Genomic DNA, 57,907 nt, shown 5'->3' on the forward strand with positions numbered 1-57,907 from the left:
AGACAAACTATTAAAATTTTAGCAACCAAGAAATGGCGGAGCGATTTCTGCATAGTGCATCTTTAAGTGGTTGTGTCCATACTTTCTGTCCATACTTTTCGTTGAAGCTTGCATCGATGCATGCTTCGAAATGTGTATAAGCGGAGTACACATCCGAGAAGTGACCTTCGTGTTCTGTTTCGCATACTTTGATCTGGACTCTGATCTGGATACTCTGACTGACGCATGCTCCATTTTGTGTGCTCTGAGCACTGTAGTATGCCTATTGAGAAACACCCAGGGTCAACTTCTGGACTCACTGCTGATCAGAGCATTAGGCAGCAGTGAAGTGTTATCATCACCCGTCTCTGTGCCTCTCTCGTCCATGTGGAGAGCAGAGAGCGAGAAGAGGAACAAAAAGCACATTGATGGGAGCGCCAGCAGAGCGGAATGGAACGGAGGAAGAGACGGATAACTCCTGCCGTCGCAGCCACTGGGAGGGAAGTGCCAAGAGGAAGTGGAATTCAATCAAGCGATTTCAAGGTCAGTTTGAGTTGAAAGGAGCTTCCACCTGGTCCTTTCTCCTAGCAATGGAGGCATGCTAACCCACAGAGAGCATACTAGGAAGGGCTGGACTCGTTCAGGTGCAGACTTGCGAAGGCCTTGTGTTTACTATCCCCAAAACAATCCCAGCCCACCCTCTCATTCATTCAAAGACCAATCCCCTGCTTATAGATGACTTCTATACACTCACAATTATCAGATCCATTCATTCATTTAAACCTCCATCCCGATACGTTTTCATCTGTCTTATCTACTGTTTACAGCCCCCATAAAATCTCACTCCTAATTCACACTCACTCCCACACCTCTCCCCCTCATTCACTCACACCCCTAACCCCCCTACATAGACCCCTCACTCCCCGCGTTCTATCCCTCACCATAAGCACCACTTGTTATGCCCACCCCTACCCTTATAAACCCAACCCACACATACACGCACACACACCCCCCAAACACTCCCACGTATCAACCACATTCACTTACACCCGCCCATCCCTTTACATCCATGGCCCCATACACTCAAACACTTTTCAGCACATTCATTCACACCTTTCAGTCAATATTTCACCCAGGCCATCCTGGGGGATTACAAATAAACATCACTTCACATCCATTACCAGCCCAAACCAACCTAGCAAGCTGTCTCACTAACCCCCAGTCTCCCTCCTCTCCTCTCTCTCCTCTACAACCCACAGTCCCTGTCCTGTCTCTCCCTCCTCTCACCACACTTCATTTGTTTCAGATCTGTCACCTAGCCCTTGTCACATGATCCGGGTGGATTGACTGGAGCAATCTGATTTGCCATTTAAAACAGGGAGGCCTCTCCTCTGCCATCACCCCAACCACAAACCCTGGACAGGTTTACTCCCAGACACATGTGTTGCTTACCCCGGATATGTGCCCTGAGTTAGTGGCTCCAAACCAAACACACTGTTGGCTGCCTCAACAAACCAGCCCCACTTCCTCCTCTCGACCAGAACCAGTAGTCATTTCACAGATAATTAATGTACATAATGACTCTTAATTCGAGGAAAAGGGGTGCATTGAGCATGCACATAAACACACATATACACACATTGGGGACACACGCACAGGCCCACATACACAAACGTACAGGCCCACATACACACACGTACAGGCCCACATACACACACGCACAGGGCCACATACACACACGTACAGGCCCACATACACACAGGCACAGGCCCACATACACACACTCATAGGCCCACATACACACACTCATAGGCCCACATACACACACTCATAGGCCCACATACACCCAATCATAAGCCCACATACACACACTCATAGGCCCACATACTCACAGGCCCACACACACAGTCAGGCACGTTACGCACATATGCAGGCATGCACACAGTCACAGACTCTCTGACTCCCCCTGGCTATCTCAGGGTTACCGCGACTGACTGGAACTGCGTCACAGCACAGAGAGAAGTCTGGAACCACTTATGTCGACACGCATCCGTAAACCAACACAGGAAGACGTGTGGCACCCAGAACTACATGGTTCGCAGCTCAGGCAAGACTGCAAACTATTTCCATACAATGTGCTACTCAGAGTGGGCAATTTCCAAACCCACAATTAGATAGATAGAGGGCAAATGTTAAAACTATCCCTTTAATGAATTATTGGAGTTTAACATTGGTGTGTGTATTTAACAGTACTGCCTGTGCGTCAGTTTCACTTGTAAACAGGGTGTTGACTAGGAGCCCTCAAAACACAGCATGTATTTATTCCACAAAATAGGCAGTTTAGACAGAGGGTGGAGATTGTGTATGTGTGTGTGTGTGTGTGTGTGTGTGTGTGTGTGTGTGTGTGTGTGTGTGTGTGTGTGTGTGTGTGTGTGTGTGTGTGTGTGTGTGTGTGTGTGTGTGTGTGTGTGTGTGTGTGTGTGTGTGTGTGTGTGTGTGTGTGTGTGTGTGTGTGTGTTTGTGTGAGGTGGAGTGGAGTGGTAGATAGAGAGGGGTCATCCTTTTTGACATGAGTGAAAAGTCCTGCATCCAGCACCCTGCATACTCCCAGAGGGCCTGTTGTCCAGCCTGCAGCTGTGGGCCTGTCCAGTCTGTCGACAGCACGTCACACACACATCACACACACTTTCACCTACTTACAGTGAGTCAGTCAGGCCACAAGGAGCAGAGGACGGTAAACACACTGGTACACACAGAAGGAGGAATCCCCCCCCCCCCCCCCTCGGCCCCCGGCCCTGCCCACTCTGACTCCTGACCCTTGACCTTTAGGGTTTCCCAGGAGAGCTCACCTGGATGCCCTGACCACCTGTCCGTCATTATGGCCTGTCCACAGCACTCTGATAAAACACACACAAACTCACAGACACACAGAGGCACGAAGAGACAAACACAATGCACAAAACAAACACACACAGATATGAAACAGACGATAATGCACACACACACACACTGTCCGGCTCCTTGGTCTCTGTCCTGTCTGACAGGTGAGTGAGCTGTGTCACCCCAGGGCAGGTAGGATTACAGAGGTCAGTCGTTACATGACCTCGTCTCCTCGTCTCCCTGGACAACCATACATCTAATTACACCACTTTACCTCCACTGTGGCCTCAACATACATACACCTGTCATTACACACACATTCACTTGCCCTTTTTTGGTGTCTGTCTCTAACCCTGGGTCTGGCTATGGGTCTAGGTTTTATGTGGTTGTAAGAGTTTGTGTATGTGTATGTGTGCACTCGCATACGTGTGCGTGTGTGGGTTTGTCAAAGCTGGGTGGGGGGGGGTTGCTCTAAATGAAGGCATATTGTGTTAGTCAGTCAGGGCCAGCCAGTGGAGCTGCTGCCATAAACCAGCGACAATATAGCGACGCCTAATTGTTTAGTTTAACGCTTAGCGATTACAAGAGCTCATAAAATGTCCCCCCTGAGAGAGACGACCACACAGAGCGCCTGTGCCAATCAGCAGACAGACTGTAGCCCATTTTACACCGTTTTCATTTTACAAGGCAGGGGTGGAGAAGTCTCCACTCATTTAGCTAAGGAGACCAATAAACACTCAGCGTTTGCGTTAATTAACCATTTACATTAGGGTGACGAATCAGCACTCTGCACAGGGTAAACTTTGGCACCTTTCTCTGATGAAGAACATGCACTACTGTGCTAGTGCTGAACCAGGGATGTCAGGCTAGAAGTACTCTTTCAGGTTTGTTGTATGTTGGTAGCCATCTTGGTAAAATAAAATACATTGTGGAGAATTCAAGAATACCGGTGTGCAGGAGTTTGTTTTTTAAATATTGAGTTTCCTCCTGGGGTTGGTGAACAACTGTCTTTTCAACAGCTATCTTGAGTGACATCGAAAGGTTAGAATATTGGAGAAATGTAACTCGGGTTGAAAATCCAGTTTTAATAATAATGACATTTACTTTCAACATATACTTTTACCAAAGTGTCAGAAATAATCAGTACAGTTTTGCTCCCTTAAAAATACATCTTGTTGTGTACTTCATGATAGGATAACATGGAGCTTTAGACTTCACTCTGCTCAAGTCTGTAATCTTGAACTGAAATAAAAAAGAGACACGCAGTTTAGTTTAGATAGACAGGTTCCCCTGTGTTTCTCCCTGCTCTGTTTGCCCATACCAGCTCAACTAAAATGGCCGCCATGTTTTTTCATCCCTGTCCAGCTGAGTACACACACTCAACAATAGCCCTGTCATCATGGTCATACCCCGACAGAGAACTGCAATATCCAGCACAGCTCCATCCTATGTTTAGCAAGAATTATAAGAGCCATAGGTATAGGCCTAAATTAAATGGGTAAATAGTAAAACAGACTGGAATAGTAAAACTGTTTTTAGCCAGGAGAGTTTGGTAAACTGAGTGTCAGAGCTGACATGCAAGTGTATACACTTTACCCAGGAGACTACAGGGGAATTGTGGGGCTGCTTTGTTGCTGGGGTTCTCGAGCCCGGTTTGGAGTAGGTCTCATTAAGGCGGAAGGCGCTGGGGTCCATTGTTGTGCTAATCAGGCACAGATGTGGACACCACAACTCTGGAAAATCATCCTGGAGCAGCTTGATGGTGGACGCCTATTGGAGTAATCCTGAGGGAGTCGTTGTAATTGTTTTTGACGGGATTCCTATCAAAATATGGATGTGTGGAAATTGGATCGAGCTTCTGCCTGTCAACACTGTGGATATTCTTATTTTCTGGAGAAAGATAGTGATTATATTAGCATGAGAATCTATTATATATTTTTTTTTTGTATGCGGAAGACAGGTGTTTTCCCGGCAGGGATTATTAGGTTTGGTTATTTACATTTTAGTCATTTAGCTGATTCTTATGTCCATGTGCGGGGTGGCAGGTAGCCTAGAAGTTAAAGCGTTGGGTCAGTAACCAAAAGGTCACTAGTTCAAATCCCAGAGCCAACAAGGTGAATAATCTGTTGATGTGCCTTAGAGCAAGGCAATTAACCCTAATTGCTCCAGGGTCTCAGGGGGAGTTGGGATAGGCAAAACACACATTTCCTAATAGGACAAATATATTGTAAGCACTGTATACTGTAATGATCTATTTACAATAAGTACAACCCCATATCATTACAAGTATAACCGTTTTATAACTAGCTGCTAAGGTAGGAACCATAGTGCTAGGTGAAAAGCCCAGTCCCAATGAACAGAGGACCGAAGACCCTCTATAGAGGCCCAGATCAGCCCAGCCAGGTGTCCTCTGATCTCTGTCTTGCATGGAGTGTGGCCCTGTTGTTTTTATACCCGTGACCGAGTTCCAGAACCTAAACATCCCCTAGAAACAATGGCCCCAATTTTTATCACCAGCTTTGTTTGTCTTTTTCACCCCCACGTGCATAAGAAGGTGCATTTCCGGCCATGTTACCCTCTCTCTCAGGGAGTTGAAAGATAGGCACAATGCTGTGGTTACGACACGGTGGTGGAAGTGAGGCATGGGACTCTGGAGAGGCTCAACACCTCCTGGCAGAAAGGGGGTCCTATCTTCACCACTCCCCCTCTTGCTCTGGGCCAGGTGGTTAGCCAGCTTGCTATTATACATTGTGCGATTGAATGTCTCTGATCCGTGTCCTTAGATACCAGGCACACCTGCTGACAGGGCCATAACAGCACTAACTAGCTCTTCCACAAACACACATATATGCACCTACGTTTGCACACACACGCGAATGTGTAGACACGTGTGCACACACACACACATACAAACACACACATTGCTATCACTGTTCATTTGAGAGACACCAAATCAGTGTGAATACAACATCACTCCCTTTTCAACTGAACCGTATTCGGAATGTTTAGCTGCTTTGCATAGCCAAATATAAAACACAACATCTCCAAAGACCTCCAATAATTTCAGCGTGAACAACTTAATTAAGCATTTGTATTGGTCGTGACCTGAAAAGACTCTAGAAAGGGCTGAGAGTGTGGCTGAGACAGAGATCACAGAGGTGAATTAGTTTAATACTAGAAAGACTAGGATTAGGATTATCCCCTGAGGCGATGATGGGACATGAAGGAATGGGAATTACCCCGCTCGGATTAACTGGACCGTTTGCTTTTCCCACATGCTCCGGAATCCTCCGGAATGCTCTGACTGTCAATTCAGTTCAATGTCTTTCTCTTGGAAAAGTATTGTTCCTCTGAGATTGGGTCCTTTTCCAAGCCACTTACATTCCATATTGACTGTTGGTGATTTTTTATTTTGTTTTAACTGCACTGACACTGCACACACATGATCCCATTTGTCTGAAACCCTCCATCAGTCTATCAGGCCTGTCTGTCTTTTTTTAACTGCCATATTAACCGTTGGTGTCAGCGAACTTCTGCTGGCCAAGGAGTTCTGATTCAAACTCATTTAGGGAATATTGAGATGTTTCTTAATTCTCTGTTGTGACAGTTGAGATTTAAAACCTCTGAAGGAGAATCTTCATAACGGACAGACACTAGTTCAGACAGAAAAAGGAGAGCTCATGATAAACCCTGAGCACATCTTATTGTTTACACCTCAACCACTTTTAAAATAAGCTCTTTGAGGTCCTGCAACAATGTAGCCGATATGCCCCCCTGAAAAAGAAGAAAAGAAAGAAAGGACAGACCTATAGGATCAGCTCCCTCTCTCTTTCTCTCCCTAAAGCCATGATACTCCTGTGAGAAGCTCTTAATCAGGGGTCAAACAATGTGGCCCTGGATTCCTGCTCTTTCACAGGGGCCTGATCTAATAAGCAGGGGGACGTGGGCCTGATCTGGGGGATTACAGTCGGAGATCCACCCCGGTGGAGATGCCGGGGGGAGGTTAAGAGGGGAGGGTTGGGGACTAATGGGGGGAGGCAGGGTCCAGTAAGGAGGACTTAATTTAAAACAGGGGGCATCAGGCTTCTTTTGACACTCCCTCCCCAACTCCAGAAGTGGTTAGTTATAGGTTCCGTTAACAAAGGCTACTGTGACGTTCTTCACACAGGGCTTTGATGTCTTCATAGGACGGCCTGGAGGGCCTGGTGGGGTAGCATGGTGAGGAGACGGTGGAAACATGGTCAGGTACTGTCATATAATTAGACATTAATGCTGCAAAGATTTGAACTAACGCTTCAAGCTCTGATCAATTCATATACAGTGCCTTCAGAAAGTTTTCATACCCCTTGACTTATTCCACAACTTGTTGTGTTACAGCCTTAATTCAAGTCAATATTTTTTTCACCCATATACACACAATATCCCATAATGGCAAAGCGGAAACATGTTTTTAGAAATGTTTGCAAATGTATTAAAAATGAAATACAGAAATAACCAATTTACATAAGAAGTATTCCCACCATGAGTCAATACATGTTAGAATCACCTTTGGCAGTGAATACAGCTGTGAGTCTTTCTGGGTAAGTCTCTTAGAGCTTTGCACACCTGGAATGTACAACATTTTCACATAATTATTTGTAAAATTCTTCAAGCTCTGTCAAGTTGGTTGTTGATCATTGCTAGACAGACATTTTCAAGTCTTGCCATATTTTTTCAAGCCGATTTAAGTCAAAACTGTAACTGGGCCAATCAGGAACATTTGGCCTTATGTTTTAGGTTATTGTCCTGCTGAAAAGTGAATTTATCTCCCAGTGTCTGTTTCTTTTCCTCTAGGATTTTGCCTGTGCTTAGCTCTATTCCATTTTTTTTTTTAAACCTGCCTAGTCCTTGCCGATGATAAGCATACCCATAACATGATGCCGTCACCATCATGCTTGAAAAGATGAAGAGTGGTACTCAGTGATGTGTTGTGTTGTCATGGTGAAATACCTGAGCGGTTTCCTTCTTCTCAGGCAACTAAGTTAGGAAGGACGCCTGTACCTTTGTAGTGACTGGGTGTATTGACATACAAACAGCATGATCACTTTGTTAGTTGTAATTCCTTCTTGCATGTATGTGCTCTCCTCCTCTCTCACCTTTTCTCTTCACTTGTGGACTTCAGTGCACTACATATCTGTCACGCCCTGATCTGTTTCACCTGTCCTTGTGCTTGTCTCTATCCCCTCCAGGTGTCGCCCATCTTCCCAACTTATCCTCTGAGTATTTATACCTGTCTTTTCTGTCTGTCTGTGCCAGTTCGTCTTGTTTGCCATCGTTTGGTCTCAGCTCCTGTCCTCTGCTTGACCTGACCCTGAGCTTGCCTGTCGTCCTGTACCTTGGCCTCTACTCTGGATTATCGACTCTTGCCTGCCTTGACCTGTCGTTTGCCTGCCCCTGTTGTTACAATAAACATTTTTACTTCACACAGTCTGCACTTGGGTCTTACCTTGATTCCTGATAATATCAGCTGTCTAAGCCAAACCTTCATATCATAATCTCTAACTGCTACACACAGCCTACATCGTTGTGTGGGTGTGTGCATGAGTGAGTGCATATGTGCTAAAGTGCGGAGAATCAGAGCAGGTGGTCAGTCCAGTTCAAGTGTTCAGCAGTCTGATAGCTTGTATATAGAAACTGTCTCTGAGCCTGTTGGTATCAGACTACATGCTCTGATACCTTCTGCCCGACGGTAAGGGAGAAAACAGCTCGTGGCTGGGGTGTGTTGTGTCCTTGATGATGCTGCATGCCTTCCTCAGGCACCGTTTCGAGGAGATGTCCTGGATGGGTGGGAGCACGGTCCTAGTGATGTACTAGGCTGTCTTCACCAACTTCTGGAGAAGCAATTCCCATAATAGGCCATGATGCAACCGGTCAGGACGCTCTCGGTGGTGAAGCGGTAATTTTTGGAGAGGAGGCATTTTCCATCCTCTGCTTCCTGAAGTCAAAAATCAACTCCTTTATTTTTCTGACGTTGAGAGAGAGGTTGTTGTCATGACACCACAATGCCAGTTCACTTACCTCCTCCCTATAGGCTGACACGTTGTTGTTGGTTATCAGGCCTACAATCGTGGTGTCGACAGCAAACATGATGATGGAGTTGGTGTCGTGCAAAGCCACGCAGTCGTGGGTGAACAGGGAGTACAGCAGAGGACTGAGGACACACCCCTGGGGGGCCCCTGTGTTAAGAGTCTGTGTGAAGGAGGTGTTGTTGCCAATCCTAACAGCCTGTGGTCTGCCCGTCAGGAAGTCCAGGATCCAGTTGTAGAGGGAGGTGTCCAGACCCAAGGCTCAGAGCTTGGTGTCGAGCTTGGACGGAACAATAGTGTTGGATGCTGATCTGTAGTCAATGAACAGCATTCTCACATTGGTGTTCCTCTTGTCCAGATGTGTTATGTCAGTGTGAAAAGCGATGGAAATGGCATCTTCCGTGGATCTGTTGGAGCGGTAGGCAAATTGGAAGTGGTCGAAATTGGCCTCATTAAAGAAATTGTCTATATCTTTCATTGAACTTTTGTTTTCAGATTGATACAGTTTGGGATAAAATGTTTTAAAGACTGAGTTAATTTTAGAAGAATTCATTGTTATGCTACCATCTGGGGTTTTAATAATGTGGATGATACTTTCCTCTGCCTCTTTCTGAATTTTCCATGCAAGCATTTTACCTGCACTTTCACCTTAATCAACATTTTTTGGGGGGGATTTCAGGGCAGCAATCTCTGCAGATTGAGAGTTTATTGTGTTATATTCAAGCTTCAACTGGTGAAGGGTGTCAACATTTCTATCTAAGCTGTGTTTTCTTTCTAAGTCGTGGATTTTCTGTTCTAGTATTTCAAATTCTTTATTGGACTTATTTTTGTTATGTGATACAACCTCTCATATATGATTTAAGATTGATTTCCAAAAAACATGTCTATCTATGTGTTGAGATATGAGGTAAACTCCTTATCTCCAAGTAACATCGTGTTGAATTGCCATGTCTTTGTTACTGGCATAGGAGGTTTAAGCTTAAACGTTAAGGACAATGGGTTATGGTCCGTAATTACTCTAGGAAGGTATTTACATTCAGAAACACAGTCAATTAAAGAAAGGTTTACAATAAAAAAGTACATTCTTGAATATGAGTTGTGAACATGAGAGTAATATGAGTATTCTCTTTCAGTTGGATGTTTATATCTCCACAGTTCACAGAAACCCATCTGTTTGATGTTGTGGTTTAATACCTTAGACATGTTAGGAAGATGATATAGCTTAGTTTATGACTTGTCGAAAGTTGCATCCTGCACACAGTGTTCAGCTCCCATACCGCTGCGTGTTCAGCTCCCATACCGCTGCGTGTTCAGCTCCCATACCGCTGCGTGTTCAGCTCCCATACTGCTGCGTGTTCAGCTCCCATTCCGCTGCGTGTTCAGCTCCCATACCGCTGCGTGTTCAGCTCCCATACCGCTGCGTGTTCAGCTCCCATTCCGCTGCGTGTTCAGCTCCCATACCGCTGCGTGTTCAGCTCCCATACCGCTGCGTGTTCAGCTCCCATACCGCTGCGTGTTCAGCTCCCATACTGCTGCGTGTTCAGCTCCCATTCCGCTGCGTGTTCAGCTCCCATACCGCTGCGTGTTCAGCTCCCATACCGCTGCGTGTTCAGCTCCCATACCGCTGCGTGTTCAGCTCCCATACCGCTGCGTGTTCAGCTCCCATACCGCTGCGTGTTCAGCTCCCATACCGCTGCGTGTTCAGCTCCCATACCCATTCCAAACCTCTGCAGAGTGAGTGTCAGGACTATGTGTACATGCTATGTGCAGTCAACTAGTATAATTAGTGTTTGTGAAGTAAATATAGTGATAATTATTAAGGAGTCCTGTCTAGGGCTGGTTCTGCCTTCTGAGATAGATAAGACACTTCTAAAGTAAACATTGATACTTTGTCCTGGCCAGCGTGATGGGCCTACGTCTTGTTTTCTTCAAGCCAAAGGAAAGGAATAGGTTATCATCTCAGGGTCAATAACAAGAGAAATAAAGAAATAAAAGCATTTGCCATCACTGTGTTAATTGAGAATAAAATGAATTTTATTATTTAGGCATTAGGCGTCATGATAATATATTAAAGAGAGAAATGTGTTCAACTCTCCATATAATTCTCCAATGAAATAAATGCAAACAGATGTAGGACTATAACCACTTGATTAGACTACAGTTCCGTTGTACTACACGCAACCACATGTGGGGCAGAGCGGCAGCTCTGGGCACCTTGTTTTAACCCACCGGGGGACAGAGCGGCAGCTCTGGGCACCTTGTTTTAACCCACCGGGGGACAGAGCGGCAGCTCTGGGCACCTTGTTTTGACCCACCGGGGGACAGAGCGGCAGCTCTGGGCACCTTGTTTTGACCCACCGGGGGACAGAGCAGCAGCTCTGGACACCGGAAGAGCCTAAGCGAGTGCTTCCATGTACTCACTTGATTTTTCAGAGTTTATCGTTACATGTTCAGTTGGTCTAGCTACATTTCTTGTACATTCTACCTTTGGGATTCAGTTAATGAATTAATTTCGATATAATTGTCCAAAAAAGAGCTAGAAATAATTATTGAAAGGTGCATAATTGTGGGCTTCGCACACATAGCCTGCTTGTTTGTCTATTTGTTTTATTAACTCGGCATTTGCCCATGTTTCTTAAACATTCCTTCAACCAACTCATTAACAGTAGTGTACTTTTTATGGGAGAATAAAAGGAAAAGATCATCTACACATGATGATATCATGTTACCAACATTGATAACACATATTTTTCAATTCATGTATCAATTTCCTCATTATCATGCCTTAATTTGGGTAAAAGTAAATAAATTGTTTAAAAAATAAAGAAGAAAGAAGGGAGAGAGAGAGCAACGGAAATAAAAAATACTTTGTGCTTATAATTTCAGCGTCTTAGGCTGCATGACATTTGATCTTTCCCAATATTTTTTTTAAACACACACATTTTGAGATGTTTTGTTTTAGTTCCCCTTTCATCCAACAGCCTTACCACATGCTTGGCGTCAGAGGCGTCATTCCCATAGGGGGCATTTGGGCATGTGCCCCTCAGATTTGTTTTATGTATACTGAACAAAAATATAAACGCAACATGTAAAGGGTTGGTCCCATGTTTCATGAGCTGAAATAAAAGTTCCCAGAAATGTTCCATACACACAAAAATCTTAGTTCTCTCAAATTTTGTGCACAAATCTATTTACATCCCTGTTAGTGAGCATTTCTCCTCTGCCAAGATAATCCATCCACCTTACAAGTGTGGTATATCAAGAAGTTGATTAAACAGCATGATCATTACATAGGTGCACCTTGTGCTGAGGACAATAAAAGGTCACTCTATAATGAGATGTTTTGTCACACAATGCCATAGGTGTCTCAAATTTTGAGGGAGCGTGAAATTGGCATGCTGACTGCAGGAATGTCCACCAGAGCTGTTGCTAGAGAATTTAATGTTCATTTCTCTACCATAAGCCATCTCCAATGTTGTTTAGAGAATTTGGCAGTACTTCCAACCGGCCTCAAAACCGCAGACCACGCCAGCCATGGACTTTCTGACCTGCATACTCACCAGACATGTTAACCATTGAGCATGTTTGGGATGCTCTGGTCACCAAAGTTCCCGGAGCATGTCTTTAAAAAAATGTCTTTGCCCTTTTTCTCCCAATTTCATGATATCCAATCGATAGTTACAGTCTTGTCCCATCACTACAAATCCCGTACGGACTCAGGAGATGTGAAGGTCGAGAGCTATGCGTCCTCTGAAACACAACCACGCCAAGCCACACTGCTTCTTGACACACTGCTCGCTTAACCCGGAAGCGAGCCACACCAATGTGTTGGAGGAAACACTGTACAGCTGGCGACCGAAGTCAACCTGCATGCCGCCGGCTGCCACAAGGAGTTGTTAGAGCGTGATGGGACAAGGACATCCCAGCCGGCCAAACCCTCCCCTAACCCGGACGACGTTGGGGCAATTGTGCGCTGCCTCATGGGTCTCCCGGTCGCGGCCAGCTGCGACACAGCCCGTGATCAAACCCGGATCTGTGGTGATGGCTTAGACCACTGTGGCACTCAGGAGTCCCATGTCTTTAATTTTTAAGCACACATTTTATCATAATTATTTATAGAAAGATCTGTCAGCTGTATTTTGCGGAGGGGGCACACTGACTGGAACAGACAAAGAGTACCACCCCTATTTTCCCTAAGTGGTTCCTTCCAAGGTGCACCATGGAGCAAAGATATGCCAAGCAGAATGTTAGATATTCTAGTGAGTGCAGAGAGTATCATCAGTGGAGGAGGAGAGACTTTGGCTGCCGGTAATGGGCAGGACACGATGGAGGTATGTTTATAAATTAATTTGATCAAGCTATGTAGCCTATTGATTCCTTCTTGATGAATAAATTAAACAAAAACGTTTTTGTTGTTTCTCTGTAATACTAGCCACCTAGCAATTTTTATAAGTTGGCTTTAGCTAGCCAGCTAGATAGGTTCCCAATCTCCCAACTTCATAACTAGCTACCAAGCCATTTCAGGCTATCAATCAAGTTAGAGTAGCTTGTCTAACTATCTTAGCTGCAGTGGTGTAAAGAACTTAAGTAAAAATACTTTAAAGTACTACTTAAGTAGTTTTTTGTGTATCTGTACTTTACTTTACCATTTATATTTTTTACAACTTTTACTTCACTACATTCCTAAATAAAATAATGTACTTTTTACTCCATACGCTTTCCCTGACATCCAAAAGTACATGGCAGGAAAATAGTGAAATTCACACACTTATCAAGAATTCATTCCTACTGCATCTGATCTGGTGGACTCACTAAACATGCTTCGTTTGTAAATTATGTCTGTGTGTTGTAGTGTGCCCCAGACTATCGTTAAATAAAAAACAAGAAAATTGTGCCATCTGGTTTGCTTAATATAAGCAATTTGAAATGATTCATGCTTTTACTTTTACTTTTGATACTTAAGTATATTTAAAACCAAATCGTTTTAGACTTTTACTCAAATAATATTTTACTGGGTGGCTTTCACTTTTACTTGAGTAATTTTCTATTAAGGTATGTTTACTTTTACAATTGGATACTTTTTCCACCACTGGTTAGCTGGCATGCCTGCTGGCAAGATTGCTACACTTTAGAAAATACTAGAATTGCTTTAATTCTTGGGTTATGATACTATATACTAGTGTGGTACTGAACTCCTAAGGCATAAAAGTTCTTAAATGTAATTTTCCTGTGTTTTATATATTTCCACACTATGAGATTGGGATAATACTGTGAAATTGTGAAAGTGATGATAATGCCCATTTAGTGTAAAAAAGTGATGATAATTCCCATTTAGTGTAAGAGCTGTTTGATAAGACCAATAAGAAAGAGAGTTTCAAACCTCTCTGCCAAGAACAGATAGTTTTCCATTTTCCCCTCCCCACTCAGACTACTCTCAGACAGTCCTAGCTAAATTCTTGCTTGAGAAATTGCTCTTTGCAAAAAAAGCTATTTTTGTTTCATTTTGACAATTTTAATTGAAAACAATCACAATAAGGTACTTAATTGTTACCCAGAAATGATTTGATATTGAGATGAAAATGTTTGCACTGGAACTTTAAAGAAATAATGTGCATCATTAATTAAAATTACAATTGAACGGCCTCACGAGTGGAGCAGCAGTCTAAGGCACTACATAGCGGTGTTGCGGTGTCACTATAGCCTGGGGTTCGATCCCCGGCTGTGTTGTTATCGGCCGTGACCGGGAGTCCCATAGGGCAGCGCACAATTGGCCCCAGCGTGGTTAGGGGAGGGTTTGGCTGGGGGGGGTTTTCCTGGGCTCATTGCTCTCTAACGACTCCTTGTGGCTGACTGGGTGCCTGCAGGCTGACTTCGGTCGTCAGTTGAACAGTGTTTCCTCGGACACATTGATGCAGCTGGCTTCCGGGTTAAGCGAGCGGGTGTTAAGAGTGGTTTGGCGGGTCATATTTCGGAGGACGCATGACTCGACCTTCGCCTCTCCTGAGCCTGTTGTGGAGTTGCAGCGATGAGACAAGATCATAATCATGAAATTGGAGAGAAAAAGGGGGTAAAAATTACACCAAAAATATATACAGTACCAGTCAAAAGTTTGGACACACCTGCTCATTCAAGGGTTTTTCTTTATTTTTTACTATTTCCTACATTGTAGAATAATAGTGAAGACATCGAAACTGTGAAATTACACATATGGAATAATGTAGTCACCAAAAAAGTGTTAAACAAATCATAATATATTTTATATTTGAGATTCTTCAAAGTAGCCATCCTTGGCCTTGATGACAGCTTTGCACAACTCCTTTAAGACTGTTGGAAAAGCATTCCAGGTAAAGCTGGTTGAGAGAATGACAAGAGTGTGCAAAGCTGTCATCAAGGCAACGGGTGGCTACTTTGAAGAATCTCAAATATAAAATATATTTTGATTTGTTTGACACTCTCTTGGTTACTACATGATTCCATATGTGTTATTTCATAGTTTTTATGTTTTCACTATTATTCTACAACGTAGAAAATTGTAAAAATAAAGAAAACCCTTGAATGAGTTGCTGCGTCCAAACTCTTCACTGGTACTGTAAATATGTACATAAGCAGTACATTTGCATTCCTAGTGATATAAAAAACAATTGAAACACAAAACAAAAACCTCTCAATTATACAACTTCTCTTAACGCATCTTCCAAGATTTGGAAATAAAATTGCAACCAGGAACCCGTATTTACTGAATAGCGTTCCAGTTAATCACTAATCCAGAATAGTTCTGGTTTCTGTTGTTGCATTTTATCAAACAATGTTACTCTTTAAATCATCATAAAGTACAGTAAAATATGAAGTGGTTTATTCTCACATGAGTATGTCCATGTTAAATTCTCAGTTTAAGTGGGATTTTGTGGCTGACAGACAGCCGGTTTCCCAGCTAATGTTCAATATTTGTAGTTGAAGTTAGATTTAATGAACCATTGAAAGTCAATGTTTTCAAAGTAAGAAATTGTAACAACAGAGGGATTTACAGGCACTGTTCCCACCTGGGGTTAGAGAATGACCACCCCATGGGAGGGGTGGGATGAGAGCAGCTGTACATATAAAATATTTAGATTTGTTTGACACTTTCTTGGTTACTACATGATTCCATATGTTTTATTTCATAGTTTTGATGTTTTCACTATTATTCTACAACGTAGAAAATAGTAAAAATAAAGAAAAACCCTTGAATGAGTAGGTGTGTCCAAACTTCTGACTGATACTCTATATATATATATATATTTTTACAATTGAACAGGTAAAGTGGTATAAATAGACACATGTTTTATATAGAATTATGTATAATGATTATAGCTCTAGATTGCATGAAAAAGCCGTTTCAGGTGCAAAATTCTCTGAATTCCCGAGGGGGGACTACCCCTTTCCGGACCATCCCCCCTCCATCCTCATGTACTTTGTGCCCCCTTTAAAATAATGGTTGAATAACGCCCCTGCGTGCCATTACCATGGGTGATAAACGGCATATAACGAGAGTTCTAACACCAGGACAGTATGTTGTTGGCTTAATGAGATGTTTCATTCACCTAATTCCCTCCCAGGGTGCTGAAACCTCACTGAATCATTAGCCGAGCACTCCCCATCCCCCGACACACACACATACACAAAATAGGAAGGTTCAGAGTTATCAAAACACAAGAGACGAGAAACAATCGTAAAACTTTAAACATTGTCACATAAACTTCTTAAGAATGGCCTTTGTAGTGAGGAAAAAAGAAGAAAGAAGAATGATGAGGGAAAACATCAAATATTATGTTTAGAAGGGGAAGTACTATAACTGGACGATTTACTGTAAGTCTGTATCACAGAAACTAGAGATAACAAGTACCAGCCCAGATATATCAGGCGCTCATGTGTTCCCGACTGCAAAAGGAGGGCTTCAGCCAAACAAATAATTAACAAAGTCAGTGAGATTAATTAAAAGGGTTCAGGGAAGGTTCAGCCTGCTGCTAGCTGGGGGACAGGGGACTCCCATACTGGATGGAAAGAGAGAGTGGAGAGAAAGAAAATCAAAGAAGAAAGGGTGAAGATACGAGTAAAAACAGTGGCTGTCATGATATCCATCTTTATGAAAACAGCTGCGTGTGGGAGAGGCTAATGGGACCCCCTCCCACTCTTTCTCTCTCTCCCTTTCTTTCTGACCATGTTGTGGCATCAGTAGCCTCCTTGCATTACAAAGTAGCGGACTCTCAGTCAGTCTATTGTCTTTGGTCCAGACCAGTTAATGATTTACACAGAACAATAGCCCAGCACTAACAAGCATGGAGTTAATGAGCGACCAAGCCCCACCACGCAGTCACACTCTCCCCCTCCCCCACCTCACCTCCCACTCTCACTAACCCTGGTGATTATCATTCACTCCAACATCCTCATCGGCCCTCCATACCACTATCAGTTCACGGGCATCAGCTGAGCTAGTCTTGTTAGCATAATATGCATACTATCACTACTATCAGAAACTTTAAAAGGCCCCAGGGTTCTGAGGACTGGTGAAGGTGTGGGAGGCATCCAACACATCACTAATGTAATCAGAAAAGGAGAGCTAGGGGGACAGGCCACAAGACAGATGAATGCGGCTAAATGGGGTTATCTGTGAACCACCTTGCAAAATAATCACAAGCTACCATTTGAAAGAAAGAGAAAGAAATCAGAATAGTTATTAGATTAGATTGATCTGATGCGCTGGAATGCGTCATAATCAATATCTGCTGCTGTCTGTATTGCCTGTGTTGGCTTAGTAAAGTGGAGCATTAGTTCAAAGTTCGATCCTAACGAATGACCAAGACCTACTGCTGTATCTTAAAAAAACTATAATTTGTTTTCTTTGGCAAGGCAGTCTCTCAAAACAAAATATAGAGCTTGTTTGTCCCTAATTAATCTACCTGATAACGCAAGCCTACTTAACCATTAAATGTTATATAACCTTTACTGTACATCTTCAAAGTTCCTCACAACGAAGAAAAGTACTCATTAACTTTGCTCCACGCATAGGCGCATAGGCCTACTTAAGCTTTCAATACCTGGAAAGAATAGACTCAATGGGAGAAAATGAATTTAAGCTTAAATTCTTCATTAGCTGGTGTTTTAAGCTGGTGCTACTATGTACACATCCTCTTACACGGGACACAATGGATCCCTAGGCATGGGTCTCACTCCCAGCTATCTGGAGGAGGTGTAATAAGAAACGACTTAAAAGGTTAAGCCTCTCCTAAGGTTTGTAAATTCAATACTGTAACCCGAGGCCTTCCTCTCATCACACAAACACACACTTAGCCTGCCCTGTTGTCCAAGCACTACAAGAGAAGATCTGTGTGTGTGTGTGTGTGTGTGTGTGTGTGTGTGTGTGTGTGTGTGTGTGTGTGTGTGTGTGTGTGTGTGTGTGTGTGTGTGTGTGTGTGTGTGTGTGTGTGTGTGTGTGTGTGTGTGACTCTGACCCCATCTGCGTCTGTAACACAACAACCAGGTACAATAACATTGTATAAACATCAACACAGCCTCCTCACTGATTCCCTGTTGCCAGAGAGACACTGGTGGCTGGCTACGTTTTCACAAGGGAGGGAAACTCGATCTTCGCTTATTAAAGTCCTTGTTCATTGACCATAGATTCCTGGTATAGTTTTGGGTGATGTCAAATTTTTTATTGCGGAGGCTTGGGGTGTCTGTTCCATTGTCTTGACCTGACCTGTGTTAAAACTAGATCTCAGAAAAGTGAGCTAACACAGAGAGAGATGAGCGACATGCATGGTGCAAGCCCACACATCTAATCTGAAAATCTAATCTTAAAGAATACGACATTCAACATGCAAATTGATATGACAAAGATCAAATACAATACGTAAATCTCTTGTCAGTCTAATAACCATGACATCACCAAAGGGGTTCCATGAGGATCAGTTTTGGCTACTATGATGTTTAATATTTATTTAAATTATGTTTACTGTGTTGTTCAAAAGTCTAATTATGCATAATATGATCATGTTATATTTTCTGGTGTTCCTACAGGGACTCAGTCTGCCTGTAATCTTCAGATAGCTTTTGATAACATTCAGAGACTGCTTGTCATAACCTGAGACTGGTTTTATGTTGCAGTTGTAATGTATGTTGTAGTTTTCTAGCACAAGTGCAGACAAATATATACCTGATAAGACCTGCTTGCTAGGAGAGAGAGGAGAGGGAGAGAGGGGAAGGAAACGAGAATGAGGGAGCGATAACGAGATAAAGACAGTCAGAGAGGGATGGAAGAAACAGAGAGGGAAACAGAGGAGCTGCAGATAATAGGCTTTAATGGGGCATTCACATTCAGCTGGCCGGCACAAAAGAGTGGCATTGGGATTTGGGAGCTGGGCTGATTGTTGGGCTGGTGTGCTTAAGGAGAACCAAGCTCTGGCTGATTGTGGGGAAAGCCTCATTGTTGAGTGGAATGCCAGCAGTTTTGAAGGAGGCCAGAGAGGACAGGAAGAGAGAAGTGTAAAGAGAGAGCAGGAGGGAGAGGAGAGGAGAGGGTGACGGGGAGACAGAAACACTCAGAAGACAGAGAAGAGATGCAGAGGGAGAGGGATGAGAAGAGAGAGAAAGGGAGGGAGGGACAGAGGGGAGAGAGGGGTTTGTAGCATGCAGCTTTATTTAAGGACCTCCAGGGGCAAGCTCTCTCTCGCTCTCTGCAATGCTTTATAGCATGATGTCCGGCAGCAGACAGGCAGGGCAATGGTGAGCAGGGGTTGCTCACTGTGCCACATTGAGGGGCAATGGCATGGGGACTGTATTATCCAGTCCTCAGTCAATAGCTTGGCAGAAGCCTGCATGGGCCTCACTGCACACACAGTGGAGTGAAAAACAGCCTTTGATTAAACAGGATAGTTTCCGTCTTTAGCAGTCTCTATTGGCATGGCATGAGCTTGAGGGATTTGTGTTTGTGTGTGCGTGTGTGTGTGGGGGGTGGGGGGGGGTACGTGCATGCGTTGGATGGGGGCCACGTTCTCACACCGTTGTGTCTGACACGAAAGATGTGCTGTGTTCCCTCTCCTCTCAAGCAGGAAATTGTTGGCAGAACGTTAGAGCTATTGCCCGCGAGAGTGGCCGGGCCGAGGCTGGCGCGCGGGTTGTGTGCTACGCTGCAGCTTGTGATGAATGAGAGGAACGGCGTTCATTTCAAACAAAATTCAACTCTTAGATCTGTCTCTCCCGCTAGTTTGCACTGGCATTCATTATCTCTCGCTCGCTCTCTCTATAGCTCCTCCCTCCCTCTCCATCTGTCTCTCAAATTCTAGTTTCTTCCTGCACCTGCAAAATGCGAAAAAATGTCATAATAACATTTCATATTTATAACAAAATACGACGTTCTCAACAATATGTAGGCCTAAAGATTATGACCAACTAAACTACATTTTATTAGCTGATAAAATCGTACACTACACATGTTTTACATTGTGTGATTTGTTTAATTCATAAATTAATTAAGCCATGTTGTGTTCTGACTAACCGCAACTAAAGAGATTACTTTGCCTCGCTCTCTAATGCAATTATGCAAATAAACGGGGGCAATTCTCAGTTATTGAATAGGCCAAGCAAGTACCTTATAATTGCATGCGTTGCACATAACCTTTTATGCCCTATTGGTTTACGTAGCAATTTAACATGTAATAAATGAAGGAACATCATAAAGCGATGTCGCAAAAACAACTTCATTTGCATAATGAGTTTGACGTTTTTTGAAATTAATGAGGAGAATTAACTTTGCAGTGATTGGCCAAATATGGGTAAATAATTAGTAGGCATATACGTTTAACTTTTATTCTGGTTATGTTATTGACTTATTTATCAAAATATTATTACTTTTATAAACCTAAGTCTAATAGCCTATATGTATTTTTCCTATCAATAGTCAAGTTCTAAATCTGCCTGAAAAGGATAGGTGTCAAGATTTAATAGAGCAAGAAGACATGTTAATAGAGAAACAATCCAGATCTTGGATTTATGGATGAATGGAGGGAGGAGGCAGAGATCTTGGTTTATGTTTGTCACCGAGGGGGCAACCTGAGGGGATTTTATTTGGGGGTGGGGGTTACAGACTCTTACCCCCTACTCCCCCTTCTCGCTAGTTTTAGTCCATTGTTGTGACTTGCGCTCAGAGTGCAGCGGATCGGGTTAGCAACGAGACGCAGCAGTAGCCTATACCCACAACATTAACAGAGTGGCTAGCTAGCCTAAATGAGATTTAGCTAGTTATTAAATGTACTGGGTTCTGTTGGGACCAACTCATTCATGAACAGACTCTGCGCGAGTGAAGAGCGAACCACGGTGCGCAAAGATTGACCAACATCTGTTCCATTGTTGCCGGGCTGTAGCCGAATAATTATCCACATTGACAAGAGTGATATAAGGGACTCTACGCCTCTTACATTGGAGATCTGTCTGTTTCTATTTGCAACAACCAACACAGATCTCGTTCAGTCTAATCTCAAGAGGAGAGAGAATTAAGCAGCAAGTTTGGCCGAAGTCTCTCCCTACGGATTTAGCACTTTCTGTCGCGTGAGCCCCTGGAAAGAAGGAGACGGGCGCGCGAGCCTCATTCTGACGCGAGAACACAATCCGGTCAGGGTGAAGTGGACTCTGTTCCCCAGTCTGAAGGATCAGCTCCAGCTCCTTCCCTGCCTGCTCACCACCGACCTGCTGTCCTTCACGTTTTGGTTGTTTTGATGGATTTATAAGTGCATCTCCTAGGGTTCCACCCGGGCGCACACAGAAGAAAATCACCAAAGACCAAAAAAAAGAGGATTGGACAGAAACCCAAATGAGGATTCCAATATTGACCTCGATCAAATGGAACTAGGATATTCTGGTGCCTAATCGAACTTTATCAAGGATTGATCATTACGAGCAAAGAACGAAATAAAAGGTAAGAGGATTTCCTTGAATCCGCGAGGTAGTAGGCCTATATTACTTTATTTAGTGTTTACAGTCGACAAGTCCACTAAACAATTGCTTTATTGCAAAATGTATTTCAACTTTACACATTGAAGCCTATGAATAACCCTTTTTGCAAAGAGTTCCACGGCTGGTTATGATTTTTCAACAAACAATTCAGACAATGTGATTCTGTTAGCCTAATGCATGCGTTTGAATGAAATTCATGATTATAGAGCCTACTTCGGTTGCAATAATGTATCCCCACCAATTTCACTTTGTGAACATTGAGCGATTACTGAATGTGGCAGACACTGCCACATAGTTTTAACATAGTCTCACGGTCGTATCGATTTGATCGACTTTGCGCACACATGACGTGATGTTGTTGTTTTTCGTCCAATAGCTTATGTGAGAAGCTTTTCCAACTGTACTATATATATATATATATATATATATATATATATATATATATATATATATATATATATATAAATTCGGCTACAAAGATAGGCTGGCAATACTTGTAACGCGCCATGGGAAAATGGTTGAAGTTATAGGGAATTTCTCACGATGATCATCTAGTTAAAATTTAACAGAACTATCTGGTTGTTGGAAGGTAACGGAGCAGAAGACATCGTTTGATTTATGACAACAACATCGTAACATTTTTTTTTACGGATAGTGTAAATCCTTCACGTGCATGTTTTACTTTCACTTGGTGCTTTTGACATAAACACAGACTAAACACTGGACAACTTTCACTAGTTTATTTCACGCCAAGATTAGTCTACATGTGGCCACATCGAGATACGCCTACCATTTACTTCGCTGAAGATAAACACGCCGTAATTAACTCAACATATAAAAATAATATTTGTGTTTTTTCCAGTTAGAATAAATGGAGAAATAGTAGAGTTCGTTCATGGGATAGCTATTAAACGGTGTGTACCACGGCCAGTGGCGGACTTAGTGATTTGAAGGCAGAGGCCAGTCTGAGGCCCCCCACCCCTCCTGTGTGTGTGCTTTTCAATGGGTTTTTATAGTAAAGACATGTACATTTAACTGTAAAAATCTATTACCTTTTAATGTGCCATGAACACAACCAGTAATGATGTTTTCATCTGATTGTTTAAAAAAAAAAAAAAGTAGGTTACCTTCGCTGCACCTTCAGCCAAACTAATTCAGCCAACTTTCCTTCAATTCGCAAGTGGCAGAAACTCTGAACATCAGATACACTCCTCGTGTCCTCTCTCCTAATCTCCTTCACAAAACCCATTGGAGAAGGTCAGAGGAGAGGGACCTCTGGTTTTGCCATCCAATGGGTTTTGAGGAGGAGAGAGAATGCGAGGAGTATGCAACTGAGATGGTTAGAGTGTTGGGCCAGAAACCAAAAGGTTGCTGGATCAAATCCCTGAGCTGACATGGTAAAAATATGTAATTCTGCCCCTGAGCAAGGCAGTTAACCCACTGTTCCCCGGGCGCTGTGGATGTCGATTAAGGCAGCCCCCCGCCCATCTCTGATTCAGAGGGGTTGGGTTAAATGCGGAAGACACATTTCAGTTGAAGGCATTCAGTTGTACAACTGACTAGGTATCCCCCTTTCCCTTTTTTTTAAATAATGCACAACTCACGAGGCCCCTTGATGATGTTCTCCTGCCTAATGGTAAGTCCGCCACTGACCATGGCTGCACGCACACGGTCTGCATGGAACACTCCAGGACTGGCGCCTGTGCACAGTTGGCCCGACGCGGTTCAGTTGTCGTCATCTGGACAAATCACGAAGCTCAGTCTTGTTCCTGTTGCCAACTGTGGTCCCCTGTCACGCGATAATAAAAATAAACAACCCCTTTCCATCAAATAACAAATTATTTGTTGTTCTCATAAGAGCAGTCTGCTCTAAAATGATTTGAATACGTCCTCACTAGATTATTTAGTGGGCTCAGGGAAAAATTACACACGTAAGCCTAGGCTTGTTTTTTTTTAACCTGTTTTGGCCTGTCTGTTGTGTTGAGTGCGCCTGTGAATTTGCTATTGTTGCTCCCCGATAGCTTCCTGGCAAGTCTCAAGTGTTTTCATAGTAACAGCCCATTATCCAGACAGGCTGTGCACCTTCCATTCGCAAACAACAGGCTAGAAAAGCCACATGTTCACAGCTTCTAGTCATTCGTGACGCAGGGGACAGTGGACAATGTGCTGTAGGCTAATGACTGGACGGTCAGGACACCTGTTTAATAAGAATACAGAGCCAGTCTAAAATAGTCTCTTTCTATCTCTACCTATTCACAAGGCTATATACCACAAACTATTTCAGTGCTACTTACTGGAATCACATGCTACAATTTGACATAATGACTGACTGATTCTGTGTTGTATTGTCTTTCTAGGTCCAGTTTTTGGGGTGTGTGTTGAGTTTGCCAATGCCCGGAATCGGTGTGTGAGACCAGGGTTGCCCCCTTTATTCTTCACACACACACACACACACACACACATCTGCAAGATGGTGAATGTCTACACGGCTTGCATCGTCATACACTGTCTGACTGTTGGACTCCTGGCCAAAGCCATCGGGTCAGACGACGGAAAAACAGAAGGTAGGTTGTTCAATATTGCCTAGGATTTGTTGTTCTTATATGTTCTTGTGTGTAATTTCCCCTATACTGATGACTAGTCCAAACCCTCTTGAGAATTATTTGCTGATGGATAACTGGTTGAATTCTCCCTGAGGGAGGTTTCTCAAATTTATCCGTTGCCGTTTCTTAAAATACATCTCTCAAATGTATCTCTATAGTACACAGCTTCAAATTTCAAGTGAGGTTGCTCAGTTCTGCTCAGACAAGTAATAAAATAAACCACCAACAAAAGCTTTAAAATAAATAAATGAACCCTTCCGTCAAGGCTCCATTTAATTCACTGAAAGATCTCATTGAGGAAGGAGAAAAATGCCCGTAGCTGTAGAGTACAGTAACCCTTTGATTCATCAGGCTGGTCTCTCTATAGGCAGAGCAGCGAGCCATGGGGAAGGTAAGATCCAGTCGAATTCAAGGTGACAGGAAGGAGGAAGGTTGTAATCATTTTTCGGGGGTGAGGAGAAAAAACAATCTCCCAGTGCTTTTGGTGCTGTAAACCATGCTACTCGATCCCTCCAAGACCCTGAGGCTCGGAAGTGTAAATCTGTCTGGCCCGTCGCCAGCCGAGAGAGCCGAGGGTGGAGGGGAGGAAGGAGAGGAGGAGGAGAGGATAACGGGGGGGGGGGGGGGGGGCTTCCATTGATGTTTTACAAATACACGCCTGTCTTTGTTTATTACCTGCCACAGCCATCCATTCATCTCTAAGTATTGTTATGATGTGTGCAGATTGGCTACAGGCTTGGCAAATTGCAGCCCTCCAGGTTTACAGGAGTTGGGGTTTCTTTTAAGACCCTATACTGATCACTATCAGGGAAGGAGGAAGCCCTGCTCTAGTCTAGGGCTAATTTAAAACACTTTAGTCCATGTTTTTATAACACATTATTCAAATCAAATTGTATTTGTCACATGCGCGGAATACAACAGGTGTCTGTGAAATGCTTACTGACAAGCCCTTAGTCAACAATGCGGTTTAAAGAAAATAAAAGTTAAGAAAATATTTATGAAAAAAACGTAAGTAAAAAAAGGAACAGAATAAAATAACAATAACAAGGCTATATACAGGGGGTACCGGTACCGAGTCAATGTGCGGGGGTACAGGTTAGTCGAGGTAATTGAGGTAATAAGTACATGTAGGTAGAGGTAAAGTGACCATGCATATATAATAAACTGTGAGTAGCAGCAGTGTAAAGCAAAATGAGTGGCGGGGATCATAGCAAATACTTTGGCTAGCCGTTTGATTAATTGTTCAGCAGTCTTATGGCTTGGGGGTAGAAGCTGTTAAGGAGCCTTTTAGACCTAGACTTGGTGCTCCGGTACTGCTTGCCATGCAGTAGCAGAGAGAACAGTCTATGACTTGGGTGACTGGAGTCTTTGACACCTTTTTGGGCCTTCCTCTGTCCCCGCCTAGTATAGAGGTCCTAGATGGCAGGAAGCCTGGCCCCAGTAATGTACTGGGCCGTACGCACTACCTTCTGTAGCGCCTTATGGTCAGATGCCGAGCAGTTACCATACCAGGTGGTGATGCAACCGGTCAGGATGCTCTAGATAGTGCAGCTGTAGAACTTTTTGAGGATCTGGGGACCCATGCCAAATCTTTTCAGTCTCCTGAGGGGTAATAGGTGTTGTCGTGCCCTCTTCACGACTGTCTTGGTGTTTGGACCATGATAGTTTGTTGGTGATGTGGACACCAAGGAACTTGAAGCTCTCAACCCGCTCCACTACAGCCCTGTCGATGTGAATGGGGGTGTGTTCGGGCCTCCTTTTCATGTAGTCCACGATCAGCTCCTTTGTCTTGCTCATGTTGAGGGAGAGGCTGTTGTCCTGGCACCACACTGCCAGGTCTCAGACCTCCTCCCTATAGGCTGTCTCATCATTGTCGGAGATCAGGCCTACCACCGTTGTGTCGTCAGCAAACTAATTGATGGCGTTGGAGTCGTGCTTGGCCACGCAGTCGTGGGTGAACAGGGAGTACAGGAGGGGACAAAGCACCCACCCCTGAGGGGCCCCCATGTTGAGGATCAGCATGGCAGATGTGTTGTTGCCTAGCCTTATCACCTGGGGGTGGCCCGTCAGGAAGTCCAGGATCCAGTTGCAGAGCGAGGTGAGCTTTGTGGGCACTATGGTGTTGAACTTTGAGCAGCATCTGTGGATCTGGTGGGGCGGTATTCGAATTGGAGTGGGTCTTGGGTTTCCGGAATGATGGTGTTGATGTGAGTCATGACCAGCCTTTCAAAACACTTCATGGCTACAGACGTGAGTTCTATGGGCGGTAGTCATTTAGGTTGGTTACTCTAGCGTTCTTGGGCACAGGGATTAGGGTGATCAGCTTGAAACATGTAGGTATTAAAGACTTGGACAGAGAAAGGTTGAAAATGTCAGTGAAGGCACTTGCCAGTTGGTCCGCACATGCTCTGAGTACACATTCTGGCTGTTTAGAAGCGCAATCTCCACCATAAATTCCAAGGATTTATACAGGATTTACCCCAGTTGCTCAAAGGACCTGCTCTCACTTGGGGCCAAAGCCAGACCACTGGTACTTTTCAGCCTTAATTTACATAACAATGGCTAACTGTGAACTTGAACACTTTCTCACAAAGCAACTGTTTTGACTATGCAAAGGTTGTTGATTCTGCTCTTCACAAGTCCTCACTATCATCCCTAGCTATGGAAACACAATTTACCTAGGGGTGTACTCACTAGTGTAACACTGGTGTTACAGTTGAAAAGCAGCATCATTAGTAAGGTGAACCCAGGTAGTTTTTCAATGTGCCTGTTTCTTAAGAGGGCCTACCCATGACTCCATGGACAAGCTGACTCCCGCAGTGGAGAAGTGGTGAAGGTCCCGGGTCCCTGCCTCGGGGCCCACAATGCAGCACTAAGTCTCTGCCAGAAGACATTTGACTCATTGGTAATAATTCAGCATGGCAACACCACCCAGGAACGTTCCAGTTACCAACCAGGAAAATAAAAAAGAGAGAGAACGAGAGAGTGAGAGAACAGAGGTAGCCATTATGAACTCTGGCTGCAGGATGAAGTTGGTGATATTTTTTTTCTCAGAGGAGTGAAATGTATGCCACACACATAGGTCTGGAGCACAGGCGTCAGTGTGCTAACGCAGAACAGTGCTGCTCACACTCAAGCTGACAGTGATTTAGTGAGGAATTCATCCCCTCCAGATATGACATACAGTAGATCAAATGAATTGGCATCGAGGATGCTTTGCATTTTAAGTAGTCAATGTTTTATATATATTTCCACTATGTGGTAGGAATAATACTGTAAAATTGTGAAAATTATAATAATGGCCTTTTAGTGTAAGAGCTGTTTGAAATGATTGCTTGCAATTTCAGCCTGTTTTGGTGGGATGGAGTTTTGGCCTGTCTGGTGACATCACCATGCGGTAAATTAGCTAATAGATCAATAAGAAAGAGAGTTCCAATCCTCTCTGCCAATAACAGCTAGTTTTACGTTTTCCCTTCCCCACTCAGACCACTCCCAGACACTCCAAGCAACATTCTTGCTTGAGAAATTTCCCTTTGCTAAGAAGCAATTTTTGTTTCTTTTTGACCATTTTAATTGAAAACAATCACAGTAAGGTACTTAATTGTTACCCAGAAATGATTTGATATTGAGATTTAAAAAAAAATGGCTGCATTGGCTCTTTAACCACTGGGCTAGTGTAATGTGTTGTAAGCCATGTGACTACAATAGTATCGCTCACTCTTCTACACAGTCAGTATATTATTGACAATATTGCGTTATGGCAGTTGGTTCTCAGCATATCCTTTGTGGTGAATGGATACTAATGTAGAAGACTTACGTTGCAAAATGTGTCACCCAGAACAGAAACAAAGCGTAGCGTACCATGGATTCACCCCTAAAGGAACTCTAGTCATGAAAGAGAAGAGTGCATGTGACGGTCAAACGCTCCCCTGCCGGTCAAGTCACACCAGTGAAATGTTTTGTGTTTTGTTTTTTGTTGTGTTTGCCCCTTCAACACAGGGTGAATGTTCACACTCAGCTGTGAGTTCAAATGAAGGCCACGGGCAGCTCACAGTCCTCACAAGTTCATTAGCATGGTTCTGTTTGCTTGGTGGGGAATGTTGCCTTTCCAAGCTTAACAGAAAGCAGCACTTTTAAAGTTGCCACAGCTTTTTGCACTGCACTGCAAAGTAAAGTCACAATGTGGGATGGGATGGTAAGCTATTGGCTAGATGGGTCAATCACGTAGTCAAATTAATGGGAGCTTTTCATTGGACAGGGAGCATATAAGGTACTTATTACAGTGTAATACAGCTGTAATAAAATGTTTAGCTAATTTGAGTTTGAATTCACCCTAGCTCTCACCTGTGTATTCCTACTCCGCCTGCCTCGCGTGAAGCAGTTAGAGCGAGCAGCTCATCAAGCAGCGGGAACAGATAGCCTTTTACTTACTGAGGTGGCTACAGGAAGCAATCAGACAGAAAATTGGCCTGGAATTGCACTTTTAAGCGGTGTGACTGAGGGGGCACCCAGTATATGGCTGAGGCCAGTGGAGCCCTTATTGTGACACGTTAGCCCCCAGTTTATCAGTGCACTCTATCACCCACCAACCAACCAGTCTACATTCAAACTCAGGCACGCGGGGAAATGCGAGAAACACATACTGAGACTGTAAACTGAGACTGTAGTTTACTTTTTTATTTTTTATTTTTTACAATCCCTCTCTCCTCTCTTCTTCTCTCGGTACAGATTTGACGGTGTCTCGGCCGCTCATCTTGCCTGGTTACCCTGAGAACGCTACGGCGGTTGTGGGGGGACAGGTGAAGCTGCTGTGTAAGGTCCACCGGCCGGCCATCACCAAGGTCCAGTGGCTAAAAAGAGACGAAGAGCGCCTGGGAGCCGAGGGCCAGCCACATCTCAGAGCTCTGGAGGCCCTACAGAGCAACATCTCCAACGTGAACACTCTGTCTCTGAGCAACGTGTCTCTGGAGGATGCTGGAGAGTACATCTGTATGGCTGAGGCCACCACACACGCTGGACTACAGCTACAGTCCATGCAGTCTGCCTGGCTACAGGTTCTACCAGGTAAACACTTCTTGCTAGACTTTGTTCATCAGGCTATTGGATGCTTCCCACATAGAATTAGGAATTTAATAGGATCTCTGTAGCTTCCCATGTACTACAGCCTTGTGTTTTTTTGTCAATTATGTCTTGATAGTAATTGATTACTAACAACAGTAACTAGTTGGAAGTCAATGTATATTAATCTCATGCCTTGTCCCTGTAGGGACCCTGCTCTCTCGTTACCTGGACCAGAGTACGGCCATTGAAGTCCCAGCAGGTACTTGCCATTGAACTGCCTCTATCCCAGTGGAGTAAAGAGAACAGAGAGGAGTATGAGTGAGGATGACAGGGGCCATCTGTGTTACTGAGAGGCTGTTTGGTGGGCTGGAATGGGGCTCTCTCTCCGAGCCTGCTTCTTAGACCGCCACTGAACCATTGCCACCCCATCGATTTGTTTCTGAAGGCCAATCCGCTGTCACGCTACAACATGTTCATTAGCTACATTCTTTTTCTCTTTTCTCTTTTCTCTTTTCTTTGTTCTTGTAGCTAGCTTGCTCTCACTCCCACAGTGATCCATGCTAAACAAAACAAGGAGCAGAGAGAGGTGGAGAGAGGCCTCCCAGTTGCCATGACAACCCCTTTTTGTGTGTGTGTCTGGCGGGTCAGGGGATAATGGGGGCGAGAGTTGAAAGGTCATAGTTGAAGGGATGGCCACTCTTGAGAACAAGATGTGGCCACCGATTGGCCTGTGTGTGTGTGTGTACGTGTGTGTCCCCCGAGTACTCACACGTTTGTTTTTGTCTCTTTGTTATCCCTGCAGATGTCCTGGAGGACCTTAGTGAGGACACCACTGAGCACCTGCTCCTGGAACCGGGTGATGTCCTCAAGCTGCGCTGTGACACCAATCGGCCGGGGGGCGTGTACTGGTACAAGGAGGGGACCCGGGTGCTGCACACCGCCCGCATCCAGATCCGCGGGGGCGTTATGGAGATCACGGACGTGACGTACGAGGATTCTGGGGTGTACGTATGTGTCCTCCGCGGGACCAAGGAGCCCCTGAGGAACTTCACCATCACTGTAGCAGGTGAGATCTAGATTTAGAAGACAGAAGAAGTCTCAGCCTTAGAGGTAGGATGATATGTCCAATGAAGTTCTAGGTTATATGTATGCACCTCTATGGTCTTAGTCTATATGGCCTCCTGAATGATCAGTTTTAAAAACAGTTATTAACTCTTTCCATATCTTTATGCTTCTCAGACTTACTGGGCTCAGGTGATGATGATGAGGACAACGGTCTAGAAGACACGTCAGCTGAGATTGAGAATGATCAGGTCTACTTCACAAGAGGTCCCTACTGGACCCACACCCAGCGCATGGAGAAGAAGCTGTACGCAGTGCCGGCAGGGAACACGGTCAAGTTCCGCTGCCCGGCCATGGGCAGCCCTCTGCCCTCCATCCGCTGGCTGAGGAACGGACGTGAGTTCAGGGGAGAGCACCGCATCGGAGGCATCAAGGTGAGACAGTGACCAACCTGGGAGCAAAGACAGTAGGAGAGTGGTTAGGGTGGGGATGAGATGGAGGGTGAAAAAGGGAGAGGAAGAGGAGGGAGGGGGAGAAAAACAGTGGTTGCTGTTTTGTTTACTAGCATATAACTGCCACATACTTTGTTCTCAACCCTGGTCTCAATAGGGAAGTGACACACTGTGACTCTGTTTACACTGGATCCATCAAAGACAAGTTACCATAGAGACAGACAACCACTTCCAAAGCACAAGCCAGTATAACTTGTATCCATAGGAATGATCCAACACACAACGTACAGACAACCCATTTCTAACGTGTCTGTTTTGTCCGTTTATAGTTGAGACACCAGCACTGGAGCCTGGTGATGGAGAGTGTGGTGCCTTCAGACCGTGGGAACTACACCTGTCTGGTGGAGAACAAATACGGCTCTATTGTACACAGCTACCTTCTGGACGTACTGGGTAGGAACACTCACTCATCCACCTCACAACAAAAACCTCAATTTACCTACCCAACACATTCTGCTGTTTGCTCATCTGACATTCAACTCCAAAAGCTGGGAGGGATAGTATGGGTAATGAGCAAAAGTAATTCCCTCCACCATTCTCTAATTCAACCACATTCCGTCAAACTTGTAACACCAGCCCTTTCCGTCTCTCTCTTCATAATGACTGAAAGAAAAGTTGGCATGAACTCATTATAAAGTCTGTACATCTAGTCAAAGCTCCAGGGTGTGTTCAATACTGTAAGGTATTGTTTCCCCCCTCCTACACTCACCACCACCCCACTCTAGACATCTAGACACAGGCCGTCTCCCCGCGGAGCCACTGCCGGCCCATGATACTTAGCATGTCAGGCCTGATTACCGTCACCTCCCGATGCTCTCCCCACTCTACCTCAGTGGCGTCTCGCTAGACACAGAGAAACACAGAGGCTCCACAGCTCACCTCAGACAGAGGGAGGACAGCCGGTGGAGAGAGGAGAGAGGGAGCGGACGGCCAGGCTCCCCAACCAATTTTCCCCTTGACCTGTGACTGGCCAGTTTCTGCGGCTCGGCAGTCCAGTGTGGGGTCAACTGCTGTCTCCAGAAGCATGCAAGGGGGAAAGAGCTTGCACACACTGAACGGAGAAAGAGAAGCAACGCAGCGACTTAAAAGCTGGCCTGGCTAGAAAAGAAAGTTGCTAATGAAACCAATTAGTGAGACTGACTGAGTCTGGCTGGTGTTGGTTGTGAGAAACAATGCCTGCTTATCTGTCCTTTCCCCTTTGGCGCTGCTGTGCTGCGGTCAGTCAAATTAACACTGGTCGTTACCACTGGCCTTTCTCTCCATGCCAGCGAAACACAGCATTTAGGAAACAAATAAGACCGATCTGGAGAGAACCTTGTTTCATCTGAATCTAAAATATACTGTTATTTTATATGAGTATTTACTTCAATGGTTAAGTTATTCCAGGCATTCCAGAGTACTTCTGGTAGCTTAGAGACAGCGATGTGCTCCGTTGAACAGAGGAATCTCCCTCTCGCTGTCCCCCACGGCTGAACTTTGAACTCTTCCCTCGGGCAAGGGGAATCCTCATGGCCCTCTGGAGTCTAACACTCTCTCTCTATTTCTCCCTCCCTCTGTCTGTTTTCAGAGCGCTCCCCACACAGGCCTATCCTGCAGGCTGGTCTGCCAGCCAACACTACAGCGGTGGTGGGCACTGATGTCCAGTTCTTCTGTAAGGTCTACAGCGATGCCCAGCCCCACATCCAGTGGCTGAAACACATTGAGAGGAACGGCAGCCGCTACGGCCCCGATGGGACTCCCTACGTTCAGATACTGAAGACAGGCAGCCTAAACATGTCGGAGGTGGAAGTTCTCTACCTGACTAAGGTGACCATGGAGGATGCTGGAGAGTACACCTGTCTGGCTGGAAACTCCATCGGCTTCTCCCACCAGTCTGCCTGGCTCACCGTCATCTCGGGTTTGTTTATCCTTCAAACTTCAGTATGGCAACATATGGCCAAAGTAAGGAGTTTAGAAGAATTCAGAATAAATTGTCACTTGTGCTTTGGGCCAAGTATAGTCAACTTACCAAAGGTATTTTTTAGGGCTGTCAGAGTTAATCAGTTAACTTTTTGTAATTTTTCTGCACAATTATTTTTATTGTGATTAATTGCATTGTCGGAAAGTGTTCAAAATACACTGAAAACATACAAAATACATAATATATACAGCTAAAAACAACAATTTGATGTCAAAACAAGTTGACTTTGAGGTTAAAAAAAGTGTGCTTTATCAATTGACCAGATTTTGCTACCCGTTATTTTGGACAAAATCAAGACGTCAATATTCTTGTAATGCTTTTTGAATAAAAATCGTAAATTACAGCTCAATTAGAGAAAATTCTGAATTTACGATTAATCGTGATTAATCACAGCCAATACTGCAATTAACTAATTAACTAATGAAATAATATGTTGTTTGACAGCCCTAGTCTTTTAGTATCGAGTTCAGAAGAAATGGTCACTTGAGTCAGTCTCAAACCCATCCTTTTATTTCCTTCTCATTGTCTTCTTCTCATAGAGGAGGACGTGGCTGACGAGGTGGACCTAATGGAGACCAAGTACACTGACATCATTATCTACGCGTCTGGCTTCCTGGCTCTGGTTATGGCCATCGTTATCGTGGTGCTGTGTCGCATGCAGGTAAACCCCAGCAGAGAACCCTTCGATGTCCTCCCTGTCCAGAAACTCTCCAAGTTCCCCCTCCGCAGACAGTACTCTGTGGAGTCTAACTCGTCAGGGAAGTCCAGTGCGTCTCTGATGAGAGTGGCCCGCCTGTCTTCCAGCTGCTCCCCTATGCTGGCCGGAGTCATGGAGTTTGAACTGCCTTACGACCCCGACTGGGAGTTTCCCAGGGAGAAGTAAGTCCTGTTTGACTTTCTGGTTTGTTAGGGGTTTTGGTTTAGGTACTTACTGGTTATTGAGTCAGTCATTGAGTTCCTCCATCTTGAATATGTTTTGGTTTCTGTTGAGTTCCATGTATCTTCACTGTACTGACCATCATTGTCCTTCCTGTCTCCAGTCTGACGTTAGGGAAGCCACTGGGCGAGGGTTGTTTCGGCCAAGTGGTCAGAGCTGAGGCCTATGGGCTCAACAAGGACCATCAGGAGAACATGTCCACTGTGGCCGTCAAGATGCTGAAAGGTACGAACTAGGAACCATCTTCTTAGGAAAGACTGGACAATGACTAGTATTTATTGTTGACTCTATTTCCAGATCCACTACATGACCAAAAGTATGCTTGTCGAACATCTCATTCCGAAATGATGGGCATTAATATGGAGTTGGTCCCCCCTTTGCTGCTATAACAGCCTCCACTCTTCTGGGAAGGCTTTCCACTAGATGTTGGAACATTGCTGCGGGGACTTGCTTCCATTCAGCCACGAGCATTAGAGAGGTCAGCCACTGATGTTGGGAAATTAGGCCTAGCTCTCAGTCAGTGTCCCAATTCATCCCAAAGTGTTTGATGGGGTTGAGGTCAGGGCTCTGGGCAGGCCAGTCAAGTTATTCCACACCAATCTTGACAAACCATTTCTGTATGGACCTCGCTTTGTGAACGGGGGCATTGTCATGCTGAAACAGGAAAGGGCCTTCCCCAAACTGTTGCCTCAAAGTTGGAAGTACATAATCGTCTAGAATGTCATTGTATGCTGTAGCGCTAAGATTTCCCTTCACTGTAACTAAGGGGCCTAGCCCAAACCATGAAAAACAGTCCCAGACCATTATTCCTCCTCCACCAAACTTTAGAGTTAGCACTATGCATTGGGGCAGGTAGCGTTCTCCTGGCATCCACCAAAGCCAGATTCGTCCATCGGACTGCCAGATGGTGAAGCGTGATTCATAACTCCAGAGAACATGTTTCCACTGCTCCAGAGTCCAAAGGCGACAACCTTTACACCATCTCCGGCCAATGCTTGGCATTGCGCATTGGTGATCTTAGGCTTGTGTGCGGCTGCTTGGCCATGGAAACCCATTTCATGAATCTCCTGGCGAATAGTTCTTGTGCTGACATTGTTTCCAGAGGCAGTTTGGAACTCAGTAATGAGTGTTGCAACCGAGGACAGACGATTTTTACTCGATAAGCGCTTCAGCACTTTGGCGGTCTTGTTCTGTGAGCTTGCTCCTAGATGTTTCCACTTCACAATAACAACACTTACAGTTGACCGGGGCAGCTCTAGCGGGGCAGGCATTTGACAAACTAACTAGTTGGAAAGGTGGCATCCTATGACGGTGCCATGTTGAAAGCTCTTCAGTAAGGTCATTCTACTGACAATGTTTGTCTATGGAGATTGCATGGCCCTGTGCTCGATTTTATACACCTGTCAGCAACAGGTGTGGCCGAAATAGCCGAATCCACTAATTTGAAGGGGTGTCCACTTCATTTTGTATATATAGTATATGTTCCTAAGACTTCAAATGTGTGTCCCTCTCATTCCCCAGATGATGCCACAGACAAAGACCTGTCAGATCTCATATCTGAGATGGAGCTGATGAAGGTGATGGACAAGCACAAGAACATCATTAACCTCCTGGGGGTGTGCACAGAAGATGGTGAGTTCAAGACACAAGTTCACAACCAAAAGTCAAAAGCTACTATCTCACTGTTGCTCCTCACTCATTCGACTCTAGCCCTGCTCAGTGACCTTGTCATTAATGGTGGTCCCATGCCTCCAGGTGTCCATAGGGAGGATGGAGTCGATCACTAACTTTCTCCCCTCCCCTATCAGGTCCTCTGTACGTGCTGGTGGAGTATGCGTCTAAAGGCAGCCTCAGGGAGTACCTGCGGGCCCGCCGGCCCCCTGGCATGGACTACACCTTTGATGTGACCAAAGTGCCCGAGGAGCAGCTCACCTTCAAAGACCTGCTGTCCTGTGCCTACCAGGTGGCACGTGGCATGGAGTACCTGGCCTCCAAAAGGGTGAGTACTATGTCTTAAAGGGGTTTGGTTAGCTTATATGTCCATCTCAATATGAATTATTAGGTTTAAAATCTGTATGTGGCCTTCTATAGAATGACTTTGGCCTGAAGGGGTTTAGACAACAAGCAAGAGCAAGTGACAACCCCCTCCTTCCTTCCTTACCACCTACCCCCCAACACACCATTCCTCATTCACTAGCCTGGTCTCTCTTATCAACACATCCCTTTGTATGACACACCATCCTGGCATTCCATAGTGGAGTGGTGGTTGAGCCCTGTTTACCCCTCCAATCCCCCATCCCTCTGTCCTGCCTGCCTGCCGCAGTGGGCTTTGTCCTTTTTAGCACAGCCATAAATCTGTTAGCAAACAGGCGCAGAGCTGCGTCTGTGCCCCGGCATCGGGTTTCTGTCTCTGTGGCCTGCTAAGAATGCAGCAGTCTGAAACCACCCCACCATTATGGAGCCCCCGGAAAACCAGGGCTTTCTCATTTCCACCAATCCCCAAATACCACGTCTATTTGAAATTAAAACCAGAATAAACTTAATGACATCCATTCAAGTCCAGCAAACAGTGGTTGTTTTTCAACAAAACCTCGAGATCTATATAAAGTTGATTTAATTTGGTGCGTTTGGTTAAAATTGGACGCTGCGTGTTGACTTAAGACCAGGTCTTTTCATTTTAGAAACTCACAGCGAATCATTTCTATGTCAATACTATCTGGTTTTACATGACTGCAAAAACAGAAAACCACAATGTAGACATGGTCATGTAATTACAATATTCTAAATTGTAGAGTAACATTTCATAAACATTTAACATAAAACTCAAAACTGCGTATATCTTTATGTTCCCTGACTTAACCCTGGTTTCTCCTCTCTCTCTCTCTCTACAGTGCATCCACAGAGACCTTGCTGCCAGAAACGTCCTCGTTACGGAAGACAACGTCATGAAAATCGCAGACTTTGGCCTTGCTAGAGGAGTGCACCAAATTGACTACTACAAGAAAACCACCAACGTGAGTTATCTTATCCTGCTATACCCCTGACTGGCTCTGTGGCACCTTGTTCCTCTCCTAAATCGAGACAAGTGCCCGTTCCAGGGCTGCGCTGTTGTGTGTCATCTTGTTGGCCAGCTTTCAGAACAGCCCCTGTTGGTACATGGAGACACAGCAGACTGTCTGCTCTCTGTCTAGTGTCCCCCAGTCGGCTTGTGCCTTTTTCAGCTTTAATGCTCTTAACCTTTTACTGCAGTGGGCTAAATCAGCGTCACACAGAGTGATTCTTGACAGTCTTAAACAAATCTGCTTTGAAACAAAAGTATACACCTCACACACCTGGTTATGGGCTTAAAGAAGAAGACACCTGTACCATGTCACATATAGAGTTGAAATGTATTACATTTTGAGTTTGCATCCCAATATAACACTTTATATACATCACAGAAGACTGAAATATAACAAAACGGTTGACATAGAAACACTTGAAAAAGCTGACGAGGAAGGGAAGAGGGGAGTGGGCTGATGTATAGACGACTGGATGAAGGGCTCTGGCATCGTGGCAACCGACTGACTCACTGACTGTCCACCACTCACTAACGTTGTTGTTCTGTTTTGCAGGGACGTCTGCCAGTGAAGTGGATGGCACCAGAGGCCTTGTTCGACCGAGTCTACACACACCAGAGTGACGTGTGGTCGTTTGGGGTGCTGATGTGGGAGATCTTTACCTTGGGGGGCTCGCCCTACCCCGGTATCCCTGTGGAGGAGCTCTTCAAGCTGCTGAAAGAAGGCCACCGCATGGACAAACCCTCCAACTGCACACACGAGCTGTGAGTAGACACACGCAAGTGCACACTTAAACGTATCAAACACCACAACCAACACAGCCTTCTCACCTAAGCTCGCAACTTTTAAGTTGGACATTGACATTTATTACAGTGTGTTTCAGAAGCTTTTTTTTGTCCCTCTCCTGTGTTACATTTGCATGTTTGTAAATGTGAAAATGCTGTGGAGGTGTGTAAATACCCTGGTGCTAACTAGCCCTCTCTGTCTATGTGTACAGCTACATGAAGATGAGGGAGTGCTGGCATGCCGTGCCCACACAACGACCCACCTTCAAACAGCTGGTGGAGGAGCTGGACAGAGTGCTGCTGTCTATCTCTGACGAGGTGGGTGTCTGGGACCCCTGCTCACACACACACACACACCACACACACACACACACACACACACACACACACACACACACACACACACACACACACACACACACACACACACACACACACACACAATCTGCTCGCCAGATGTCCTGTTCCAACATACTGTACCAGCTATAGTTTAGCTTATTACTTTAAGACACCCTGTAGTTTGTACACAGCACACAGTCTCAGATAAAATGTCAACCTTACTATGCATCACACAACACAAACGTCAAGCTTAAAAATACAATGTAATAAATTACACAAATGCAAAGCATTACCAAACTGAACAGTTTCTCTCCTGCTTCTTTTTCTTAGTACCTGGACCTGTCAACACCTTTCGAACAGTACTCCCCATCGTGCGAGGACACTTCCAGCTCTTGCTCCTCGGACAATGACTCTGTCTTTACCCACGATGCCCTGTCCACCGACCCCTGTCTGTTGGGTTACCACGACGTGAATTCTCGGATTGACCTGAAAACGGCACTGCGGTAGACAGCAGCTCCAATGCGAGTCCTCTGTCTCAAAGGGCATTACATGGAGAAGTTTACTTTGGGAAACGACCATGTTGCATGAAAAGTGGTACTTGGACTGTCTGCTCTGGCACTGTGCCCAACAACAGTATCTCAAACCTTGGCACTACAGAACCCCGGTCATCTGAAATGGCTGCCTCTTATCAGGTTTGGTGTTTTACAGTAAAAGGACTCTCTTTTGTTTGGGTCTCTACAGAGAGGATGGACAATGGTCATCTTGTACTCAAACTCATCTGAGCTAGCATCCGAACAGTATCCAAACTGGGCTTTTAAAACAGAAAAAGAAGTTTTAACATAAAATATTTATTTTGATATGGAAAAAAACAGAGAAGCTGATTGTTAAATATAAATCTCTCTATATATAAGATTATTTTACATTTTGCTATTTAAAATTGTCTTAAATCTCAGGATCTCTTGTGTTAAAAAGTTGCTGTAGAGGCAGCAAAGTGCCTGATTTTTTTTTCTTCCTGTGAATATATTAAAATATAAAAATGTTTTATGTACATATCATAAAAAATACAATTACCTTTTATAAATTATTCTAAATGATACAAAAATGAAGGTCTTCAACTGAGGTGAAGAAAGAAATAATGTATTCAAGCGTTTTAACGGCCAAAATGTCCTCGCGATTCTCCTTCCATTTCATCAAAACCCCTTCAGTCCTCTGTTTGTACGCTGCTCTGGCCTTTGTATTTTATCCAGGCCAATCGCCAAAGCCCTCAGAACCCCCAATCCCTTATGCCTTCAATTGTTGCAAACATAAACTAACTATAAGAACAGTATGGTCTGGGGGTCTGGGCCCTGAAAGAGAAGAATACAATTAAACACAGGACACTGTGGGGGGACAGGGGGAGCAGCCCAGCTTCTACTGTCAGTGCTGTATGAAAAGAAAAGGACTGGACCTGAAGGTCTGAATGTGAAAAGCCCAGTGTGATTGATTTTGAATCCTCCTCTTTTGTTTCCCCTGCAACCCTTTAACCAGGCCCAGTGTGTTTGTAGAGGTACAGGCTGAGGCTGGGCCTGGACAATAGGGTCTTTGACAGTCCTGATGGGTGTGACTGTGGGGACACTGTGGGGACAGGGATGGTGGGGAGATCCGGGGGGTAGCCTCAGCCCGTCAGCACCTCAGCCTGGGCCTGTGTGCAAATGAAGACTCCCTTATTATGATAATGCTTGGCTCCCAGTGATACCAATCTTTATTCTGCTACCATCTTTTAATATACATATGCTAATTCTTATGCTTTGTTACAATTGGGGAGAATACTCAAAATGTCCTCCAGGGAATGCAAAGGGTTCACCTCAAATCATATTGTTAAGCCTCTAATGTTGTTGTTTCAACAATGCTTCAAAATCGAACTGCCCGACTGTTTTTCGTTCAGATGACTCACAAGCATTTGTATAAAAATGGTGGTGTTGTGGGTTGAAAGCAAAGCATAATGCACATACAGTAACAAGCAATTCAGGTACCAGGGCAGTGGGACTGGCTACCTTTTTGTGTACAATGATATCCTTACCGTTGAGGTGTGAGATTTATTTGGTGGGTCATCATTTTTTGGAAATCGAAACATTTAGCAATTTAGCTCAATAATCGTTTTTTTCTACTCAAAAGCAGCATGACCTCCAACTAAGAACCAAACCATGAGCTACAGAACAGCCTCTATGAATTTAACTTAGCCCTTCAACATTGAGAGTTGTATCACAAAGATCTTCAGTATGGTTGTTTTGATTCCCATACTACACAACGTCAGGATCAACTGCATGACATTCCATTTATGTACGCCCAATACAATTGTAACAATCACAATGTTCTTTAATAGAAATTCATCAAGATCATTATTTTAGAAATATGTAATTTATTTGTTTATTGTTTTGTTTTTATATGAAATAAAGTATAATTTAAAAGATCCACTTTGTCCTTTGCCATATGTCATTCTTGTAGAAAGAGAAATGAAGAGACAGGATGCACAGAAAGAGAAACAAAGAAAGACAGCAGCTGAAGACAGAGAAAGGGAAAGAGAGAAAATGAGAGAGGGAGACAAGAGAAAAAGATGAGGGTTAGGGGTTAAGAGGTAGGGGTAGAGTGCACTAGTGATCACAGAGACCCAGTTCCTTTTAAGTAGCATTCTCAGCCCCAGCACACGGCTGGCTTATCTCTCATGTGAGTCATTCCACCTAAAAAAGCACAAGAAAAAGGATTTCAACACCCACAATCTCAGATTGTTCTGAAATTGTTTGTGTAGTTAGACCAGATAACATTAGCATTACTGAAACATTATTTTGTTGAAATATAATTTGATCTGAAATTAAGCTAATTGATTGCACCCAAACTGACCATTTTAATTGATAGGATTCATATAATCTTCAATTAATATAGTACCTAACATCTGATTTAAACAATAATTATTCCAAACAATGAGTAAGACATGAGGAATCCAATAAAATGATCAAAAGCCACTCACGGACATTATACAGTATCAGTTCTCTATGTCTGACAAGTAGTATGGAGATGCTGCTTGGAGTATTGCTTCTTCATCTTTTGCAATGTTCTCCCTGTGAATTTGGTGATGTTTTTTTCCCCTGTACAGAGACATTAGCTATTGAAGTCGCTTGAATTATTTACCATAAATTAGTGTGAAATTACCAGCTGTCATTAAGGTAAAGGGTGGCTACTTTGAAGAATCTCAAATACCAAATATATTTTGATTAGTTTAAGACTTTTTTGGTTACTACATGATTACATATGTGTTATTTTATAGTTTTGATGTCTTCACTATTATTCTACAATGTAGAAAATAGTAAAAATTAAGAAGAACCCTGCAATGAGTAGGTGTGTCCAAACTTTTGACTGGTACTGTATGTAAATCCTATAAATTAAAAGGTCCAATGTGGGAGCGATCAATTAGCTTAATTTCGCAGAGATCAAATTACATTTCAACAAATTAATGTTTCAGGAATGCTAATCTCATCTGTTTCAAACTTACAGAAAAGATTTCAGTACAATCTGAGATGGTGGGTGTCATGGCTTGCTGAAATGACATGGAACGATCCATGTTTTACAAATGATGGCCAGCCAGTCAGTCAGTCAGAAGAGGACCAGGCAGGGAGCCACCCATCCCTGTCCTAACCAGGCCTGGGCTCTCTCTGCCGGTCCTGATAGTGGCCTGTGTCTGGGGTGGGGGTGGGGTTATGGTGGTTAGAGGCCATCTGCTCCAGCTGGGGACTAGGAGATAAGGCCAGCAAGCCAGAGATCAGTCTGGAGTTGATCTATCACACCTCCTCACATCTCTACATGCTCAGGATGCCTGGGGTGAGGGGCAGTGTGTGTCAAATCAAATCAAATGTTATTTGTCACATGCTTCATAAACAACAGGTGTAGACTAACAGTGAAATGCTTACTTACTTATGGATCAATTTCCAAAATTTCAGAGTTATTGAAAATGGGAAAACTGTAACTCAGCCACTGAGGAACATTCACTGTCTTCTCAGTGTAGATATGGCCTTGTATTTTATATTATCATCCTGCTAAAAGGTGAATTAATCTCCCAGTGTCTGGTGGAAAGCAGACTGAACCAGTTTTTCCTCTAGGATTTTGACTGTGCTTAGCTCCATTCCATTTATTTTTTATCCTGAAAGATTCCCCAGTCCATAACGATTACAAGCATACCCATAACCTGACGCAGTCACCACTATGCTTGAAAATATGGAGAGTGGTACTCAGTAATGTGTTGTACTGGATTTGCCCCAAACATAACACTTTGTATTCAGGACAAAAAATGAATTGCTTTGCCACATGTTTTTGCAGTATTACTTTAGTGCCTTGCTGCAAAAAGGATGCATGTTTTGGAATATTGTTATTCTACATGCTTCCTTCTTTTCACGCTGTAAATGAGGTTAGTATTGTGGAGTAAATGCAATGTTGTTGATTCCATCCTTAGTTTTCTCCTATCAGAGCCATTAAACTCCGTAAGTGTTTTAAAGTCACCATTGGCCTCATAGGGAAATCCCTGAGATCAAATCAAATCAAATCAAATTTATTTATATAGCCCTTCGTACATCAGCTGATATTCTCAAAGTGCTGTACAGAAACCCAGCCTAAAACCCCAAACAGCAAGCAAAGCATGTGAAAGAAGCACGGTGGCTAGGAAAAACTCCCTAGGAAAAACTCCCTAGAAAGGCCAAAAACCTAGGAAGAAACCTAGAGAGGAACCAGGCTATGAGGGGTGGCCAGTCCTCTTCTGGCTGTGCAGGGTGGATATTATAACAGAACATGGTCAAAATGTTAAAATGTTAAAATGTTCATAAATGACCAGCATGGTCAAATAATAATAATCATAGTAGTTGTCGAGGGTGCAACAAGCACGTCCGGTGAACAGGTCAGGGTTCCATAGCCGCAGGCAGAACAGTTGAAACTGGAGCAGCAGCACGGCCAGGTGGACTGGGGACAGCAAGGAGTCATCATACCAGGTAGTCCTGAGGCATGGTCCTAGGGCTCAGGTCCTCCGAGAGAAAGACAGAAAGAGAGAAAGAGAGAATTAGAGAGAGCATAATTAAATACACACAGGACACCGGATAAGACAAGAGAAATACTCCAGATGTAACAGACTGACCCTAGCCCCCCGACACATAAACTACTGCAGCATAAATACTGGAGGCTGAGACAGGAGGGATCAGAAGACACTGTGGCCCCATCCGATGATACCCCCGGACAGGGTTAAACAGGCAGGATATAACCCCACCCACTTTGCCAAAGCACAGCCCCCACACCACTAGAGGGATGTCTCCAGCCACCAACTTACCGTCCTAAGACAAGGCCAAGTATAGCCCACAACGATCTCCGCCATGGCACAACCCAAGGGGGGGGCGCCAACCCAGACAGGAAGACCACGTCAGTGACTCAACCCACTCAAGTGACGCACCCCTCCCATGGACGGCATGGAAGAACATCAGTAGGCCAGTGACTCAGCCCCTGTAAAAGGGTTAGAGGCAGAGAATCCCAGTGGAAAGAGGGGAACCGGCAAGGCAGAGACAGCAAGGGCGGTTCGTTGCTCCAGCCTTTCCGTTCACCTTCACACTCCTGGGCCAGACTATACTTAATCATAGGACCTACTGAAGAGATAAGTCTTCAGTAAAGACTTAAAGGTTGAGACTGAGTCTGCGTCTCTCACATTGGTAGGCAGACCATTCCATAAGAATGGAGCTCTATAGGAGAAAGCCCTACCTCCAGCCGTTTGCTTAGAAATTCTAGGGACAATTAGGAGGCCTGCGTCTTGTGACCATAGCGTACGTGTAGGTATGTACGGCAGGACCAAATCGGAAAGATAGGTAGGAGCAAGCCCATGTAATGCTTTGTAGGTTAGCAGTAAAACCTTGAAATCAGCCCTTGCCTTAACAGGAAGCCAGTGTAGGGAGGCTAGCACTGGAGTAATATGATCAAATTTTTTGGTTCTAGTCAGGATTCTAGCAGCCGTATTTAGCACTAACTGAAGTTTATTTAGTGCTTTATCCGGGTAGCCGGAAAGTAGAGCATTGCAGTAGTCCAGCCTAGAAGTAACAAAAGCATGGATTAATTTTTCTGCGTCATTTTTGGACAGAAAATTTCTGATTTTTGCAATGTTACGTAGATGGAAAAAAGCTGTCCTTGAAACAGTCTTGATATGTTCTTCAAAAGAGAGATCAGGGTCCAGAGTAACGCCGAGGTCCTTCACAGTTTTATTTGAGACGACTGTACAACCATCCAGATTAATTGTCAGATTCAACAGAAGATCTCTTTGTTTCTTGGGACCTAGAACAAGCATCTCTGTTTTGTCCGAGTTTAAAAGTAGAAAGTTTCCAGCCATCCACTTCTTTATGTCTGAAACACAGGCTTCTAGCGAGGGCAATTTTGGGGCTTCACCATGTTTCATTGAAATGTACAGCTGTGTGTCGTCCGCATAGCAGTGAAATTTAACATTATGTTTTCGAATGACATCCCCAAGAGGTAAAATATATAGTGAAAACAATAGTGGTCCTAAAACGGAACCTTGAGGAACACCGAAATTTACAATTGATTTGTCAGAGGACAAACCATTCACAGAGACAAACTGATATCTTTCCGACAGATAAGATCTAAACCAGGCCAGAACTTGTCCATGTAGACCAATTTGGGTTTCCAATCTCTCCAAAAGAATGTGGTGATCGATGGTATCAAAAGCGGCACTAAGATCTAGGAGCGCGAGGACAGATGCAGAGCCTCGGTCTGACGTCATTAAAAGGTCATTTACCACCTTCACAAGTGCAGTCTCAGTGCTATGATGGGGTCTAAAACCAGACTGAAGCGTTTCGTATACATTGTTTGTCTTCAGGAAGGCAGTGAGTTGCTGTGCAACAGCTTTTTCTAAAATTTTTGAGAGGAATGGAAGATTCGATATAGGCCGATAGTTTTTTATAATTTCTGGATCAAGATTCGGCTTTTTCAAGAGAGGCTTTATTACTGCCACTTTTAGTGAGCTTGGTACACATCCGGTGGATAGAGAGCCGTTTATTATGTTCAACATAGGAGGGCCAAGCACAGGAAGCAGCTCTTTCAGTAGTTTAGTTGGAATAGGGTCCAGTATGCAGCTTGAGGGTTTGGAGGCCATGATTATTTTCATCATTGCGTCAAGAGATATAGTACTAAAACACTTTAGTATCTCCCTTGATCCTAGGTCCTGGCAGAGTTGTGCAGACTCAGGACAATGGAGCTTTGGAGGAATACCCAGATTTAAAGAGGAGTCTGTAATTTGCTTTCTAATGATCATGATCTTTTCCTCAAAGAAGTTCATAAATGTATTACTGCTGAAGTGAAAGCCATCCTCCATTTGCGAAGGCTGCTTTTTAGTTAGCTTTGCGACATTATCAAAAAGAAATTTCGGATTGTTCTTATTTTCCTCAATTAAGTTGGAAAAATAGGATGATCGAGCAGCAGTAAGGGCTCTTCGATACTGCACGGTACTGTCTTTCCAAGCTAGTCGGAAGACTTCCAGTTTGGTGTGGCGCCATTTCCGTTCCAATTTTCTGGAAGCTTGCTTCAGAGCTCGTGTATTTTCTGTATACCAGGGAGCTAGTTTCTTATTACAGATGTTTTTAGTTTTTAGGGGTGCAACTGCATCTAGGGTATTGCGCAAGGTTAAATTGAGTTCCTCGGTTAGGTGGTTAACTGATTTTTGTCCTCTGACGTCCTTGGGTAGGCAGAGGCAGTCTGGAAGGGCATCAAGGAATCTTTGGGTTGTCTGAGAATTTATAGCACGACTTTTAATGCTCCTTGGTTGGGGTCTGAGCAGATTATTTGTTGCAATTGCAAACGTATTAAAATGGTGGTCCGATAGTCCAGGATTATGAGGAAAAACATTTAGATCCACAACATTTATTCCATGGGACAAAACTAGGTCCAGAGTATGACTGTGGCAGTGAGTAGGTCCAGAGACATGTTGGACAAAACCCACTGAGTCGATGATGGCTCCGAAAGCCTTTTGGAGTGGGTCTGTGGACTTTTCCATGTGAATGTTAAAGTCACCAAAAATTAGAATATTATCTGCTATGACTACAAGATCCGATAGGAATTCAGGGAACTCAGTGAGGAACACTGCATATGGCCCAGGAGGCCTATAAACAGTAGCTATAAAAAGTCCTCTCCGGCAACTGAGTTAGGAAGGCCACCTGTATCTTTGTAGTGACTCAGTGTATTAATACATCACCCAAAGTGTAACTACAAACTTCAACATGTTCAAAGGGATATTCAATGTCTTCTTTTTTAAGATGCACCCATCTACCCATCATGTGACTTGTTAAGCACATTTTTACTCCTGGACTTATTTAGGCTTGCCATAACAAAGGGGTTGAATACTTATTGACTCAAGCCATTTAAAAAAACATAATTCCACTTTGACATTATGGGGTATTGTGTGTAGGCTAGAGACAAAAATCTCAATTTAATCCATTTTAAGTTCAGTCTGTAACACAACAAAATGTGGAAAAAGTCAAGGGGTGTGAATACTTTATGATGGCACTGTTGGTAGGGGTAAAGTGACTAAGCAACAGGATAGATAATAGACAATAGGAGAAGCGTATGTGATGAGTGTGAAAGGGGGGGGGGGTGTGTGTGTGTGTGTGTGTGTGTGTGTGTGTGTGTGTGTGTGTGTGTGTGTGTGTGTGTGTGTGTGTGTGTGTGTGTGTGTGTGTGTGTGTGTGTGTGTGGGGGTGTCAGGGTAAGTATGTGTGAGTGTGTGGGTAGAGTCCAGTGTGTGTGCATAGTGTCAGTGCAAGAGAGTTAGTGCAAAAAAACGGTCTATGCAGGTAGTCCGGGTAGCCATTTGGTAAGCGATTTGGTTAGTCTTGTTTAGCAGTCTCGTTTGGCAGTCTTATGGCTTGGGGGTAGAAGCTGTTCAGGGTCCTGTTGGTTCCAGACTTGGTGCACCGGTTCCGCTTGCCGTCTGGTAGCAGAGAGAACAGCCTATGGCTTGGGTGGCTGGAGTCTAAGAACATATGTTGGGCCTTCCTCTAACTCCACCTGGTATAGAGGACCTGGATGGCAGGAAGCTCGGCCCCAGTGATCTACTGCGCCATACTCACCACCCTCTGTAGCACCTTGGGGTCAGGTGCCTTGCAGTTGCTGTACAAAGCGGTGATGGAGCTAGTCAAGATCCTCTCAATGGTGCAGCTGTATAACTTTTAGAGGATCTGAAGGTCCATGCCAAATCTTTTCAGCCTCCTGAGGTGGAAGAGGCGCTGTGGCGCCCTCTTCACAACTGTGTTGGTGTGTGTGGAACATGTTAATTCCTTAGTGATGTGGACACCGAGGAACTTGAAGCTCTCGACCCTCTCCACTACCACAGTGCCAGGTCTTTGACCTCCTCCCTATAGACTGGCTAATCGTCATCGGTGATCAGTCCTACCATCGTCGTGTCATCAGCAAACTTGATGATGGGGTTGGAGTCATGTGCAGACATGGGTGAACATGGAGTACAGGAGGGGACTAAGCACACACCCCTGAGGGCCCCCGTGTTGATGGTCAGCATGGCGGATGTGTTGTTGCCTACCCCCACTGCCTGGGGCCGGCCTATTAGGAAGTCCAGGATCCAGTTGCAGACGGAGGTGTTCAGTCCCAGGGTCCTGAGCTTTGTGATGTGCTTGGAGGGGACTAGGGTGTTGAATGCTGAGCTGTAGTCAATGAAAAGCATTCTTACCTAGGTGGGTGAGGGCAGTGTGAATGCAATAGAAATTGCATCATCTGTGGATCTGTTGGGGCGGTATGCGAATTGGAGTGGGTCCAGGGTGTCTGGGATGATGGCGTTAATTTGAGCCATGACCAGCCTTTCAATGCATTTCATGGCTATATACAGTATGTGAGTACTCGGGGCGATAGTCATTTAGGCAGTTTACCCTGGAGTTCTTGGGCATGGGGACTATGGTGATCTGCTTGAAATAAGTTGGTATTACAGACCGGGTCAGGGATAGGTTGAAAAGGTCATTGAAGACACTTGTCAGCTGGTCAGCGCATGCTCTGAGTACGCGTCCTGGTATTCCATCTGGCCCTGCGACCTTGCGAATGTTAACCAGTTTAAAGGTCTTACTCACATTGGCGACGGAGAGTGAGATCACACAGTCGTCCTGAACAGAGAATTCTAAAGGAGAATGTCAGGCCATCCGTCTGTGAGCTGAAGCTGAAGAGCAGCTGAGATATGCAGCAAGACAATGATCCAAAACACACAATCAAGTCTATACGAAAATGGCTAAAAAGCAACAAATTTGAAGGTTTGGAATGGCCTAGTCAAAGTCCAGACCTAATCCCAATTGAGATGTTGTGGCAGGACTTGAAACGAGCAGTTCATGCTTGAAAACCCACAAATATTGCTGAGTTACAGCAATTCTGCATGGAAGAGTGGGACAGAATTCCTCCACAGCGACATGAGAGACTGATCAACATTGAGTGTTGCATAACTTTGTTTATGAAATAAATTAAATAAGTATGTCATTATTGTGTTATTGTCACTCAGGTTCCCTTTATCTAATATTAGGTTTTGGTTGAAGATCCAATAACATTCAGCATCAAAAATATGCAAAAGTGGAGAAAATTAGAATGGGGGCAAATAATCTTTCACAGCACTGTAGCAGAATTGATCAGGAGCCTGTAAGACGGCTGCTATCCACTGCAATGCCATCTACTATGTGCGTGTGTGTGTGTGTATTTCTAGGAGGTTTAGGGTTAAGGTTAGAATTAGTGTCAGGGTAAGGAGATAGGGTTAGTTTTAGCGTTAGGGTTAGGAGCTAGGGTTAGGTTTTGGGGTTAAAGTTAGGGTTAGGGTAAGGGTTAGGTTTAGGGTTAGGGGTTAGGGAAAATAGGATTTTGAATTGAACTGAATTGTGTGTCCCCATAAGGTTAGTTTTATACAAGACAGTGTGTGTGTGTGTGTGTGTGTGTGTGTGTGTGTGTGTGTGTGTGTGTGTGTGTGTGTGTGTGTGTGTGTGTGTGTGTGTGTGTGTGTGTGTGTGTGTGTGTGTGTGTGTGTGTGTGTGTGAGAGAGAGAGGGAGGGAGAGAGAGAGAGAGAGAGATATGGAAACCTAAACAGAGAAAACACCATACGCTTAACTCGAGACGTGATGCCTGACATTCTTAAGACACAGTACCTATCCCTTTGAAATATTTAAGTTTATTATGGCTTTGTGGGTTTAAGAATATCAGTTTGAGTGTCTCGCAGAGAGTATTCTTGAACTGCACTTACGAAGCAGGACTGAGTCAAAAACCTGGCTAACATGCCCCAGTGAATTCCCATGAATTCATATACACATCTTATCTGGAGATGTTGAGCAACCACAGCACACTGAATGGACTGTACTGTTCAGATAAGAGGGTCTGTGTGAGTGTGTGTGTGTGTGTGCACCTGTGTGTGTGTGTGTGTGTGTGTGTGTGTGTGTGTGTGTGTGTGTGTGTGTGTGTGTGTGTGTGTGTGTGTGTGTGTGTGTGTGTGTGTGTGTGTGTGTGTGTGTGTGTGTGTGTGTGTGTGGGCTTGTGTATATGAGTTTGAGTCAGTCTGGTGAGCATTTCAGAACGCTAAATTGTCACGCGTATGTGTGTGTTTTCCCCTGTCCGATAGTGGTTTTGAGGTCATTCATATTTTCCTTTTGCATGTGATCAGAGACTATACTGGACAGAGCAAGGGGTAGGTGGAGGAGAGGCCAGACAAGGACAGGCTGAGGGGAGTGTGAGGGACCGGATGGACAGTGCAGGGGCTGCGGGAGGGGGTAGGGGGGTGTTGGGTGTCAGGGCAGGCAGGGGGTGTTGACTCAGTGGTTGATATCTGCTGACTGTGTTCCTGGTTCCCGGGTGGCTGCTGAGGCCATGATTACTCAGGCTGCTGCGTGCAGCAATCACTGTGGGGTTAGATCTCACACATAATCTCCCTACCTGAATCATCACACAGAGGCAGATGAGAGGGCAATGTTTTTGTTCCCATTGTATCTGTATAGCGATACTGAATAGCTTACACAGAGCCATGGTATGGACATGGAAGAAGACAGGGCACAGAGAGTTTCAGGTGAGTTGGCAGCGTTGTTGTTCACGTTGTTGTTTACTGTTAAGCAATGTGACTTCTGATGAACAAATGTTTTATTTATTTCACCTTTATTTAACTTGGCAAGTCAGTTAATAAGAATAAATTCTTATTTACAATGACGGCCTACCGGGGAACAGTGGATTAACTGCTTTGTTCAGGGCAGAACGACAGATTTATACCTTGTCAGCTCGGGGATTCGATCCAGCAACCTTTTACTGGCCCAACGCTCTAACCACTAGGCTACCTGTTGCCCCAAACCCACCCTAAAACCATGAAATGTGATTATTCTCAACATAGCACATCAGAAAGATTGTATATTATATTCTATTGTTATAATATTATTACATATTGTAGCAACCTTGTGTTTGTAAGCGCAGATATTGACTCCGGCAATTGAGCATGCTTTCTTGGTGCACTCAATTTCCAATCTGACTATATCATAAAACGTAGATAATTCAAATATTAATATCAAAGACAGTGCAACATGTCCAATGTTATTGGTGATGCTAGACCTTTTACTCAATAAAAACATAAAATAAACCATCACATTCTCCCTCTAGATTAGAATCTAGCAATGCTAACAATGATAATGGGACCTCCTGCCTAAATTGTCATAGCTTCATCCACCAGAAATGGTAATGTACTGTATCATCCAATATCTCAAAATAGGTTCCATGTCAATTCAGCTCTAAAACCCTTCTGGGTAGCTAGGCTACCTGTCATTTGACTCTAAGCAGGAACAGGGGTGTGTGTGATTTGTGTGTGTGTGTGTGTGTGTGTGTGTGTGTGTGTGTGTGTGTGTGTGTGTGTGTGTGTGTGTGTGGTGTGTGTGTGTGTGTGTGTGTGTGTGTGTGTGTGTGTGTGTGTGTGTGTGTGCTGTGTGTGCTGTGTGTCTTAGCCCTATTGTTTATGGTCTTAGTGGCCTGAGACGCAGTTTATGGTCTTAGTGGCCTGAGACGCAGCTTGAGGAGGACAGGATTGGCTGGATCAGCTCTCTTCTGGTGTTTGTGTCTTAAATTTAGCAAAGACTCCAGCCACCCTCGTCATAGACTGTTCTCTCTGCTACCGCACGGCAAGTGGTACGGGAGCACCAAGTTTATATCCAAAAGACTTCTTAACAGCTTCTACCCCCAAGCCATAAGACTCCTGAACAGCTAATCAAATGGCTACCCAGACTATTTGGGTAGCCCCTCTCCCCCCTCGTTTACGCTGCTGTTACACTCTGTTACTCTCTGCTAATTTATGCATAGTCACATTAATTCTACTTACATGTACATAGTACCTCAATTACCTCGACTAATCGGTGGCCCCTGTATATAGCCTTGCAATTGTACTGCTGCTCTTTAATTATTTGTTACTTTTTTTTTTTAAATGTATCTATTTTTTACTTAACACTTCTTTTTCTTAAAAATGCATTGTTGGTTAAGGGCTTGTAAGCATTTCACTGTAAGGTCTACACCTGTTGTATTCGGCGCATGTGACAAATACAATTTGATTTGATTTGAAATAACCCCACGTTAATGAGGGGTGTCAATCACGAGGAGGGTGGGGAGACATGTTGGTCGGACGGGAAGGCAAGACTAAGCTATACTCTTCTGCTGGCTGGCTGGTCTACTGGTTGGCTGGCTGGCTGTTCGGCTACTCAACACTGTGGCTGGCTGGTCGGCTGCTCTGTGGCTGGCTGGCTGCTCCGTGGATGGCTGGCTGCTGCTCCATGGCTGGGTGGGTGGCTGATGCTCTGTGGCTGGCTGGCTGGTCGACTGCTCTGTGGCTGGCTGTTAGGCTGCTCTGTGGCTGGCTGGCTAGCTGCTCCTTGGCTGGCTGGCTAGCTGGCTGTTAGGCTGATCTGTGGCAGGCTAGATGCTCTGTGGCTGGCTGGCTGGTGGGCTGGCTGGCTCCCTGGCTGGATGGCTGGTGCCTTGGGGAAGCAGTAGCTCTGGCTGTGTCGACAGCCCCCAGTGTCACGTTACTCCAAACTATAAATCTCCAGAGGAATTCCGTAGGAGGCGGAAAACAAACATCCCGTAGTGAAACATATGGGGAGGATGAGGATCGGCTTCAAGTGCAACAAATCTGGGCCCCTAAAGATGTCTTTAAAATGTATGTCTAACTATAAGGCACTTTGAATATTTGATGACATCAGTAACACACAGACCTACAAATAACTGCCAAAATAATGGAAACATTTGAGTAAATGAGGCATACAAAGTATACTGAAAGCAGGTGCTTCCACACAGATGTGGTTCCTGAGTTAATTAAGCAATTAACATCCCACCATGCTTAGAGACATGTATAAAAATGCTGAACAGGCCATTATTTTGGCTACAATGGCTATGCCCCCATAGGATGACAATGCCCCCATCCACAGGGCACGAGTGGTCAAATCCAATCAAATCAAATTGTATTTGTCACATGCGCCGAATAGAACAGGTGTAGACCTTACCGGGAAATGCTTACTACAAGCCCTTAACCAACAATGCAGTTTTAAGAAAATAGAGTAAAGAAAATATTTATCAAATAAACTAGTAAAAAAACAAAAACAAAAAGTAAAACAATAATATAACAATAATGAATCTATATACAGGGGGTACCGGTACCAAGTCAATGTGCAGGGGTACAGTTTAGTCGAGGTAATTTGTAGGGGTAAAGTGACTATGCATAGAAAATAAACAGAGAGTAGCAGCAGTGTAAAATCAAAAGGGGGGATCAATGCAAATAGTCCGGGTGGCCATTTGATTAATTGTTCAGCAGTCTTATGGCTTGGGGGTAGAAGCTGTTAAGGAGCCTTTTGGTCCTAGACTTGGCGCTCCGGTACCGCTTGCCGTGCGGTAGCAGAGAGAACAGTCTTTGACAATTTTTTGGGCCTTCCTCTGATACCTCCTATTATATAGTTCCTGGGTGGCAGGAAGATTGGCCCCAGTGATGTACTGGGCTGTACGTTCTACCCTCTTGGGTATAGTGGGATTTCTTCTAAGCGTCCGGATTAGTGTCCCGCTCCTTTAAACGGCAGCTCTAGCCTTTAGCTTGGTACGGATGTTGCCAGTTTTCTATGGCTTCTGGTTGGGATATGTACGTGCGTTCACTGTGTGGACGACGTCGTCAATGCACTTATTGATGAAGCTGGTGACTGAGGTGGTGTACTCCTCAATGCCATTGGATGAATCCCAGAAAATATTCCAGTCTGTGATATCAAAACAGTCCTGTAGCATAGCATCCGCGTCATCTGACCACTTCCGTATTGAACGAGTCACTGATACTTCCTGCTTTAGTTTTTGCTTGTAAGCAGGAATCAGGAGGATAGAATTATGGTGAGATTTTCAAAATGGAGGGTGAGGGAGAGCGTTTTACGTGTCTCTGTGTGTGGAGTAAAGGTGGTCTAGAGTTTTTTTCCCTCTTGTTGCACATGTGACATGCTGGTAGAAATTAGATAAAACAGATTTAAGTTTGCCTGCATTAAAGGCCCTGGCCACTAGGAGCGCCACTTCTGGAGGAGCATTTTCTTGCTTACTTATGGCCTTATACAGCTTGTTGAGTGCGGTCTTAGTGTCAGCGTCGGTTTGGGGTGGTAAATAGAAGGCTACGAAAAATGTAGATGAAAACTCTCTTGGTATATAGTGTGGTCTACAGCTTATCATGAGGTACTCTACCTCAGGCGAGCAATACCTAGAGACTACCTTAATATTAGACATTGCGCACCACCTGTTATTGATAAATAGACACACAACCCCACCCCTCGTCTTACCGGACATAGCTGTTCTGTCCTGCCAATGCACGGAAAACTCAGCCGTATAATATCCATGTTGTTGTTCAGCCACAACTCTGTGAAACAAAAGATATTACAGTTTTAATGTCCCGTTGGTAGGATAGTCTCAAACGGAGCTCATCCAGTTTATTCTCCAGTGATTGCACGTTGGCCAATAGAACGGATGGTAGAGGCGGGTTACTCACTCACCGCCAATTTCTCACAAGGCACCCTGATCTCTGCCCCTTGTATTTTCTTTATTGGGCCTTGTCCGGGAGCAGCATTATTTCCTTCACATCCGACTCATTAAAGAACAAATCTTCGTCCAGTTCGAGGTGAGTAATCACTGTTCTGAAGCTCTTTTTGGTCATAAGAGATGGTAGCATCAACATTATGCACAAAATAAGTTACAACCTATTTCGAAAAAACAAAATAGCACAATATTGTTTGGGAGCTCGTAAAACGGCAGCCATCCCCTCTGGCGCAAAATGCTAAACAAAATGGTTTGATGACCATGAAAATAACTTCAACCAAATGCCATATCCGTCTCAGTCACCAGATCTTAACCCAATTGAACACTTATGGGAGATTCTGGAGCGACGCCTGAGACAACATTTTCCACCACCATCAACAAAACACCAAATTATGGAATTTCTCCTGGAAGAATGGTGCCGTATCCCTCCAATAGAGTTCCAGACACTTGTAGAATCTATGCCAAGGTGCATTGAAGCTGTTCTGGTCCGTGGTGGCCCAACGCCCTATTATGACACTTCATGTTGGCATTTCCTTTATTTTGACAGTTACCTGTATGTGTTGTCATAGACCTACCTGTACTATTGGGTTTTGTGCAAAGGTGATGCTCCACAGTTTCAGTGAAAATAATAACTGTGTTGTTAATCAATCATATGCACCTTTGCATCCTGCCAGACACTGGCTGCCACCAATCGAAGACCATTAAGCTGCAGAACAGGAACTAGTCCAAAATGTGATAGTGGATATCAACATCCATATTATCTAACCCACTCTTTGGAAGGTTTTATGGAGTATGGAGCCTCATCCAGTTCAGTCCTACCTTGGCCAACCTCTCCACTCCTCTCTTTATCACTGTTTAAAGTTTAACCATCAGCATTCGGACCCTGAACCAGCCATAAACACACACAATTGCTTATCTCTGTGTCTTGAGATCAGAGTAAAAGAACATACAAAGTAGTAGAACTGGTCAGGAGCCTGTAAGACGGCTGCTATCCACTGCAGCGCCATCTACTACTGTATGTGTGTGTGTGCGTGTGCGTGTGCGTGTGCGTGTGTGTGTGTGTCAGTGTGTGTCTGTGTCCCACTATCTCCTGATCCCCAGATGTATTTGTATACTTGTCTACACACAGAGGCCAGACTGATAAGGCCTGAGTGTGTGTGGACACAGGAAGTTGGGTCAACACTCAAATAAATCAGCACTCGTTATCAATCACAAAGCGGGCAGGTGTTACGTAGTGTACAGCCACACGTATTCAAATCAACCTTACATACCTTCACCCCGCTCTCCGGAGGTCACACACACACACGCACGCGCACACACACGCACGCATGTGCGCGCACGCACACACACACACACACACGCACGCACGCACACACACAAACACACTCATTGGAAGCATCAGGTAATTGAAGATGACATCATATTGCTCTCCAAGTAGACAGTTTGGTTCATAAGACATTATGGCCTGGGAGAATGGAGAAAATATGACAGTGTTTGTAAGTGTGGTAAATTCCATGGGTTAGCAATGGCACAGTTGGATAAGTGGTTATACAGAAGTGAGGGAAAAAGTTGACCAAAAGTCATAATCATTTATGCTGAGTTTCAACACATTAGAGAATGCCAAAACCACCAATTAAGACAAATGCAAACCCAAATTCCATTCTTCAAGTCTGGGAGCTACATAATTGATATGAATTATGAAAGCCATTTGAGGGGAAGAGAAGGACAGAGAGACAGACACATGCACGACATACGCACAGGCTAATAAGTCTTCCAATGGCCAGGGAAGATACTATTCATTCTACCACCACTGTTCTTCCAGACAGTAGGGTAGAACAGCCCAGACAACAAAAGCACGGAGTAGGTGACGTGAGTGATGTCAGTGTGGGTAGATGGATAAAAACCTGGCTCCCTGGGTGTACCATGGGAAAGGAGGGTAGCCTGGAGCCTGCTACACACTGGATCACATAACCTGGAGCAGGGCCCAAGGTCATGGACAACACAGACTACAGAAACAAGAGCCCCCACGACAGGGGACCTACAGCTACGGTTACCATGAGAGACAGGGAGGGAGGCAGGGAGGGAGGGAGGGAGGGAGGGAGGGAGTAAATTAGAGATGAAAGGAGGGGAGAGAGATTGGAGAGGTGACCATATAGACAGAAGGCCCCATAACTCCTTCCCAGTTTCTCCAGCACCAGGCTTATTTATTGCTCTGTAATTTCGGTAGGTGCCAGGGGAGAGAGTAATTGATTTGACTTGGATTTCAAGCATGGTCCTGGGGGGAGATATGGAGAGGGGAAGTGAAATGTGTGTGTGTGTGCACGGGTACATATGTTGTATGACTGTGTGTGTGTGTACTGTATGTGTGCATGCATATGTGTTTGTGTACCAGAGGAGGCTGGTGAGTGGAGCTATTGGAGGACGGGCTCAATGTATTGTCTGGAATGGAATAAATGGAACGGAGTTAAACATGTGGTTTCCATATGTTCGTTGTGTTTGATACCGTTCCATTGAGTCCATTCCAGTCTTTACAATGAGTCCGTCCTCCTATAGCTCCTCACACCAGACTCCTCTGTGTGTGTGTGTGTGTGTGTGTGTGTGTGTGTGTGTGTGTGTGTGTGTGTGTGTGTGTGTGTGTGTGTGTGTGTGTGTGTGTGTGTGTGTGTGTGTGTGTGTGTGTGTGTGTGTGTGTGTGTGTGTGTGTTTGTGTGTGTGTGTCTGTGTGCAGTGGTTCGGGAGGGCCTTCTGCAAACTGCGCGGAGGTCTGGCCTGGCTGCTGCCTATTCACACACAGCCTGCAGTAATCCTGGCTCTGCTCTGTAGCTTCGCTCTATCAGGCAGCGTGAGCAGAGCACGGAGCTGTGACGGCGCCAGGGAGCTAAACTGAAACACTCCGACTACCTGTCTGAAACGCTGAGGAGGTTTCTAATGAGAGCGACTCCCGACCCTCGCCGTCAGGGTACAGTGGAGAGGTCACGTAACCATGATACAATCGGCCCCGCACGCTCAGAACATGTCGTGTTCTGCGTGTGAATCAGGGGCCAAAAGAAAAAAAATGCCAATAATGCAATTCAACCTAAACCTCAAGGAAACGGCTCTGGAACAGACCCCAGAAAAAGAAAGGGAGAGAGAGAGAGAACGAGAGACTTTCCACAGTCAAGCCAGACCTCTTTAGAGTGGAAAAAGTTTTAATAACAGCTAAAAATTCCTATAAGAAGCCAGGCATTTTCTGAATGAAAGGTTTTGGTTAAAAAAGGCTTACATTTAAATAAATGTCTTACTTTTACTGACCAGGTTTCAGATTACAGTAGAGGGCTATATACTTGGCCACCAGTACAAATCAGTGTCTGAGAGCTGAGCACTGCAGTGTTAAAATATCAACATAAGCACCCCTATAAGAGGTATAAATATGTCAATGTTGGGCCAGGCCATTTTTATGGCACATCTGTTACTAACTGTTGGACTAGGTTAACTAAACCCAGTACTTTAACAAGCAGGAGGGACAAGCAGGGCAAGAAACGTGGTCACTCAAATAGCTCCAATGGAATTATTTAAGTGTGATTCATAATT

The 57,907-nt window shown here is 44.4% G+C and overlaps 1 protein-coding gene across 2 annotated transcripts; it reads left to right on the forward strand.

The window, feature by feature from the left end:
• The first annotated feature begins 13,172 nt into the window (after nt 1–13,172).
• fgfr4 (fibroblast growth factor receptor 4) lies at nt 13,173–40,679 on the forward strand. 2 transcript variants are annotated; one of them, XM_014138001.3, is made up of 16 exons: nt 13,173–13,255; nt 24,269–24,475; nt 29,243–29,578; nt 29,781–29,834; nt 30,378–30,641; nt 30,815–31,071; nt 31,419–31,542; nt 32,717–33,046; nt 33,649–33,988; nt 34,150–34,271; nt 35,568–35,678; nt 35,855–36,045; nt 36,938–37,060; nt 37,661–37,869; nt 38,103–38,208; nt 38,560–40,679. In XM_014138001.3, the coding sequence occupies exons 2-16, from the start codon at nt 24,382–24,384 to the stop codon at nt 38,734–38,736; spliced, it is 2,838 nt and encodes a 945-aa protein (XP_013993476.1). In that variant the 5' UTR covers nt 13,173–13,255; nt 24,269–24,381; the 3' UTR covers nt 38,737–40,679. The 2 variants fall into 2 exon arrangements, with proteins under 2 accessions (XP_013993476.1, XP_013993475.1); XM_014138000.3 differs by lacking the exon at nt 13,173–13,255 and adding an exon at nt 21,085–21,873.
• Nucleotides 40,680–57,907: the final 17,228 nt, after the last annotated feature.

Source organism: Salmo salar, chromosome 13 (genome assembly GCF_965601325.2).
Source record: "Salmo salar chromosome 13, fSalSal1, whole genome shotgun sequence".
NCBI classification, from domain to species: domain Eukaryota; kingdom Metazoa; phylum Chordata; class Actinopteri; order Salmoniformes; family Salmonidae; genus Salmo; species Salmo salar.

Coding starts and splice junctions, on each gene's coding strand:
- fgfr4 (XM_014138001.3), top strand. CDS start 24,382: ATGGTGAATGTCTACACGGCTTGCATCGTCATACACTGTCTGACTGTT. Junction 31,072..31,418: donor ACCGCATCGGAGGCATCAAG/GTGAGACAGTGA, acceptor GTCCGTTTATAG/TTGAGACACCAGCACTGGAG. Junction 35,679..35,854: donor GGGGGTGTGCACAGAAGATG/GTGAGTTCAAGA, acceptor CTCCCCTATCAG/GTCCTCTGTACGTGCTGGTG.